This window comes from Pinus tabuliformis, chromosome 9, assembly GCF_031772625.1.
Source record: "Pinus tabuliformis cultivar Carrire ecotype Pingquan chromosome 9, CPIR1, whole genome shotgun sequence".
NCBI classification, from domain to species: Eukaryota; Viridiplantae; Streptophyta; class Pinopsida; order Pinales; family Pinaceae; genus Pinus; species Pinus tabuliformis.
The window spans coordinates 1499003658-1499075746 of NC_142307.1; the positions used below are offsets into that span (position 1 = coordinate 1499003658).

At 37.7% G+C, this 72089-nt stretch overlaps 1 protein-coding gene, 1 long non-coding RNA gene and 2 pseudogenes across 2 annotated transcripts; all 4 read left to right on the forward strand.

Annotated features, from left to right (window-relative positions):
* The first annotated feature begins 21674 nt into the window (after window positions 1-21674).
* LOC149154283 (uncharacterized) lies at window positions 21675-23346 on the forward strand (annotated as a pseudogene).
* Window positions 23347-27458: 4112 nt separating this feature from the next.
* On the forward strand, window positions 27459-27963 carry LOC149154284 (uncharacterized). Its single transcript, XR_016263024.1, has 3 exons — window positions 27459-27536; window positions 27643-27730; window positions 27834-27963. It is a non-coding gene; the product is annotated as an uncharacterized LOC149154284 (long non-coding RNA).
* Window positions 27964-29234: 1271 nt separating this feature from the next.
* On the forward strand, window positions 29235-33663 carry LOC149154285 (DNA polymerase delta catalytic subunit-like; annotated as a pseudogene).
* A 3151-nt stretch (window positions 33664-36814) lies between these two features.
* Window positions 36815-46033, forward strand: LOC149154286 (cyclin-B1-1-like). Its single transcript, XM_089444097.1, has 8 exons — window positions 36815-36825; window positions 37061-37159; window positions 37282-37387; window positions 37481-37570; window positions 37685-37831; window positions 38046-38105; window positions 38200-38267; window positions 45856-46033. Exons 1-8 carry the CDS (start codon window positions 36815-36817, stop codon window positions 46031-46033), a joined length of 759 nt encoding a protein of 252 aa, XP_089300223.1.
* Window positions 46034-72089: the final 26056 nt, after the last annotated feature.

Here is a 72089-nt window from a genome sequence, read left to right on the forward strand (position 1 = left end):
AGCATCTATCTATTCGTTGCTGTGCTATTATACGTTAAGCAGCAAACCCTAAACAACAACAACTATTATATATAAGTTGTTGTGCTAGTATGCGTTAAGCAGCAAGGCCTAAACTGCATTAGGGCAATGGAACGAACCTTGAGTAGTCTGATGAACCGGCCATTTACGAACACTCTGCCTATCAGCTGGAACTTGTGTATATCGTCCATATGGTGCTGGCACGCCTTTTTCTCAACACTTTCTCCTCTGGACATTGCAAGCAGCCCATGCACAGATGTTTGGATCTTTGTGAAGTAGCTCATCTTCAGAAGACAAGGGCAGTAAATTTGGTGTATTAGAACATTCTTGTCACTAATTTTCTAAAACAACATTATATTACGACAGCATTCACATAGTATTGCTAGCATTTCGATTATATGACGGAATTAACAACAGCTTAAAAAGTTTAACGGTGGAGTTTGAAGCATAGCACGAATGAGTAATACGCGTGTTAGCCTCCTGTTGCAGCAGGTGTTCATCTTTCATGATTGACATTTTTACATGTCAAATATGTCATACTTTGCAGGCTGCAGTGTTCCATATTTCCACAAGCTAACATGAAGTATGCTTAGTTCAAGTGCCGCTGCTCTATTCCAATTTTGATGAGTAGTTCCAGTTTTGAAGAGTTCTCATTTAAGGGAGATCCAAACAGTTTAATCTTGGTCTCCCTAGGTTTCAATTTCCTGTTGTAGAATATAGAGAATGATATCTGTCCAAATAGTTTAATCTTGGCTAGGTAGAGAATCAAAGGGACCCAACTGTTTAATCTGGCCCTGGCAGAAATAAGTGTAGAGCTAGGTAGGAATCATTCAAAAGAAAAATTGTAAATCTGGGTCCAAGTCTAAGTGTACCCAATTCAAAAGAAGAAAAAATGTTAGGAAGGTAGGATGGGTAGGTAGCTGTGTGGTTGCAGAATGATAATTTATGATCAATTTTGTGTTACAAAGTGCTTTATCTTTACAGATCAGATCACAGTGCAGGCAGTTTTCATGCAAAGGAGCTCAAAGGTGGACATAACTAACTCCCCCTTCTTCTAATTCCCCAAGTCATTTACTAACTTCCCAAAGAGGTCAAGATCTGCTTGATTCCTCATAGTTTCATCATCATCCATATCAGTTGCCTTGGTAAAGATCTCCTTCACTCAAGGATTTTATTTCTTTTCAAAACTTTTTCCCAAAATTAGCCTAAGGTCCGTGACCTTGGCGCCTGCTTATCATCTCCATATTAACTACTAACTCTAGTATATAACTCCCTATCAGTTTTCCCCTTCCCCTACTAAAATTTTGTATATACAATTCCCCTATGTAAATATCCTCTCCGTGGCAATATAGCCATATTTTTTATAAGTCCAGGAGAAAATGGTCCATCCGGGGCTATTTTTAGCCCATCCGAGTCATAACAGGGGTTAGATGACACCTGGTCATGCTAACAGCCTCTTCCCTAGCCCTAAAACCCTCAAAAATCCCTCTATTCCACCCCTAACCCAAAGTTTGTACGTGAAATATTAATCGCACCCATTTTTAAACCCATGTTTCACCCCTTACCCTAAGTCCCGAGCGCAAATACATTAACCCACCCATATAACTTCAAACCCCGCCTTTCCCTAAGTCTAAACCCACCCACGCGCTTTATTAAATTCAAAATATCTCGCGCATATTCCCTACCCGTATACCCCCACCGACTCACCATCGCCGCCAGCCGTTGGATCATCCGCCCCGCAGATCTACAGCTGACAGGCCCTCCCATCCCTGAACCGCCCGAAGCTTAGCGTCCGGGAGATGGGCGGTATTACCACCCTACTCCCGCCACGCATCAAGCTCTCGGGTGTGGCGGAGCCCCTCCCTCCAAAACCACCCTTCCCCAAAGGCGGTGCGCCACAAAACCATTTACTGCCCTCTCCCCTGTGACATAAGCACCACGTCACCCCCCTGCCCAATCACCGCGACACGTCGTCCGCTTGCGTGGCCTCCTGCTACCATACCCTGCCACCGTACATGCCACTTCACTGTCTGTAAATGATGACGTCACCTGCTGACGTCATCCCGCCATGTCATCATGCTGACGTCATCACTGACATCACCTGCCGTACAACGTCCCGTCATGCTGACGTCATCAGCACTTTTTTGGCACGAAGGAGCAAAATCGCAGCTTGGGAGCCCCGGAATCAGTTTCTAAGGCAGTTTTTTAGGCCGAAATGGGGAATCTTTAGGGAATCTTTTCATCAGGCAGCCCTCAGCAAGCCCGAAAGGCGCCGAATGAACCATTTTTCTTCGCGAAGCACTCAGAAAGGAGCAGAAAACAGTTTTGAAGGAAACAGAGGCCGAGCAGCGGCCATTAAATGTGATTAGACCCACAGCACGTCAGAGCACCATCCCAATTTATTGCCAAAGAGTATCAGAGGAAGAAGAACAGCCAAAGAGTATCAGCCGAAGATTTTTTAGGGGCTCGAAGCACCTGTACATTAATGAGTCCCTCAGAAAAGTCAAGTCAGGAGGCGTAAGCCCATCCTTGCCCTCAAATCACAATTAAGGCATTCAAGGCCACCAGACAGCAGAGATACAAAAACCCATACACATTTATTTCAGAAAACACTGCAGCAAGCCACCAAGGACAACATCATTTACTCAGTTTTGATATGGCGGCCCTCAGCGCGGCCAAAGATATTTTCATGCATTTATTTCAGATAGAATTAGGTCAATTAATTATTCTTTATGACCTGTTTAGGTCAAGATGTAATAAAAGTAGTTGTAGAAAGTTTTTTCCTATATATACCGCCCTCTGCATTGTTACAAGGGTTGGTTAATTGAGAATTTTCAGTAGAGACTCGCATTGTATACCTAAGTTTTTCTATAATCAAAGATTGCTGAAAGCTTGGAGAGCAAACTGACTATTGTAAATGAATGTTGTTGGAGATATGAAGATGGAATTCTTGTGCTGCAACCTGAAGCAATAAGTGTATCTTACCTCTATTTATTGTTTACCACTATCTAAATAGCAGAAAGAAAGAATAGCTTAGAATTTGTTTAAATACACTCTATGCTCAATTTCTGCTATTTCTTTATGTTTTCCTCTGATTGAATTGATTATGAATATGAATTCCTCCTAGCTCATGTTTACCCCGATTCACTTGTGTTGGCCAATTATCTAGGGATTCTTCATTGCCCCTAGGTAGCGCTCTGTTACCTCCTCTGTTAAGCTGATTGAGAGATTCTTAACTGCCTCTCAATACTTAGCATTTCATTCCATCACCTAAACCTAAAACATTGTTTCATGTGCAGCTGTCTTGCTCCATTTTCCCTCTGTTGTGACCAAGAAAAAACGCAGCAGCAGTCCCCCTCCTCGACTCCACCCCCAATGGTTTGAAACCCTTAGATTATGCTCTGCCTCTCTACCTGAAAACATCAATTTTCCCACCAAAACAAAACAGAACCAATTGAACTAAATACCTAGCCTAAAATCCCTTTTCAACAAAGCTAAATCTAAAAGAGAGAGCCCTCTCTGACTGTAGGTGGGCTAGAACCTGCAGTCCAAAGTTGGTCTGCGTTTACCTCGGCCGTATTCCCTTGGGAGTCAAAGGGAACAACCTGAGTGATAACATAATAGCGACTCCACTGGGGACCAATCATCTGTTTATTCATGTAAGTCCCCAATTTTGACCAGTTTACCTTTTGCTTAAATCTTTTTTGAAAAATCCAAAAACAAAGAATCAAAATAATCAGAAAAATCTCAAAAAACCTCGTTCCCTCGAGAATATCTCCCTTTCCTCAGGATTATTTCATGCTTAGATCTGGTATGTGTTGGTGGGCAGAGATCAGACCCCTCAAAGTTGATATATCCACCTGGCGACTCCACATCATCCTCATAATAAAGACTCCACTGGAGAAATGAACCCAAAAGAAATTTATGAGCAGATGAGGCTTTTGACCTGGATTATTATCCAAGAGGTCATGTTCTTTCTCTTCCATAAAATTTTGCTGTGCATATCGTTTAAATTTGATTTTTATGATTTTCCCTTTGAAAATATTGAAGAAAACCCTCCTTGCACATTAGAACAACAGCCTCTAAATGCTGCTGAAGGTCACCTTATAGCCACAGAGGAAACAAGTATCAAAGCAAATCATCCTATCCCTGTTCATATCAAGCCCAACCATTTAATCCCCATACACAATCCCGTGCCTCGTAAGATTCTGGATAGATATAAGCCACTCATTTTGCCTCCCATGCTAAATCCTCTGCCCAAAAATCATCCCATGTATCTCCCAAGATTTGGTGGAGAGAATGGAGTTACTGCCCAAAAGCATATCGAGGCTTTTGAAGATTATTTAAATATTTTTGAAGTAGAAGATGAGGATGTTAGTATTAGGGTGTTTGCCCTTTCTTTGCAAAGTGAAGTTAGGACTTGGTTTAAAGCATTGCCTAAGGCAAACATCTCAAATCTTAAGCAGCTATTCAAAATCTTCCTTGATAGATGGGTGATCAAAGTCAATTTCCTCATGCTCATAGAAGAATATAATCAGTTAAAAAGGATTCCAAATGAATCTGTTCAGCAATTTTCTAACCGATTCAATCAAGTTTATCATTATATACCATTGAATATAAGACCTCCCCCTGATTTGGCTCTACTACATTATCCAACAGCGTTTGATCCAGAAATAGAATTTCATCTGAGAGAGAGAAGTCCATCCACTATGCAACAGATGCAGAACATGGCAGTAGATGTAGAGGTTAATCTAAAAGTTAGGGAGAGGAGGTTGAAAGCAGAAAAGGAGGAAAAACTTGATATTTTGGTAAACAAAGCGGAGGAATTAAAGCAGATATTCACAATAGAAGTTGGATGTTTCAAGCACCAGAATAGATCTGTTTTGCAAAAGGAAAGTAATGATATTCATGAACAAACCTGCCACAAAATAGATGACATATTCATACCGCCATACATGATGGAGCAGTCTCCTGATATACTATATGAATATGATAGCTTCTCTTCTTTCAACTGCTTGCCAAAATATGATGAGTATGATGATGATTATGAGCCTAATGACCAAGTTAGCCGCGCAGAAGGGCCATACCTTATTTTGGCAGAAAGCACAGTTCAGGCTCAGCCGCCTGAATCCAATGATCAGCGTGCCTAGTTCAGCTATGAAGAAAAGGAGGAAAAGGCAGAAGATTTTAATTTCAGCAAAGGAGCCTTACCATTTTGTGTCGAATCTTTTTAGTTTATTAGGGAGAATTATCATACAGTTAATAATCAAATATCACTGTGTTCTGATATTGACCGTCTAGAGGAGAGTCAAATCCTTGCTCCTAATGCATTACATCTAGATGTACAGCCTCAAAGCGCCACTGAATGCCAGATTGAGGAAGACTCAGAAACAACAACATGTGACCAAATCATCCAAGTAGATCCTTTGCCTGGTGAGTTTCAGCCATCTCAGACCTTTGAAGAAGAAAAAGAACAGTCAGCACAAATCGGTCAAGTGCCATCTCAGCCAGCCTTTCAAGAATTGCAAGTATCATTCCATGCTTTGCATGATCCATCTGATGGAAAGATGTGTAATAGGATAAATCACTACTCTTCTCCGTTAGCAGGCTGCGTGGTTCAATATCAAGTTGTTGATCATCTCCCAATTCCGAAGCATGATAACTATCCCAAACTTTTGTATAGTTCTTTAAATCAATCCAGCAATGATGTATATATACTGCAGGATCCTTTTGAATAGTTTCTTAGTTTAGCAAAGAAGGCCAGCAGTTACCTGATCTTCTCAAAAATTTACAAATCTACATCAGATTACAAGATCTCCATTTCAAGTAACAGCAAACACAAGCAGCAAAGACCATTCATCTTCATAATGCTTAAATGGCTGCATTGGCTGTTTCATTTCACCTAACAACAAAGTAAGTGCTGGTCAAGGTAGGTAGGTAGGATTAATAAGGCAGCTAGCCAAGGGAATTTTGCAGAATACAGCAGCAATTGAATACAAGGCAGTCTGACCTGCTGTTCTTGGCTTTTCACAAGGAAAAGCCATCCCCAAGTGGAGCCACTGTTAGCCTCCTGCTGCAGCAGGTGTTCATCTTTCATGATTGACATTTTTACATGCCAAATATGTCATACTTTGCAGGCTGCAGTGTTCCATATTTCCACAAGTTGACATGAAGTATGCTTAGTTCAAGTGCCGCTGCTGTATTCCAATTTTGATGAGTAGTTCCAGTTTTGAAGAGTTCTCATTTAAGGGAGATCCAAACAGTTTAATCTTGGTCTCCCTAGGTTTCAATTTCCTGTTGTAGAATATAGAGAATGATATCTGTCCAAACAGTTTAATCTTGGCAGATCTGTAGATAGGTAGAGAATCAAAGGGACCCAACTGTTTAATCTGGGCCCTGGCAGAAATAAGTGTAGAGCTAGGTAGGAATCATTCAAAAGAAAAATTGTAAATCTGGGTCTGCAAGTCTAAGTGCACCCAATTCAAAAGAAGAAAAAATGTTAGGAAGGTAGGCTGGGTAGGTAGCTGTGTGGTTGCAGAATGATAATTTATGATCAATTTTGTGTTACAAAGTGCTTTATCTTTACAGATCACAGTGCAGGCAGTTTTCATGCAAAGGAGCTCAAAGGTGGACATAACTAACTCCCCCTTCTTCTAATTCCCCAAGTCACTTACTAACTTCCCAAAGAGGTCAAGATCTGCTTGATTCCTCTTAGTTTCATCATCATCCATATCAGTTGCCTTGGTGAAGATCTGTTTCACTCAAGGATTTTATTTCTTTTCAAAACTTTTTCTCAAAATTAGCCTAAGGTCCCTGACCTTGGCACCTGCTTATCATATCCATATTAACTACTAACTCTAGTATATAACTCCCTATCAGTTTTCCCTCTTCCCCTACTAAAACTTTGTATATAAAATTCCCCTATGTAAATATCCCCTCCCTGGCAATATAGCCATATTTTTTATAAGTCCGGGAGAAAATGGTCCATCCGGGGCTGTTTTTAGCCCATCCGAGTCATAACAGGGGTTAGATGACACCTGGTCATTCTAAAAGCCTCTTCCCTAGCCCTAAAACCCTCAAAAATCCCTCTATTCCACCCCTAACCCAAAGTTTGTACATAAAATATTAATCGTGCTCATTTTTAAACCCATGTTTCACCCCTTACCCTAAGTCCCGAGCGCAAATACATTGACCCGCCCATATAACTTCAAACCCCGCCTTTCCCTAAGTCTAAACCCACCCATGCACTTTATTAAATTCGGAATATCCCGCGCATATTCCCTGCCCGTATACCCCCGCCGACTCACCATCGCCTCCATCCGTTGGATCATCCGCCTCGTAGATCTACGGCTGACGTGCCCTCCCATCCCCGAACCGCCCGAAGCTTAGCATCCAGGAGATGGGCGGTATTACCGCAGTACTCCCGCCACACGTCAAGCTCTCGGGTGTGGCAGAGCCCCTCCCTCCAAAACCACCCTTCCCCAAAGGTGGTGCGCCACAAAACCGTTTACCGCCCTCTCCCCTGTGACATAAGCACCACGTCACCCCCTGTCCAGTCACCGCGACACGTCGTCCACCTACGTGGCCTCCTGCCACCATACCCTGCCACCGTACATGCCACTTCACCGTTCGTACATGATGATGTCACCCGCTGACATCATCCCGCCACGTCATCATGCTGACGTCATCGCTGACGTCACCCGCCGTACACCGTCCCGTCATGCTGACATCATCAACACTTTTTTGGCGCGAAGGAGCAAAATTGCAGCTTCGGAGCCCCAGAATCAGTTTCTGAGGCAGTTTTTGATGAGCGATTTGCGCTGCGCTCATCGCTAGATTTTTTAGGCCGAAATGGAGAATCTTTAGGGAATCTTTTCATCAGGCAGGCCTCAGCAAGCCCGAAAGGCGCCGAATGAACCATTTTTCTTTGTGAAGCACTAAGAAAGGAGTAGAAAATAGTTTTGAAGGAAACAGAGGACGAGCAATGGCCATTAAATGTGATTAGACCCACAACACATCAGAGCACCATCCCGATTTATTGCCAAAGAGTATCAGAGGAAGAAGAACATCCAAAGAGTATCAGTCGAAGATTTTTTAGGGGCTCGAAGCACCTGTACATTGATGAGTCGCTCAGAAAAGTCAAGTCAGGAGGCGTAAGCCCATCCTTGCCCTCAAATCACAATTAAGGCACTCAAGGCCACCAGACAGCAAAGATAAAAAAACCCATACACATTTATTTCAGAAAACACTGCAGCAAGCCACCAAGGACAACATCATTTACTTAGTTTCGATATGGCAGCCCTCAGCGCGGCCAAAGATATTTTCATGCATTTATTTCTCATAGAATTAGGTCAAATTAATTATTCTTTATGACTTGTTTAGGTCAAGATGTAATAAAAGTAGTTGTAGAAAGTTTTTTCCTATATATACCGCCCTCTGCATTGTTACAAGGGTTGGTTAATTGAGAATTTTCAGTAGAGACTCGCATTGTATACCTGAGTTTTTCTATAATCAAAGATTGCTGAAAGCTTGGAGAGCAAACTGACTGTTGTAAATGAATGTTGTTGGAGATATGAAGATGGAATTCTTGGGCTGCAACCTGAAGCAATAAGTGCATCTTACCTTTGTTTATTGTTTACCACTATCGAAATAGCAGAAAGAAAGAATAGCTTAGAATTTGTTTAAATACACTCTATGCTCAATTTCTGCTATTTCTTTATGTTTTCCTCTGATTGAATTGGTTATGAATATGAATTCCTCCTGGCTCATGTTTACCCTGATTCACTTGTGTTGGCCAATTATCTAGGGATTCTTCATTGCCCCTAGGTAGCGCTCTGTTACCTCCTTTGTTAAGCTGATTGAGAGATTCTTAAATGCCTCACAATACTTAGCATTTCATTCCATCACCTAAACCTGAAACATTGTTTCATGCGCAGCTGTCTTGCTCCATTTTCCGTCTATTGTGACCAAGAAAAAATGCAGCAGCAGTCCCCCTCCTCGACTCCATGCCCAATGCTTTGAAACCCTTAGATTATGCTCTGCCTCTCTACTTGAAAACATCAATTTTCCCATCAAAACAAAACAAAACCAGTTGAACTAAATACCTAGCCTAAAATCCCTTTTCAACAAAGCTAAATCTTAAAGAGAGAGCCCTCTCTGACTACAGGTGGGCTAGAACCTGCAGTCCAAAGTTGGTGTGTGGTTACCTCGGCCGTATTCCCTTGGGAGTCAAAGGGAACAACCTGAGTGATAACAACACGGAAGACGACTAATACCCTGAAGCCATCATAACAAAAACTGCCTATTTGTTATTAAAGACAGATATTACGTAGGCAAGTTTGATTTTGTCTATCAAAATTGAAACAAAGTAACTTTTAAAAAATTGCTGAGGATCTTGTTTGTCCTACGAATTCAATTTCAAGATTTGTTGTCCATTCTATTGCCTCTAATAATGAACACAGAAATATCAACGAAGTAACCAAGAAACATTTGTGGTTGCCACCTGTGGCATTCCCTTCACGCATCCGACCAATGCCGTAAATTGAAGGACCATTCAAGCTGCATATTTCGAAAGTACATAGAAAAAATTGTCAGAAAAACTATAAAATACTTAAAAAGTAATTGTTTTCAAAGATAACGGCGCCCACTTAATTTGAAACAATGGCTCGTTATCTGTCCTTTTTCCATTCAGTGGATGATCGGTGAAGGCCCTCATTTATGCCTTTCATTTTTCGACCAGTTTACTATTTTATTATTGGTGATTGGCATTGAACATAGAGAAAAATGGCGCACTGACGATCAAAGAATAATTTCAGTTAATGGCGAAACACTCAGATTCATGCAGTCCTCTTCAATTACAACAATATTCCACATCACATTGTTACAAGTTGCTTTCAAGTCGTATGCTGAAAAATTTGAAGAATATGATAGAGCAGGAACGAGGAATTACCATGTCCATGTTTAATTCTTTAAATTTCATTCTCTATCTATCAGTGTTCAAGTTCTATTTGAGGTGACCATGTGAGCATTGTGAGTAAGAAACCACAATATGTAATTACAAACTATATATATAAAAGTTGTTACAAGTGGCTGTCACAAAGAGTTGGACTCCCGCAAAGAGATTTAATCCTTTCATGTTTTTGGAGTGTAGTACTTAGAAAGTTAGACCAATTTCAACGTGTTAAAGGGAGGGAGGGATTAGTAAAAGGAGTTGAAACGTTGTCTGTTGAGAAAAGAATATTGTCATAATTTAATGTTATTAGGGTGATCTAGAAGGATCCAAAAAAACTCAAAATTTGAAGTCCTTAAATCTTAACAAAACCAACACCAATTCATAGGTCTCGTCAAGACGATTCCAACAACACAAATGACATCTAAAGTTTTGTGTAAACATATAAAAATTTGACATTGACAATGCCACATGGCACACCAAGCACCACATGTTATCCACCACATGGTCCATGTAGCAGGTAAAAGGAAACTAGGCACACATATGGGTCAATGGGAAGGCACCATGTGGGCCAATCAAACGATACACATATGGGTCAAGGGGAAGGCACCATATGGCCCAATCAAATGGTGCACCGAGCTAGTAGCCATGTGTGGCCAACAAACTCACAACTTAAATACGGTTAAGTTGGTGACGGAGTCAATTGTAGTGATAGTTGGGATAAAGACATCGGCATGTTTCATATTAGCACCATATATATAAATATATGGTTCATATGAACCATATTCAATTTTAAAACAAACTTGTTATAACAAAATGATGAAGTGGGAGCCCACAAGATTCGACCTCGAGGCCACCCCGAAACAATACAACCACTTACAAACGAACCACTTGAGGGATGTTTTAAAGTTTGATGGCGTCAAGTTTAATTAAACCATGCTATTCTCATTCAAGGAAGAGATGGAGGTCGAGCCACAAAGGGCCAAGCATAACTCTGTGCAGTGGCATTGTGTCGGGTGGGCATGTTTTTAATGGTACATTCTAATGTATATTCTAAGGAATATTATGTAGGAATATTTTTGGACACTACAAGGAAAACACCTTATAGTGGATTTTTTTGCACAAGACCTATTGGCTTGAAGGGGCCTGACCCAGGTTCGGAGTTAACTAGCCAAACAAATCCCTGTACTACTGGCCCTTTTGGGAAGAGCTCGCAGAGCGTGGACTGAGGTATTACCCGAAGTAGTATGAGGGGATGATGGAACCAAGTTTCCACACCCTTGAGATGTCTGAGGGGTCGGTTTAGTCCAACTGTGAATACCTTCGCACACGTTACTTCGCGGACCGCCCTGGCCTATGAGGCCTCCACGATCTATTATAATCATCTTCACGCAACCCTAACGAGGGACACAGATGCTTTTGTGCTGCTAAGGCAACGATGTGTGCTAATTGCCCAAGTTACACTGTGGATTTTACTTATCTTCTTATACTTGTTAGTTAATTTCGCGTAAACCGATACTTTATCTTATATTCTCTTAGTCAACATAATCATATAAGTTCGTGCATGTAAACAGTAAAAATGCAATTCATACCCAATATACTCAATCCATAAAACTAGAAATGATATGAAACTTCTCTTTATTACTTCTCCAAAGGTTACAAACTTGACCCGCCCTGCACACTTAGCTACAGGGATCCGTGCACTCAGCTGCATACTACTAGGCTTCTGTGCACTCAACTGTAGAGCCTTCTCCTACTCTATGACTCATGACTCAACTCTACACTTTCATAAGACTCAATTCTTCATCTATATTGCTTCCACTTCTCTTACTTATTTACAGGTTAGAGCCTCGCTCTATTTATACAATCACATGGTCCGCGGACCATGGGTGGATCTCTAAAGCCAACATTACATTTACAAAAAGGAGGGCGGACAACCCTATGAATCATTTACAAGTTTGGGCTCTGCGCCCACAAAACGTGGAGTCTTTACATTGGATTTAGTCAAAATCTAGACTTTAAGCCCCAAAACATGCCTTGGGGGATGCCATGTCCAACAGGCCCCCAAAAAAAGCATCATGACTCACCCTTGAGTCACTCTGTCGGTGCGGAGATCTTCGTGCGGAGACTCCCCAACTCTGCTTGGACCACTGCAAGGTTCATAGCGCACTGAGCAACTGCCCGTTGTACCTCCTGCATGCATTGTTCAGCCACTGCAGTATCTAAAATGCTTCCTTACATTTGCTCATCCATTCCCTGTATCTGCGCAAGAGGCTATAATGATGAATGCCTCATCGATCTAAGATTGGATGCACACCTTCAAAACCTCTTCTTTGTGTCACACCGCGTCTACCTGCTCCTTAAGCGCTTTCGCCTGTTGCATCCATGTGAGCCTCTGTGTAAGGGCCACCATCTACACAGTCCATTTTATATCATCATACTGTTGCTGCAGCTCACACGCCTCTGTTTCTAAGCAATGTTGTTCAGGTCCTCCTGCAGAGTGGTGAGGACCTCGAATGACTCTTCCAACATTTTGTTGTAGTCCTTCATTGCACTGGTAATCTCCTCCATCCTCAATGTAATGGCGTTGGCGCGCTATTTCCTCACCTATCGAGGAGTTGAAGATTTCACCCTTAGCCATAGCTCTTCTATTTGAAGGTTTAGCTCCAGCTAAATCTTAGCCATCTCTTCTCACGCTTCGCGCACCCTTGCTACTAACCTTTGGATGCGCACCTCTGCTGGTGCCTTTGCTGGGATAGCCAACTTAGGGACCATCTGGCAGGCCTCTTCAACCACCTGTACCATCTTCTAGTTCTACGCCACTAACTCATCACGCTGCAGGCTCAATTGTTCCATATTAATTTTTTGCTCACTTAACACCTGTAGTGCATGGCCCTCCCTAGCCCGCAGTTTTGTAGTCACTCCCTCCCATAGGACATAGAGTGTCTCCCAAGGAAGCGGAGCCATTTTGATCCCTACTCCCTTCAACGCACTAACCATAGGCCTGTCGGACTCATTCTCTATAGCCAGTGCACCCTATGGCAGCACTATGTTGCTGGTCATGTGGGCGCACATCATTTCCTCAGTCGCAGCCCTTCCTAGTGCAAGGCTGGTCGAGAGAGTACCAACCTAAAGAGTGTGCACCTACGACTCCTATATCTATGCCTAAAGGCCCCCCAACATAATTTGATTCTCCTTTCTGAACTTCCAGAGGGCCTCCGCGGTGACGTCACACACCGTCTCCCCTATACCATGGAGATCTCTTTCTGTGAGGGTGATCTGGTCGAAAGAAGTCTTCGAAGCTTTTGATTTCTTTCGTGGCCCCACCTACTCTCTCGGGCGATGGTGCTTCAATTGTGTAGATGTTGTTTCTGGGTCTGCATCACCTTCCTCTATCTCAGGCTCTTCCTCAAGTGAGGGTAACTTATGGCCTTTGTGCTTCTTCTCTACTACCTGTTCTTGCTTATTTGCTACTTTCTGCTATTTTGTTGCTACCTTCGCAGCATCTCGCACGTCCTATACCTTTGTTGTTGATGCCTCTTTTCTTCTTTTCTCTACCAACTACGCCATCCGCAGCTTTGCCTCCTCCTTCTTCCATTGTGCAGCAAAATTTTATGTTTCTAATGCGGAGATGGTTAGAGCGCGCCACTGTGGCGGCCATGACTTAGGTACGATGAATATGACATCATCCCTGGCCAAGTACGAGATTTCATTCCATTTCTTAGCAGGGTCCTTGCACGCCATGACATACACATGGTGGATGTCTGCCTTGAGCTCCACGAAGCTTTGTAGGCTATTGTAGATAGTGGGCGATAATTGCGGCTTGTGGTTAATCCCCATTCTGATGTTCATCTCCATGCGCACCCAGAATATATTACTGTCTCGGATCCTTTGAGAGTCTTTAGTGGCCCACAACGAAGTGTACTTCGCTGCCTCTGAAAGATCCCGTGCAATTGTGGGGAATTGGTTGTCCTGAGGCAATTCCCGAGCCACCAGCACTATGGACAGTAGAAGCCATGCATAGTGGAAGGTCTTCCCCTGTTCCTATGCCTCACAGAAATTCTCCAGGAACTCCTTGCACAAGTACTCGGACGAGTTAAACAAGACCCCCTCCGCGCACTACGTGGAAAGTGCTATCACTGGTGTGGGCACCTCATCCGTGTGACACTTTCGCATAACCTTGCCAACCAGTATTTGGGTGGCAACTCTGACCATCTTGTTATTGATATTGGAGATTGTGTACCCTCTCTTCTTTTTCTCCAGCTTGAATTTTACCTTCATGGCCTCCGCAATGGCCAAGTCATTGCTCTTATGCCCCGAAATATCTGTGAGGTCCTCCCCCTTACAAGGGAGCTCGATAATTCTATGAATCAGGTGGTCTGTGATGGGGATGAGCTCCTCCAGCCACAAACACCCATCATGCACCAGGAAAAGTAGCTGCCTGATGACAAAGATAGTTACCGGGGCACAATGGTAATGCGACACCCACAGCAGGTTTAAGAACCCTGCTTTCTTGACTCTGCATAACCACTTGTGCGGCTCCAACTCTATGACTTCCATCAGAATTTTTTCTTCAGCCTCATGGGCTATGAGGTTGCCAAGTGTGGGAACTTCTCATGGTCCATGAGATCCCAGACTTTAACATTTAGACTTGGCACATGTCCCAAGTGCACTCCTTAAAAAATAATATTGTCAGGTAGCAGCGGAGTCTGCAGAGATCTCTTGCTCTCATATAGGTCCTTGGCCACTCTTGCCTTTCGCTTCCGCAAAGGAACATACGCGGGAGACCTGGTTAGACAGTCCATGCCCTCAGTTTCCACGTCCATGTCTTCGTCCTCCACCTCTTCCACAAGCATTTCCTCAATGTCTTCCTCCTCCTCATTGGTTTCCACATTAACCGCTTTCCCCTTTTCTTCCATGGTCAGTTTAATTCGCAACAGGTTTCTAGGGGACACGCACACCCAAACCATGGGCTCCTTATATTTCTTGGGTCTCAGCATGTGTGGTGATTGAGTGATTTTCGGGACTATCCTGATGCTCTCAAGGGCATCTCCTATTGTCAATGTGTAAACCACTCTATGAGACAGAGTGGGCCTGGTTGTTGTTTACTATGTATGGAGGCAATGGATAGCTAGACTCATCTATTTCTTTGATTCTCCTCAGAAAAATCATTTTGGAATGGTGTATTTAATATGTTGCATTTTCACGCAGATTATAACTACTCTTTTGTGGTTGATTGTATTCGAGATTGGATTATTGAATAAAACATTTGGACCACTTCCAATATACATTAGGGTTTCGACCCAAAGAATGCATTATTGTCTTCAGCTCATTTGTTGTGATACATCCACCTCCATCCTTGTCAAAAAAGCTAAAAGCCTCCCTGAACTTAGACATAACCTCCATCCCATATTCCTTTAGTAGATAAAACCCTTCTCTCATTTTCTGACCATGCCAATCTACCCTCCATCCCATATTCTCTCATGAGCCCTATGTAAACCACCATTTCATTCAAGGATGGGGAATTTGATGCATACTCTAACCATATTTGTTAGATACTTTTCCCCTTTTCTTGCTTATTCATTCATTTCCAAACACTATACCACTAGTTCTAAGAATCTTGTGGATACTATCACCACAACAAATGTATATATTTTTTTATACAAGACAAAAATTGTATATTTACCTTTGGGACACTCCAAAAATATTTTGATGCATCTTTGTGACCTTTATGACTTTATGACCTTAATTCCCATTCCATGTTCATCCATGTGGATGCACTTTATGATGTTCTACGACAACCTAATGTCCTTGTCAACTTCCTCTCATCTTCCTTGTCATGTTTTCAGGACTTGTGTATTTAACAAGAAATTTGGGAGACGAATGCCATCAAGGTAGAAAATCAAGGGGGTTTCAAGTCATTTATTTAGGTTTCCCACTAGCATAGTCCCACCATATCATCCACCCAATCCCTAAATTGGGGTCTACTGCTATTTCAATTAATTATTAGATGGTCATGTGGGCCATAATTCCAAGGTAAATATTGTGACTCTTCATATGATATTATTGGAGATACTTGAGGAGACATATTTTTGGCTAAAGGGTTAAGGGAGGATTTTGACATCAATATCGACCCATCAACCATATCCTCAACATTTGTCCCATCAGCCATATTCTCAACATATCTAACCAACAATCAAGAAGACAACTGAGGTGAAGCATGGGCATCCTCTGTCGCCCACGTTGTTCAGCATATATATCAATCTATGAATTCCTCTACACTCTGCCAACTGTGCATCAATAAAATTTTGGGTTTCCCCACTGTCCTCCAAGATGGATACATGTTGTCCCTTCATTGTGCCTTTGATTACAGAGTCGCTAATAATCATAGTTTATCATGGATGATTGTGATCGTACGTAACATCCAGGGTCCAATTCATTTTTTTGGTGCCCAATGTTGGTGAATCATTGTATTGCATCATGGTAGCATATATTGCCTTTTTTAAAGCAAAAATATATTGAAAATAAATTAAGTTATGTCTCATGCAAATGTTCAATATTATTGTGTTGTGAGAGCTTTGCATATTATATGTATCATATATCTATAATCACTTATTTCAAGCCTACTTTAAGAAATAAAGGAAGAGGTGCAAGCCCTTGCCATAAGGACTCCCACCAACTCCTCTTCTCGTAGAAAATTTTCAAACGTTAGCCCATAAATCAAACACATTCCCTTGTTTCTCTAGTTTGGAAACCCTTGGATGTTTTTGACAATGAACTCCTCCCAACCACTACTTTAACCATCTATTGAATGCCTTTGATTGGTAAGAGGATACCAGATCAAAAATCATTTCACAATAATGACCTTTTGTTATTATTGTCTTTGGAAAAACATATGCAAGATTGGAGAATAAAGACATGTTTGTTTGAGATCAAGACCACAGAGTTGCAATCATAGGCTACTCAGCTCACATATGAGATTGAACTAATGAGACGTAGATATTTCATTAAGCAGACTAGATGGCTTGATTGTTGCAATAGACACACAAGATTTTTGTCATCTTCAAATTCAAAAAGGAACTCAATACAGCTTATAAGAAATTCAAACCTAGAGAGTTTGAATCATCGCGAGGTTGAGAATTCTAGGAGAAAGATCTAAGACATGTGCTCAAATTCATAGGTCTTGTAACACATTAAAAATATGTGAAAATCATAAGGTTTTGTGAAATTTTGTGAAGGTGATCAAGTTACTAGTTAAACTAATCTTTTCTGGACTATAGATAGTCCTAATAGGTAGCAAGGAAACTAATTTTAAAAAATACTAGGACCAAACTATATAGGGGCATAGTAGGATTATTTAGAAGGTTTGATCCAAAGCTCAAACACCCTAAAGGAACACAATTATCTTCAAAAATTATTATATTTATACGAGTCTTGCCGAAGATAAACCTCTCACTCCATCAAATTGTCACACATTGAAGGAAGATCAATTTCACATCCTTTTGGGACTATTGAAAGCCCTAAAGGGACAAACTTACAATAGAATTCTACAAATATTTCAAGGGACTAGACCTATTGTTAAAGGTTGCAAGAGGAGAAATTATATGTAAGTGTTGAGAAACTACATAACTATGACCTGAACTCAAGAAGAGGATTAGTCTATCACCTTGAGTAAAGATTCTTGACTTAGCACCTTGGAAGCTTCTACTACAGACAATATTATAGTAAGTATTAAGCTTGTAAAATAAGGTATCATCATCATCAGAAAGGAAATAACAGTCCACCGTAAGGTATTTTACAAGGCATCTTATGGATATATTGAAGGGACAAGTGCATAGATATAATTCTGTGTCAGATAGAAGAAGACGCCTAGGAGAGGAACTAGGCTGACTTGAAGAAACCTTATAGGCTTGTTCTATAATAATATATCAACCCTAGGCTAGTGGATTTGAATTGAGGAGCCTTGTTACTGGGTACTTTGATTAGTCTTGAGGGTACCGACAAAGCTTGTACGTCATAGCTCATGACCTTACCTTAGAGCTCTTCCTATCAAATTAGGACTGGCCTCAGATCAAAATTGACTAGGCTCATGACTTTTCATATGAGAAGGAATGACAATTAGTGCCAATATCAGGCACTAATTCCCCCATAGCCCCTCAAGATTTTCCCATAGCCCCTCAAGAGCTATCCATCAAGAGCTATACAATACAAAAGAACCATTAGCATATGTAGTGTTGATTTCGGTTGTCCTCGGTTCATATGCTGTTACATATTCTCCCTCGTAGGTATGGGTGCCCACGAGATCATCAAATAAATCATCCCTCTCATCCCATTCATGGATTTCCTGTCAATCACCACATCTCAACATGCAATCAATGCATTAGTTATAATCATAGTATCAGAGAAATAGTCCAGATGCCAACAATTTCATTTCATCCTGATAACAAAAAGTGATTGTTATCACAACATTTTGAATAGTAAAGATCTGCATAGTCTTGAATGTCATAAAATTTTCATACAATTACCCCATGTTTCACATCATAAATACTCTCATAAGTTATAACATCAACATATTAGCATCAAGGATATATCATGACATCTCATAATAAATGAACCACATGTCAATTTACATCATGATCCCTATGCATATCATATCCATGATGAGAATTCAACATCATTATCATAACAAATAATTAAATAAGCACCACATATACATCGTTAACCTCTCATTAGAACTATATAAATTTACCACATACCATCATATCACGAAACATCGTTAATATGAGAATCATCTCAATACTTATCAAATATAGAACAACAATACACTATAATCATTCTTATCATGAATTAATTTCATTTACTTGTATAAAAAGTTCAACATCCCTCTAGGATTTATGTGAGGATGTGGTCCAACACTGAACAGGATTATGTTATCCCATGGGTACTATTAGTGTCATGTTTTCATCGAGGTACCAATTACTTTTTCAATATACATTTCTTGTTCTTTCTATTAGGAAGTTAACCATTACATCATAGGTATAGTCATCTAAGTATATCATTAAATTTCAAATGAGTCTTGTCATATTGAGCCTTAATCTCTTGTTGAATATTCTTCCTTCCCCAAGGACATTTGAGTCAAATTCAATGTTAAGATATTATCGTTTGTACAATCATTTAAATCATCAATATCATGTTAAAATTCCATGATCACTATACATATTGTGCTTATCCAAATGGAACACATACATGAGGTCATCCTTATTTAAGTCTTAGGTTATGCTCAATCCACCTGCATGAAGGCTTAATCCATTCTTATGCTTCCATTGTAACCCAGTAGGTCAAGATGCTTGGCTCTTACTAGAGCAGCTTGGGTTCAAGTCCCCACAATTGAAATGATGTGCTTGTTGTCCCCTAGTGATTTATCCATCACTTGCATGGTTTTCATTGTGAATCTTGTCTTATCTCATCAAGTTCCCACTTGATATCTTTTATCATGGATTCATCCATCTTCAAGTTAGACTAGGGATTCTTCCACCTTAATTTTCACTCGTTAAATACTTAGTTTATAGTTTGAAATGCTTGGAACCACTACCACCATTACCATCCATGAATGATTTGGTATGTCTAATAGGTTTGACAATAAATTCTTTATCGATAATCAATATACACTTAAATTTCTTATTAACTCAAAATACCACACACACAATATATTAAAAATAATAATAATATAAATATTCACACTTCTAATAAATAATAAAGTAAAATAACAACTTATCAATTTCAACATAATATTTTAATATTAAATAAAAAAATTCAATTTTTATTACTCATTTCAACATAATACTTTAATAATAATTAAACAAATTAAGCTCTATTATCTGATTTATTAAATGACTAAATCCACATTATATAAATTCCTTTTCATTCCTTAAAACTTGGTGAGTCATTTTTATACTATACTTAATACATGTTTTATATAATATAAAATAACACTCATTCTATATATATATATATATATATATATAAACCTTTACTTATAATTTTAAAATTTAATTTAATATATTTTCATAATATATTTTGAACCTCCCCTTGTAAACTTGTAAACAGTGAACACACTCTTCGCCCGCCAAACTAGCTCGACGAGATCTGACCGTTGAAAGCTTCCGTTGAAATGGATGGCACTGAGGGATATCGGAGCACCAAGATGCAAGGAGAATAAGGCACGGGGAAGGGTGGTTTGAAGATTCTGACCACTGCCACGTGGGGAGAGTTGAGTGGCATCGCTCTCGATGAGCCAAAACCACTTACCATCCGAGAGCCTTGCGATCAACAAAGAAACCGCTTCAAGCCTGGTTTTCGAACCGTAAGAAAAGCCGCGAGGAAAAATCGAAGTGGGAGCCGACCAGCCTTTCCTCCCGCTAAACCTGGAAACCCGCTGCTTTTGGAAAACCTACAGTCAAGGCATTTGGATTTCTTTTCTGGCCTCTAAAGCGGTTACAAGGCAAACGAGCCCCTGGCCTCGCCAGACATCTGGTTAAGACCACAATCTTTCTTCTATAAGAGGTAGCCTCCCCACGATTTCAGTGGATTTCCAGTTTTCAAGATCTTAGTGGATTTTCACTTTTCAATATTATGGCTTATTCGCAGCTTAGGGTTTGGGCGGCTCTATAGTTTGAAAGCTGCTTTCATTTTTGCAAGTGGTTTTGTGTCTATCGAAATCTCAAGCTTTGGAGAATTCCTCTGTCAGCCAGCCTTGGAACAGTGGTTTGAAGAGTTCCTTGGAAGAAAGTGGCATTTTGGATTTTCTGGTTTCTTCAGAGCTGGAGGACGACAATCAGGGTTTCTTTTCAGTTCACGCATACACTTGCACCCGCGACCACCTCTTTATTCTTATTTTCTGAATCGGCAGAGGTGCTTTAACTTCTTCTTCTTCTTCTAAGTTCTACTACTACTGTGATCCTATGATGATGGCCATTCTTCATTTGCTTATTCTTCTGATGTGTTTTGTTAATGAATTATTGATGAAGATGATGCACAGCTGAATGAGGGTATGATGGAGGTTGTTGCTCTGCTTTCCACTTCTTCATTCAAATCCTCGAGTCACATCATATCCTGGAATGTAGCGATGAACCAATCATCTCCCAATCAAATGACCTTATTATCTAGAGCGATACCTGATCAGTACAGCCTTGTATTGTTGATGCAGGGTTTGCTCCATTCTCGCTGAGTTTTCTTTGCTCTGCAAAATAAATCATTTACCCATCTGTCGTGGCCATTTTTGGTTCAAAGGTTTTATCAGAGCCTTCCACCGCTGTTTGCAGGGCATTTCAAGTTCTCAGGGTGGAATTCGACCTGTCTGTTATCCGCCAGGTTGGCATTAACTAACCCTTTACCCACATTTTTTGGATCTACAAAAAGCCTTTTTAAATTTTTGTATTTCAGGCTCTAAATTGATCACGGTAGAACAATTTAGCAGTTAATTCTTCTCGGCCTTTACAGTCTGTAGCGGTAGGTTTTAGGGTTTTATTTTATGAAAAACATCTAATGCATTTTATCTTTAAATACTTGAAATCTTGTGTTGCTTATATCGCTTAAGTGTTTGGAGTAAGTTTGTTCTCTGTCTTATTTGTTTTACATTTCCTATGCTAAAACATGATGCAGATTCCTTCATTTCGTGGTCTAAAACGGTGTAGAAATGGTCGAGGGTCCAATGGCCGATATGATTACAGTACAGTAGACTGCGAGTCGAGTATTGTGTTGTATGTGCAGTATTTCCATGCCACCCAACGCAACAAACATGTGTGTTAATTGTATACGAACCCAAGTGGATATCACAGAAGGTCTACAAAAACACGTAACAGTCCTTCATTGCCCTGAATGTAATTCGTATTTACAGCCCCCCAAAACATGGATAAAAGCCCAATTAGAATCCAAGGAACTCTTAACATTTTGCATTAAGAGGCTCAAGAATTTGAACAAGGTTAGGCTTGTACATGCTGAATTCATATGGACCGAACCCCATTCTAAGAGAATCAAGGTCAAGTTGCGAATACAGAAGGAAGTGCTCAATGGGGCTATATTGGAACAGGCTTACGTTGTTGAATATGTTCAGCAAGATCATATGTGTGAACACTGTACAAGGGTTCAGTCCAACCCAGATTAGTACGTGGCTGTTGTGCAAGTCAGGCAGCATGTTAGCCACAGGAGAACGTTCTTCTATCTGGAACAGTTGATTCTCAAGCACGGTGCAGCTGCTCAGGCAGTCAATGTTAAACAAGTGCACGAGGGTGTTGATTTTTTCTTTGCTAATAGAAGTCATGCAGTTAGGTTTGTGAGCTTTTTGGGCAATGTGGTGCCTATTTTGAATCGCAATGACAAACAGCTTGTGTCTCAGGATTCAAAGAGCAATACATACAATTATAAGTACACTTTCTCTGTTCAGATCTACCCTATTTGCAAGGAGGATTTGATTTGCCTCCCTCCAAAGGTTGCGGCAAACTTGGGTAACTTAGGTCCCCTTGTTCTGTGCACAAAAGTGAGTACCCATATTATGCTGCTTGACCCATTTACTTCGAGGCATGCTTTTATGGATGCGAATTAGTATTGGAGGGTTCCTTTTAAGCCTCTCCTTTCAAACTGGCAGTTGGCTGAATATATTGTATTGGATATTGAAGTTGAGATGGGTTTGACTACTATGGGTGGTATCAAGTATTCATTGGCAGAGGCAAAGGTAGCCCATGTTTTAGACTTTGGAAAGAATGACACTATTTTTACAGTGAAAACTCATCTGGGCCATCTTTTGAGTCCTGGTGACTATGCTCTTGGTTTTGATCTCTATGGTGCAAATACTAATGATGTGGATTTAGATAAATACAAAGGACTTAATCTTCCAGATGTGGTTTTGGTGAAGAAAAGTTATGAAGAGAAGCGCCAGAAGAAGTAGGGCAAGCCTAGGCCTTAGAAGCTTAAGACATTGCCCATGGAGGTTGAACCATCTTCCAGAGGTAGAATGGAGGATGTGAAGGAATGGGAGGACTATGAAAAGTTTTTGGATGAACTGGAGGAAGACCAGGAGATGTGATCCAAGATTGCATTGTACAGAAATGAAAATTATTAACGAGCGGATACAACGTCTATGACAGATGGTGAAGATGTTCCTTCTGTACCTTTGGATGAGCTTCTTGGTGATCTTACACTCGAGGATGATGAGCACGAAGATGAAGAAATGGAAGGCTAATTGTTAAAACACATTTCAGAAAATCATAGTACATTTATTACTCACTGTGAAAACCTTCATGCTCAAAATCAATGTGGTATCACAACTACACAATGGTAGAGATATCATTTCCAACAAAAATCTTCTACAGTTGATTGTCATGATGTGCAGACCTTTTGTCAGCCTATCAGTGGCATTTATTGGAGCTAGCATATTGAAGATTGGTGCAGCAGCATCAGTAATGATATGTTTGAGCTGTACGTTTGAGTTAAGAAGAATTGCATGGCTTAATTTATTGCAGACACTAACATTGCTTTTCCATTAAATTATTGCAGTTGTTTGTATTTTTATTGCCATTATGATGCTTGGAAATCGTACTGTCATTTTGTAAGTTGCACAGATGAATAGATTAATAGTATAATGTATGGATGTTGTATGCATTTGCCACATAAACACTGCAACAGATGAAATGATGCTTTAAGAATGCTGAGGTGACATTGCGTTTTTTATGTGCTGGATAAATTGTGTTTACTACAACTATTTTGCATCTGTTGGATACTTGTGTGGTTTTCCAATTGGTGTGGCTGCTGATTTTGTGGTTGTTCATTGCAAAATTTTGAAGAAAAGGCCTTCTAGGTGTAGAATTTGATGATGTCACACAAAGCATTTCTCCGGATTTGAGGTTCCTTACAACTGCTATTGAATCTGCCACTTTTGCTAAACTTGCTACATTTTTATGAAAAGTTAAAATAACTAGGGAACCATTTTTGCTTTAGAATATGAGACATTGAAGAGACCACTCCAGAAGATGATGTTGCTACCATCATGAAGAAGTAGTTAATGGTAATAAGAATACATTTCTGCTAAAAAAATCATCATTTTGGTTTGTTTTCTGGAGGCTTTTGTGACCAGATGCTGATTACACAAGTTCATTGTTGCTCCTATCCAATGACTACTATTGATGTTGGATGTTATCTGAAGGCAATAGGTTGTCTCTTCAGATTCCAGGTATTCTTAAAACTTGATCATCAAAAAAAGAAAGAGGAAAAAGATGATGGTAGAGTTCGTTGTTGCTCCTGTCGTTGGATGCTATTCATTATTACTGCTACCTGGAGGCAGTAGGTCGTATCTTCAGATTCACGGTATTCTTAAAAATTTATCATCAAGAAAACAAAGAGGAAAAATATGAAGGTATCGTATATGTTATTTTCATGCTGCTGATTGGAGAAAATCATTGCTGTTTGTAGCATTGGAAGATTGTTGGTACGATAAGAGAGTAAATTTATTAAACGGAAAGTGTTGTTTGCTTTGTTGGTCACACATTGAAACCTCTGGTTGACAGGGTGAAACAGTTCATTAAATGCTCTCACAGTACAACCAACAAAAACTGGGTTTTGGTGTTTGAAGTCAGGACTAGATTCTCTGTCCTTGCTTTTCTCCAAAGAGTTGAAACCGACACACAGGGTTGAGAGTTTATTAAAACTGATATGCGTCTAGGAAGGAGTAGTTATGGCAAGACTTACACAAGGAGGAATGCTTTCTGACTGCCATAAATTACATGGGAAGAATTATGCTGTTAGGGAATAAAGGATGAAGACAATTCATACATACCACAATTTAAGAGAGGCTTTGACGATTGTCACCCTATCAATTGCAGACGACATTATTCCCCATGTCCAGGATGTTGAGGATATCCTTCAAGATTGGGACTCTGTGTCCAAGGATGTCCCCTTTACGAAATAAATATAGGCATTATAGACTTACAAAAAGATAAATAGGTACAATGGTTGTTCTAATTCCTTGGAGAATCTTTTAACAATTCCAGAGCCCTGCAATTTACTTGTGGTTTCAGCTTTATTAAGGACTTTCTTGTAATTGCCCTTGTTCAGCAGGGGCTTCACCATTTTCGTTTTAGTTCTGTTGTGGATCTTGAACGATTCTTATTTGCCTAGTTAACTATTTGTAGGCAACCTAACTGTTTTTGACATTTCTTATTGGTAGGTTAATTGTTATTATCCAAATTAGTTACTGTGCTTGTAAGGGGTTCACGCTTGAATGTGTTCTGTTTGACCTTGCAATAAGAATTCCGGGAAATATTTTGAATGTTTGTTGTTTGATGCCATTTCCATTCAGCTGTACTAAGTTTTCAAACCATTTATTGCTATCTGTTTGGCACAGTCACCTCCAATTATGTTTTGATTTGGCAGCAGAAATACCTCTCCTGCATGCTTGATAAAACATTTAGTATTTTGTGGCTGTCATTATTTGTAAACTCAATGTTTATGTTAATCATTAAACCACTAGAATATATTAAGCCGGGTATATGTTATGGTCTTCTAGCAAATATAAGGGTCACTTGTATAAGAAAAGGGTAGATATCCTTGGGAATTTGGTCTATGTGAGTAATGGCTGAGAATTAGTATATATAGGAGATTATTATAGTCAATTCATATTTACTGTTCTATACTATCTAATAAAATTATGATATTTTGGGTTATAACTTATTAGGGGTTATATTCTCTTAGTATCTTAGAAATTGTTCTGTAAGTTATCATTATTATTATTCTTGGGAGCTATAATCTCCATCTATATTTGTCTGTCAATCCTTGCCATACTTTTTTGAGTAATTTGGATCTTATGCTTTTAGAATGAAGCATTCTTAGAAGGGAGGTAATTGTTATGGCCCTCCAATGAATTTAAGGAGTCCTGGAACTGGAACTACACTAGTAATGGCTGAGAATTAGTATATATTTGGTGTAAATATATGATATTATTATGATCATTGACATGCACAATTGTCTATGATCATTTGATATTGCAATATTTTGGGTATCAGGAGTTACTCTCCTAGTATCTAAGGAGTCATAGTACAGCTTATCATTATTCTTCTTAGGAATTGTGCTACTCATTTATATTTGATGTGTTCAGGGTTTATGATGTTCTTTTGGGTGTTTTGGATCAAAGTAGTCTACTCTGATGAAAATTCTATTGATTCCATATTAACAAAGGATCAAAGAGTACAACAAGAAAGATACTTGAACCAACATATCTTCTAGAAAAATTCAACAATTCCAATTTAATAATCCTATCAGCCTCTCTTGGTACCTTTTGGGACAATTGCTATTTTTACTGCTTTTTCCATGCCAGTTGTTGTTGATGTTCTTCGTTACATTTGACTATCCAAATAGTTAAAATAATAATGTTTAATAATGCTGCTTATTTTGATCCTGCGGTGAGCTTTACCCTCCCTAACTGCCAACTGCTATCAACATGGGTCAGGAGTTAGATGTCAAACCTTCCAGTCTTTTGCACTTGGACACCAGGACACGTACCCTTCCTAAAGCGACTCTAAGCTGCATCATATTCTTGAGCATTGATATATAAATGGTGTAAATCCATTGCAGACAATTACAGAAGATTATAATTGGTGATACATCCAAGCTGAGAATGGAAGAGATTAATGGTGATAACATAGTAAGGAGGAGTTGCTTTCCTCTAGGTTTCATGTTTGGGATAGCAACTTCTGCTTATCAGGTACTGGTAATTCTTAGTTTCAGTCTATATTCTCTCTACTTCTCAAGGTATTTAAATTACAATCAAGAAAATGCAATGTGTAAAGGTCCTGCCATGCCAAATCAACGTGTAACGTTGTTGTCTACATTTATGATTAATGCAGCGTGAAGGAGCTACCAATGAAGGTGGAAAAGGCCCAAGCATTTGGGACTCATTTTCATGAACACCAGGTCAGATTGTTTTTCTTCTTTGATTTCATAGTTTGAGGAATCTCATTATCATGACATGTATGTTGATGTGTGCTTTTTACTTTCCAATGCAGGCAAAATTCTTGATGGAAAAAACGGTGATGTAGCAGTGGATCAGCTAATAAGCCTCCCATAAATGGATTGATCTTCTTCCTTTGAATAGAATAGCTAACTACGGCCTAGTAAAAAAAATGGTTTAGAATTCCAGGGCTCCTAATATGGTAGTTGTTAATGATATTGGGATTAGGTTAAATTCTTTGTATCTCATTCATAAATGAGAAAACATTTTATAATTTTTCATATATCCTTCAGGAAGATGTAAAACTGATGAAAGATATGGGAGTGAATACCAACAGATTCTCGATTTTGTGGCCTCGTATATTTCCAAGTAAGCTCCAACAGAGAAAATTAATCACCAAACACATTCACAGTTCTCAATGTCCAGCAAATTTTATTAATTCTCACAGATGAATTTGATATCTATGATGTCCATTAACCAAATGTGTATAAATTATTGCAGAGGGAAAAGGAGAGATCAATGAGGAAGGAGTAGACTATTACAATAACCTCATCAATGAACTCCTCCAGAATGGTTATATCCAATATTCTCACTTACTGTAGCTTGATTGATCTCACATGTAATGTAGCCTATTTATTAGGTTCTGATCATCTCTTTCTCTGAATGGTGCTGATTGCAGGAATCCAAGCGTCTGTCACTTTGTTTCACTGGGATACTCCCCAGTCTCTAGAGGATGAATATGGAGGATTTCTGAGTCCAAACATAGTGTATGATTAGGATTTCCCCATTAGCAAAACTTAAGTTTCTGTACTTTGATATTCATGCTCTACGGATCACTCATTTTTATGTTATAATGATATCATGATGTAGGACTGATTTCACTGCCTATGCAGAAGCATGTTTCCGATTATTTGGTGATCGGGTTAAACAATGGATAATATTCAACGAACCTTTTATATATTGTACCCTAGGATATGATGTCAAAATTCTTGCTCCTGGCCTTTGTGGTTTTCAGAGACGTGATGCAAATGAAATGTACACAGCGGGCCATTACATGCTTCTCGCACGTGCAACGACTGTGGAAGTATATAAGAGCAAATACAAGGTAGAGTAGTTATTCTACACACAAAAGCCTAAGAGAATTGAAGCTAACATCAGCTTTCATGATTGTTTTTTCAATTGGTCAGCATGTAGATTTATGTCAAAAGACCCCAAAGCACATAAAAATGTTGATTTATGTACAAATGGATTTACAGTGGTTAAGCTATAAACATTATCGCAATGGGAAGTGCTCTGTTTTAGGGTTTGATCATCAAATATATAGTTGTCTGACATACATTCATGGTAAGAGATGCAACAGAGGATGCAGTTACCAAGCGTATTGCATAAAAGGCTACTATATCCGAGATCCATTAGGCCCTAACTTATGAGCCGATAGGATACCCAATTAACTCGAACCTTAGCTTACTGATGAAGATTTTCCAATTGCCCATCACAATATTCTAACGGGGTGACCTTTTGGCCTTGTTTTGGACAACTTTTCTGGTTGATTTTGCTCAAAATCTGTTGAGATATCAGGAAAATTGTAATTAAAAGTTATCGAGTCCCACAATTCATATACCTTGGGAAAACCTTGGGGTTTTCAAACGTGTTGAATCCATATCTGCATTCAAAAATACAATTTAAACAAGAGAACATTGTGATTTCACCATGAACCTTATAGAATAGGATAACTAGAAGAATATAATGATTAGCCTCTTTCCTAATTTGTTTTCATTGGAATCCTGCTATCCAATCTTTGCTGAAATTTATTGCAATGGTAGATTCTGATAATATGAATACAACAATTTTGAAAACACTACTATCTTGGGATTATGCTTTACCATGTGAATTTGATATGTGCTATTTCATGATGCAAATGGAATGTTTACCCAGTTTTCACAAAAATCCCTTATCCTGCTCCTTCCGTAAGATCTTCCCAATTTGATGGTTGAATTCTTATCTGATATATGAAACAAAAACCTATCATCCTACTCCTTCATGATAGTTGTGAATGATGATAATTAGGCCACTTGAGCATTCTCATTGTCTTAGATGTCACTAAAATTGTACATCTATACTGGGTCTGAAAGAGAAATGCATACAGAGACCAATAAGCCTGGCATCCGTTAAGTAACCCTGCCCCTTAGGCATCCCCATATAAGCTATATTATTGGAGGATTGAGATATTCACACTATCAACTAAAACAATTGCAAAATGGCTCTTGATCCTTCTCAACATTGGTGAGGTCAGAGGACATTGCAAAATTTAATCTCCAGCCAGAGTGCGTAAATAAAACACCATCGGGTGAGACTTTTGTGAAGCCAACTTTACAGAAGGTATACACTTTCTCCTTGCTTGTGATTTCTTATAACTCACAAATCTATGTAGGCTTTGGCATTTATTTGAAGCTGGATCAGGATGGGCTTATTTTTCATAGATGACTTTTTACGACGATCGCTGATACTTATTTCATTATTTACTTTTTAACCATCATATGCTGACCGTTTTTGATGATGCTAAATTGAATGCTCTTTTTCCTGTTACCTAGGGCATATTCCCAGAGATCCTAGAAGAGTTACTGGCTGCTAGGAAAAGAGCCAAGGCAGACCTAAAGGTGGTGAACTAAGTGCTTCCTATGTTCACATTACATGGTTGTATTTTTTCCACTTAGCATCTCAGTTTTTAACTTCCTGTAATCTTGTTTAGGAGGCTAAAGATCCTTTTGAAAAGGCTGTCTTGGATGGCCGACAATTGGCTTTGAAGGTAATTACAGCTTTGTCAAGTCTATATTAATTATGGTTTGGACATGGAATAAAAGTAAAACTAGGTATGCTGGTGAAATGCATAAGATAGTTTTGACTGTGTGCACTTGCAGATCAATGCGAATTCAGTTTATGGGTTTACTGGTGCCACTGTTGGGCAATTGCCCTGTTTGGAGATTTCGTCGAGAGTGACAAGCTATAGTAATTTCACAGTTCTTCCATGGAAAAAAAAACATTAAATCCATGGACACCTTGATTCTCCCTTTGTTTTTCTTAGTTGTAATGTTATTGGTGCTTATTTTACTTACAAGATAGAGATGCTTGTAGTCCTCTCTTATTCTATATATGCATGTATCAGCCGTTCACATTGATTATTTTTGGGCATCAATTATATCCATGTAATTCTTTTCTTCCTCCTGGCATAATGTTTTGGGTATGAACTGTAATTGACAATCTTGTACAAATAAGAGTGAGTTCTTGAATTGCATTAATTAGTCATGTGTACTTGTACAACTAAGATGATATGCTTAGGCCCTCTTATTATATTTTGATTACAAGTCCAGTTTGATCTTTTGACACATTCTCTGTTCCATCAGACAATATCGATTTTACGTATTGTTTTAAAATTTCATATCATTAATCATCTCATTTTTTTTCCACCTGTCAGGCCATCAAATGATAGAACATACAAAGAGGCTAGTTGAAGAAAGGTTCACAATAGTTGGTGGTTACCAATACAATGTTGAGGTAGGCTATTATTTAGCAACTAAAGGAATTTGTAACCTTTGAACTGGATCAGTAATGACAGGAAGTACACTTGTTGTATTGGTGATAGTCCAAGTTCTTGAAATCATAATGGATGATCTGATCGTAACCAAGATTTCTACTGTAAATCTTGATATTACATTTTTATATTTGAATCTAGGTTGTATATGGAGATACAGATTCAGCTATGATACAGTTTGGTGTACCAAATGTAGAAGAGGTCATGATGCTAGGGAGGGAAGCCTCAGATTATATTAGTGGTACATTTACAAAGGTATGTGTCAATAATTTTAAATATCCATAAAGCCTCTAGAGTTGTTAATGATGTTTTTGTATGGATGAATGTTTTAATATCACCTTTCTTTTTAAAATTAATCTTCTTTTGACATTCCACTTCCATGAGATCTTTGTAAATATGCACAGACAAGATGATCAGTTATGCTTTTCCGTGGCTTATCTGCATCTGTTTGGTGCATCTTTGGCATCTAATCAGTGTGTTATTTAACACATGCTTTTATGCAGCATATTAAACTAGAATTTGAAAAAATATACTACCCATACTTGTTGATCAACAAGAAAAGATATGTTGGGTTGTTGTGGACAAAGCCAGATGCTTATGACAAAATGGATACTAAAGGTGACAAACCTGATATTTTTGTTTCAAAGACAGGCCTTAGTGTTTGTGAAGGATCAAAATGCTCTTAGAAAAATAATTTATTTGATGCCTTATTAATTATTAAATATTCTTGATCTTTTAAATATTCCATATCAACAAGCATTGAAATAGTGCGAAGGGACAATTTCCTGCTGGTAAAGAACTTGGTTACAGAGTGCCTTCACAAAATACTCATTGATCATGACATACCTGGTGCAGTGCAGTATGTCAAGAACACTATTTCTGACTTGTTAATGAACATAATGGATTTGTCACTTTTGGTGATAACTAAGGTGAGAACAATGAATCGTTCTGCATGTTTATGACCAAATTTGTTTGACCATTTTTTACTTTCGAAATGGAGAAAATATGATAGGGGAAAGAGGAGATTTACATTGTGAGCAAGTCACTTATTACATATTCATGGTTTCAAGTGTTAGAAGTATATACTATATACCTAGTTGCGGCAGGCCATGGAAGTTTCCTTTTTAAGTCTGTCATGTTTCTTCTCCCTACATTTTGTACATGGAAGGGATTCAATCAATATTTACTGCTAGCAATGGGAGGAAGAAGTGTCAAGGGAGGCTCTTATACAATTGAAGAGAATCAAAACATGGCAATATATAATATATCTGCATTTCTAATCTCATCCTGAGAAAAATTGATTACTGTTTAGCTGCGGCAGAAGCAGATGTTTGCAGGTCATATCCTTTATCAAGGCTATCAGCATATTCTTAAGTGCATTGTTGTTTTCCTGTGCTAACAATCTCTTTGTTGAGTCAGGGTCTGACAAAGACTGGAGATGACTATGCAGTTAAGGCAGCACACGTGGAACTAGCTGAGCGCATGCGGAAGGTAAATACTAGAAATAACTTCTCAGAACAAGTATAATGTATGGTGCAATGCCTTCTGGTTCCATTTCAATCCTATCTCTCTATTTTTATTACTACAGTGCATCTAAAGACTCTTGTAATATTTTTCTTTTTATTGACAATGAGTCCATTGTTGGATTTTTAAAATTGATGTCGTGTTTTAAAGCCAAGTTTCCCCTGGTTTACAGAGGGATGATGCAACTGCTCCAACTGTGGGTGATCGTGTTCCATATGTCATCATAAAGGCTGCAAAAGGTGCCAAGGTAATAATTAACCCCTTCTGTGCTCAGCATAAGTCTCGATATTGCACTAAAAAATGGTTATTTTAATTATTTTGTTATGTTTTATTTGGAGGCATAATTTACAGAGGGATTATGGATATAATGACTAATGTGTTTACTTGGGCTCAGGCATATGAGAAATCTGAGGATCCAATTTACGTACTGGAGAATAACATCCCTATTGATCCACAATATTATTTGGAGAGTCAACTGAGCAAGATGAAAGACCAAAGCATCATCACCTGCATTTTATGCTCTTTTTGAAAATTTCACTAGTGTTTCAAATATATCTGGATAGATAGTAATTCTTTCCAACTAAGTGTTTTTTATTAGTGCCTGTTTTTGCTTTGTAGCTGCTGTTGAGAATATTTGAGCCCATTTTGAAGAATGCAGGCAAGGAGCTTCTTCATGGTAGTCACACACAAGCAGTTTCCATATCAACTCCTTCAAATAGTGGAATTATGAAATTTGCCAAGAAACAACTCAGTTGTATTGGTTGTAAAACACCTATCAGGTATTTAGTTAATACAAGTAGAGGGTGTCCTGCATGTGGTTCCCTTGCTTATAGTAGTGCACAATTGAGAGTAGTTATTATTTCAGTTTGGCGCTTTAGAAAGCTACTAGGGTTCATCTTTTTGATGTGGAAAAATCTATGAGGTTGCATGATTCCATGCCTGCTCTCCTTGTAAGAAACTGCCTAGATTTCTTATAATAATAATGTCTGGTTAGGTTGCTTCATACTAAAATTCATGATGTTACCTGATTACATGTTGCCATTGCAGCAAAGAAGATTAGACACTTTGTTCACATTGCAAAGGAAGAGAAGCAGAATCAGAAAACAGTTGTAAATGGTAAGCTGGTATTCTAATACCATTACTCTTTATTTGGAGAATTTAAAGTAGGCCTTGTGTCTATTGTTCTCACCTAGATTTTCTATCATATGACACTAATATTTGATCAATGTCAGTGAGGGAATTAGAAATGCTCTTTGGTAAACTATGGACACAATGTCAGCGATGCCAAGGCTCTCTGCACCAAGATGTTCTTTGCACAAGGTTTTTGAATGCTATATTTCAAGTATTACATTTTCATAACATGATTTAAATGTACATTATGGATGTATTTTGTAACATTTGTGTGATCATGTATTTGTTTTTAATTAATAGGATGTTTTTTTTATTTTTACAATTACTATCTCTTTTATACTTACATTGATGTCCTATCCTTATTGCAGTCGTGACTGCCCAATATTTTATCATTTGAAGAAAGCTAAGAAAGACCTAACTAAAGCAGAGGTGCAACTAGAGCACTGGAAGTTTTGAGGATGCTGCCTGTGTAGCTTGTAATTTTTTGTATTATCGAATATTTTTGTTTTCCTGAATTTTCTCTGGTGTATGTTTCTCTGATTTAATGGACCAGGGAATTTATTCGGTCCCTGAATCAGGATGAGCATGGTTTATTTATTGTACAGTAATTGTCAAGTCCTTGTTATTTAATGTTAACCAGTTCGATATATCTTTTCTCCTTGCAAATGAGATGGAGAAAAAGTCAAAATGGATACATACTTCCCAAGGCACACCCAATAAATGCAGTGTGCACGCATATCTCAAATTTTAGGAGAGCACACACTATAAAACATAGTTCTGCAGGCTTACATATGTATATCCAGACATGCATATAGTTGAATGGATGGATGGATGGATAAATAGATAGAGATGGATACACAGATAGATTGGCAGGAGCAAATCTGAGCCAGAGAAGGACGCAAAAAGATAGGAACTACGCATAAAGAAGCCATCATATTTCTCCCTCTTTCAACAATTTATGCTAATTTGAAAACTTTACTGGTCATTGCATGATTGCACCCGTCAAATGAATAATCCAATGATGATTTGACAATTATACCGCAAAACTAAAGGGTATATATTAGAAAGACCCTTGGAACGTTTCTCCCCATCCTCAAAAAAAATTCAGAGTCCCGTATGTCATCTTCATGATACTAATTAGAACGCTTAGATGACTAGCCTTAGCAATCATGATTCACAATGATCATGAATAGAACTAAACCAACCATCTATTGATTTGCATATCAATATTTTTTTGGCTGGTATATTGGATATAAAGTTCCTTGTGATTCTCTGCTCAACAAAAGTCTTGCTACCACTCATTTCTTTAGGCATTTTCTAATGAGGTGTGCTACTTGAAGCATACATTTTCTGACTTTCAACTTCTTGTGCACAAGAACATGGCCTTACCTATAGTGCCATTTTAACTTTTACAAAGCTGTCTATTCACATTTATTAGCAAGATTTTGGTTAACAACTTTAGGAGAAATCAAACTTGTTGCATTTTTTACATAATGGTGTGCATAAATCAACTAGGGTTGTGTGAAATTATAATTATATTAACCTTAAGGTGAAAGAATTTTGTGGACCAAGAAAGGTTAGACTAATTGTTTTCAGTACAGATGAAAAAGTTTGTGTGATGGCCATATAGCCTTTAGGGTGTACTTTAGTCACGCACATTTATAAAGTACGTGGTACCACAATGGTACTTTTCTGCTATGTCACAAGATTCGTTGAACTTCAACCTTGGGGTTTGAATTTTGGCGAACCTTAATTTTTTTTTAGGTTTGGCAAACTTTAATTTTTTTTTAAGGTTTGGCGAACCTCATCGAACCTCATGATCATTGACCAAGTCCATAGATTAAAACTCATAACGTCATGTCACAACTCAAGCTTGTAATCTATCCTTGCAATTTCCATGTTCGTGAGAGCATTTTGTATGTTTATTGATGTTGATATCTTAGTATTTTATCCTATATTTCATTTTAAACATTATATATATATAGATGAATCTAATTGCAAATGTCATTCAAACCTCATCAAAAAATTCGAATTCGAACTGAACCTAATCATTTCCAAACCCATACTTGAACCCAAACCATGTGACTTAGCTTTGTTGTTATGTAATGAGTTAGATTAGTTTAAGTTGCTTTTGATTAGGCTTAGGTTAGTGGAATATGAAGTGTCACTTGGCAATATGAAGAGTCACTTTGATTTGGACAGATATAATGATTTTTTAAAATGGTAATCTGTCTCGTCTTTAGGTATTCCCTGTTTCATTGTTGGTGCTTTTAGTTTTCTGTGATTGTTTTATGCATTTACAACATATTGGAGAAAGGGTAGCATGACCAAAGGATTGGTTGGCATGTGTACAACAATGAAGAGTCAAGCAAACACTAAGATGAAGACATCACATCCCGAAGTTGGTTTGTAGTTAGTTTTGAATTTTTATTTGTCAGTTAATGCTGTGATTTAATATTTGATGGGTCAACATAAAATTACTATTACTATTTTTCTAGGAAAAATTAGTATTTATTCAGCCACAAATCACTATAGAAGTGTAGTAAGAGTTGTAGAATTTCCACAACAACACTAATCATGGCACCGAGGCTTAGGTACTACAATAAACACACTTTCTCGGGCTTGTGTACATCACATTAACAACATGCAGGCTTCTTGAGGTAGTTGTTCATTGCAGTGATACAAATTTGTGGCAGTGATAGAAATTTGTGGGTAGGGCTGTAACAAGTCATATACAAGAAAAATAATTGCATACATTTCACAGATAAGGAAAAAAATGTCTCGAAACTCTTTTAGACATGTCGGAAGGACTGTACAAGCCTTGGGAAACAATAGGAAACTCTCAACAAGCGTGAGTAGGGTTGTACAGGACCACAGGGCCCTTTTTTTAATTGCAAACACTCAAGCAACGTGGGTATGTACTATGCATTCAGGCTCTTCAATGACAATCTTGAGAAGTTTGTCATCAACCTTGATTAACAATAAATAGAAGTCAGACAAATAACCTAGAACAGTCTCAGGTAGGGAGAAAGAAAGGTTGAGCAGTTTGTAATAGACCTTAACCAATGAGAAACAGAGGCTGGGTGATTTGTAATAGGCAATAACAGTGAGAAACAGAGGTTGGGTAGGCTGTAGTAGGCTGTATCAGCGTTGGAAAAGGGCTTCAGGGATGCTGTAAAAGGCATCTACAGAGAGTTAACAACCATGAAAAAATGGCATAAATAAGTACCCTTAGTAATTTCATGGAGTTCAATTAAAAGTTTATTGGACATAATTTCAGCACATAGAAGCAATATAAAATCAAATAGGAAAGCCTTTAGGCAATTGGATCTAAATGAATTTTTAGTACCTGAATTCAATATCCTCATTGAGTGGGAAGAATTTCACTACAAAGTTCAAGACACAGTAGTGGTTATTAAGATGTCGATCATTGTCAGATGCTTCTGTAGTGCAAGATGCATCTCAGTATGGACAAGGGTACAACGGATGCATAAAACTTCTGAGAAGTTTGGGCTTATTGCCTTGAAAGGATGTTTTTAATGCAAATGAAGGGAAGGGAATTGATTTCAGATCAATTGGTGAAATTGAAAGACATTATGGACCTGATATGGATGAGCGGTAATTGAAGAAGACATGGTGATAATTATCTTCAAAAGTTTGCCTTTATTTCAATTTTTTTGGTGATCTTCTAATATCACTTCTGAAACCACTGCCATAATATTTGAGTTGTCCTGTCAACTAGTGCAGTAAGTAGAATGTTATTTTCTTATTATTTTTTGTTAACTTTTATTGAAATAATTTGTTCCATTTCTAAAAGATTGAAACTTTGGCTTACAATCTTTTATGTTGTCAGGTGTGAGGCAGAACTTGTAGCAGCTACGGCCCAACCCCTTCCACTCCAAATTACTAGCAAGTTTTATAACCTTAAGATAGCTTTCTGTTTAGCCATGTTGTAAGTTGGATGAAAATGATTAGTGATCTTGATAGCCTCAAGTTAGTGTTGTGTTTATTTATGATGTAAGTTAGCTAAAAATGATTAATAATCCTGATGAATGTATCTTAGGATGCATTCAGGGATTCCCATCCGGTGCTTCCTAGCATTGATGATGGAAACATTGAAAACCAATTGGCAGTTGTTCAATACGTTGAAGATATATACAAATTCTACAGGACAATTAAGGTCTGTTTCTCTGTCAATGATTGCAGTTTCTTGTTAAGGTGAAGGTAAAGTTTTATTTTCCTTAACTAAAATTTGGCATTCATGTATGCCCAGGACGTGAGTTGCATACCTCCAAATTATATGAGAAACCAAGTTAAAATCAACGCAAAGATGAGGGCAGTTGTGATTGATTGGTTGGTGGAGGTACAACTTTGTTCCTATGCTAGTTTCAACTTCCATTTGCTGTCAAACTTAGATCTAAAAGAGATTTATATAGTCTATCTCTTAGGTTTGACTTCAAAATCTTAAAATTTTCAGGTGCATATGGAATTGGAATTAATGCCAGAGACGTTGTATCTCACTGTGAACATCATTGACAGATACCTTTCTATTCAGAGTATTGCAAGGAAGACTTTTCCATTACTTGCTATCGCTGCAATGTTTATAGCTAGCCAATATGAAGAAGTCTGTCCTCCATAGGTAGGATGACTTGCTGACATCTGTAAGAAAGGGTGTGTATATATCTAATTAAAAGAACACTTTGTTGGCTGTATAAAAGTACATACACCAACAATATCTACTCCTACAAAAGATTACGCTTTATGCTGGAATCAGCACAAAAATTATATTATAATAGGTAACACAATATTGATAAGAGCTGGTTTATACTTGGCTACAGGTCAATGACTTCATCCGCATCTTCCCAAATGAATGCACGTCAGAACAGATAGTGGCCATGGTAATTAGCTCTAACTGATAATTCTTTGTCATTGATTGCAACATAGTCTCCAAACATTCAGATTGACTGATCAATTGATAATAACTCTTCGCAGGAGTCTACGATATTAAAGCAACTAAACTTCAAGCTTACAGTTCCCACTCCATATGTATTCCTCCTCAGGTTTCTAAAGGCAGCTAATTGTTGGCATTATGAGACAAGTGTTGTCCTTGATGGCAAACCACACTGATGAGAAATCATAGTGCAGAAGGACAGCAGCAAGGAATTGATGATCAGACTATAAGAAGAAGAGGAAGTTCATACACGCATGTTCATTAAGCCCAAGTCGCGTGTACACGCATGTTTGATTCAGGAAAAGAGCGTGTATATGGAAAACTTATCTTTGGTCCACGGTGGTTATTCCTTGGAAGTTGTGCCTATGGTTTTGGACCTTGGTGTCTCGACGGACGTGTTGATCCCTAGTTTTGAAGTTGATGGTATTGGATTTCTATGGTTGTGGCCCTTGGTATTGAACAAGGCCTAAGGCTATATAAGGAGAAGGAAATCATTAGGCAAATGCATCTGAAATGTCTTGAATATCTGATGAAGCATTAGATCCAGTATGCAGGGTTATGGGTTGATGATGCATTGCTTGATCTGAGCTAAGGAGAGATCTCACCGGTTGATGGAGAACAAGATCTAAGGAGAGATCGGGATCAAATGGTTTGAAATGAACTATCTTTATGATGCTTATTCTAGATCTACATACTGACGCATTTATTGTTCTATAAGTGTTATGAGTATGACTGATGTCTGGTACAGCTGCAAGTTATGAGAAATTATTTTTAGATCTGTACGCGGGTTGTCTTTGGCAAAAGCGCGTATACACGCGGGTTTGATTCATCTAAGTAGCGTATACATTGTAAAGCTTGATATTTGAAGTTGCAGATGGATCTGATGGTTATTACAGAGTTCTGTGTCTACTCTGTGTTCTGGTGACTGTTGTTAACAGGGTTTCAGTGATTCAGGGTTTGATGATTGTTTTGAGCTTCAATGATAGTTATGGGTCCAGTATGAAAATTGGATGAAAAGTGGCCTTACAGATTATGTGTTGTGCTTCAGTGTATCCAGTCTGAAAATTGATGAAATGTGGTACCTGGAGGTGAGAAGATTGTAGGCAAGCACCTACGTACTAGTATCTAAGCTAGTACAAAAGCTAAAGGAGATCTTTGGAGCATTGTAGCAGGTAGCAGCCTGCGTACTAGTAAATGGATCAGCTAGTACAAGAGCAAAAGGGGGTTGTAGCTCCCGTACTGGTATAAGACTGCACCAGTACAAATATTGTAAAAGGATTTTCTTATTAAGAAGAAGATTGAGATGACTTGCAGCAGGTGGTTTTCACCCACATTGGGTTTCCACCTTATATCTTTGTGTTCATGTGTGTGGCTCTTGTGTGATGTTCTGTTCTGTTATTCTGCACCTGTTTACTGTTAATATGCTTAATAATGATCTGATGCATTTACTGAAGATTAAGCTAACTGAATTATAAGACCTCTGGATATACGCGAGTTTCATTAGACACAGTAGCGTGTACACGCGGGTTCACTTAATTGAAGTAGCGTATATGTTTCTGAGTATGAAATTGAAAAGTTTGATTGATCTGATAATACTGATTCACCCCCCCTCTCAGTATTATTTCCAACAATTGGTATCAGAGCAGGTCCTTTGGTAGAAGCTTGATCGCTTGAAGGAGATCCGTGGAACAATGGGAAAGAAGCTTAAGAAGAAAGCTCATAAGAAGAAGAAGACATCTCAGAAGATCTATGACAGTGGGAGAGTCGATTGGGGATTAGGCATAAGAAGCTCTTCAGATTCAGAATCAGATTCAGAATCATTATCAGGTATGAATGTGTTATCCCCTGATGTTCCAGCTATATTTCCTTGTGAAAGAGATGGAAGTGATAGTGAAACTACTGAACATGCTTGTATGGGTGAGCAAGAAAAGTGTCAAATAGAGGCAATATTTAGAAGGCTTGCAGACAAAGTTAAATATCAACAAGATCTATTGAACAAAAGGGAATGTGCTTTCAAAGAAGAAGTTACCAAACTAAAGGCCCAACTAGAAGAAGGAAACAAGGTAAGAAAGCTACTCAAGGACAAGGAAGACCAATGTCAAAAATTGCAGCATGAAGTGACATCATTAAGAAAAGAAGTCAACGAAAGAAGCACAACCATCAAGAAACTCAAAGATAGATCCAGCTACTATGAAAATCTTGAAGCTACAATCCTCTCACTAAAAGGAGATCTTGAAGAATCAAAGAAGCAGAATACAGATCTACTCCAAGCTGTTGCAAAACAAGAAAACGAAGTCACCAACTTAAAATCTCAACTGGAATGTGCCTTCCGAGTTCGTCAAATGCAGCAGGATCTGTATGAAGAACAAGAAAAAGAAATTCTCAAACTAAGGGAACAAATGGAAGAAGGAAGGAAAGCTGAAGAAGTTTTGAAAAAGAAATCTCTTGAAAAGGAAGAACAGCTTCAGGTTGAGGTAAATATCTTGAAAGGTAAACTAGAAGAAAAGGATAAGCTTTTACGATTTCAAGATAGCTCTAAAGTATTGGATGATATTCTTAGTAGTCAAAGGTCCCCTGCTATAAAGACTGGTCTTGGTTTCCATGAATCTGTTGAAGGTGAATCTAGTTCACAAGGTGAGGCAAGAAACTCTAAAGAGAAAACCAAAATGATCAACAAGGAGATGAAAGGTCAATCCCATCAACAAACAAGGAAAGAGACTCCTCAAAGAAAATCCTTTACTCCTCCTATGAATAATATTGAATGTTATGTATGTCATAATCTTGGACATGTTGCAGCTAGATGTAGAAGAAGAAGAGTTCAAGACTATTATGCGGACAGGTCATCTCAATCAAGGTACTTTAATGGATATTGCTTTGCTTGCAATATGTATGGTCACAAAGCTGCTGATTGCTACAGAAGGAACATGAAACATGTTAGATGTTATGCATGTAACAAGCTTGGACATATAGCAAAGGAATGCAGGAACAAAGGATGGACATCACACCGAAAGGAGAAAACCTCATCACACTTGAAGATATGGAGGAAGAAGGAAGTACAGTCAGCACAATGTACTGAGACACAGCACAACACAGACATATCAGACTCAGGGGGAGCTAAAAGTGTAAACCTTCAATGTCCTGAATCTCATACGCAAGTTCCTTAAAGGGAAGTCGCGTATATACGCGAGTTCGACACTGCAAAGTCGCGTATATGTCAGTCTGAGGAAAAGTAGTGGGGACAGGCTCAGAAAAGGGATCTGATATGATTCAGTCCATTATTTGCTCTATTGGTTAATAGCTACAGTCTACTGAGGATGTGTGGAAATGTTTTGTTACTTGTATGATGTCTAGAAGTGTTTTGATCCTAACTTGAGGATGAAGATGTTTTGATGCTTACTGCTGATATATGCATGATCAGATCTAACAAATGGCACTGGTTGAGGGGGAGCATATGCCTTTAGTAATTCATTGTTGGCATTATGGTTAATAATCCTTGGTGATGATTCTTATATGGATAAATGATATATCTTGCTATGATGTGGTTGTGAGTTGTCTATGATAAACTCTCATATGATTCTTGAAGTTACATAGAAGATGTTCAGATCAGATTTATGATTGATTCTTTGATGATGCATATATAGTGCTTACGTGGTAATCTTCATAAGGACAAGGAGAAGTACAAAGCTTGAATACACATCTTCCTCTCTTGATGATGAGTCACTTATATACTGCTGTTGTCATATGCATAAGATCATACAGTTATGATGCAGGCACTCTTGTGAATAAGGATTGTTGCTGTTGATGATATCAAGAAGTTTTGTCAAATGAGCTCAAGCTCAAGATACATAGTGCTGATACATGGATGACTACTCAAGGTTGCTTTGTTGGAGACATGGTGATGAGTTCTTATCTATATAATGATAGGTTGATACTTGCATGTGTTGATTGATGCAGATGTTCCCAAGTAATGATACTTGGATCATGTAGAGCTTGATGAAATGGCTATGGTGGTTTCACACATGTGAATGACTCTGAATTCTGTTCAAAGGGATGAATTGATGCAGACATACCTTGTTATAGGTTGATGACTTATTCTCTACAGGACATTTACAGGTTGCTGATATGGAAATTGGTATACGCGAGTTGGATAAGGCCTATCCGCGTATATACGCTTGTTTATGTGGATGCAGACGCGTATATGGAGTTTTGAAGGAAATCAGCAGGGACAGATGTTGGTTGCAGAAAGTCTAATATGGGTCTGATAGAGATCATCTGGCACAGGTTCAGGGGGAGCAGATAATCTTCCAATGATGCATTGTTGGCATTATCTTAAAGCCTTTGGTTCTAGTTCACATTGTTGTTGATTCAGGTGGAACAAAGTCAAAATCAGAGGGAGAACAAAAGGATCTCTTGGTTGCTGATCTGAATGGTGATTGACAAGATGCTGGCGATTATTGGTGACTTTCATAAGTCTTGGTCTAGTTCTTTCGTTTCTATGTCATATATCTCTTTTGTGGTATCTCTTTCATGGTGTCAAGGTCATGTAATGGCCTATTTTGGTTTCCCCACTATGCCTGGGATGATTGATGCAATATGATTGGTTGTCATATGTAAACTTTTGATGTATCCCCACTCGGTTGGGTGGATGAGTCAATTTTTGTATATCCTCACTTAGTTGAGAGATGGATGTATGTATGAGTCTTTGGTGATAGGAAGGTCTTTTATGATGTATAGAGTCATGTTCTTCTTAAAGAACATCTTTTGCAGATCTTGCCCACAGTCAGGAAGAGCATGAACAGCACACTTCAACGGTACAGAGATTCAGCATGCACTCAGAGGGAGCATGGACAGATGGGTACACCTTGGCATATACAAAGGGGGAGATTATTCAGAGATTTCAGCAGGTACTCAGGGGGAGTATGGACAGTGGAATGATTCAGCAAAGGAAGAGAATATCTTGGTCCACCCTTTGCCCTTGATGTCAAAGGGGGAGAGTGATTTGGTGTTGTTGCCATCAAGTCCAAAGGGGGAGATTGTTGGCATTATGATGCATGTGTTGTACTTGATGGCAACCCTCTCATAGAAGAATATCTCACTTATGTATAACTGGATGAATCTTCAGAAGAGATATCAGATGTGACTGATGGAGGACAGCTCAAAGGAATCAGATGATAGTTCTAAGTGTGACAAGTTAGCTTTGCCATCAAGTCCAAAGGGGGAGATTGTTGGCATTATGAGACAAGTGTTGTCCTTGATGGCAAACCACACTGATGAGAAATCATAGTGCAGAAGGACAGCAGCAAGGAATTGATGATCAGACTATAAGAAGAAGAGGAAGTTCATACACGCATGTTCATTAAGCCCAAGTTGCGTGTACACGCATGTTTGATTCAGGAAAAGAGCGTGTATATGGAAAACTTATCTTTGGTCCACGGCGGTTATTCCTTGGAAGTTGTGCCTATGGTTTTGGACCTTGGTGTCTCGACGGACGTGTTGATCCCTAGTTTTGAAGTTGATGGTATTGGATTTCTATGGTTGTGGCCCTTGGTATTGAACAAGGCCTAAGGCTATATAAGGAGAAGGAAATCATTAGGCAAATGCATCTGAAATGTCTTGAATATCTGATGAAGCATTAGATCCAGTATGCAGGGTTATGGGTTGATGATGCATTGCTTGATCTGAGCTAAGGAGATATCTCACCGGTTGATGGAGAACAAGATCTAAGGAGAGATCGGGATCAAATGGTTTGAAATGAACTATCTTTATGATGCTTATTCTAGATCTACATACTGACGCATGTATTGTTCTATAAGTGTTATGAGTATGACTGATGTCTGGTACAGCTGCATGTTATGAGAAATTATTTTTAGATCTGTACGCGGGTTGTCTTTGGCAAAAGCGCGTATACACGTGGGTTTGATTCATCTAAGTAGCGTATACATTGTAAAGCTTGATATTTGAAGTTGCAGATGGATCTGATGGTTATTACAGAGTTCTGTGTCTACTCTGTGTTCTGGTGACTGTTGTTAACAGGGTTTCAGTGATTCAGGGTTTGATGATTGTTTTGAGCTTCAATGATAGTTATGGGTCCAGTATGAAAATTGGATGAAAAGTGGCCTTACAGATTATGTGTTGTGCTTCAGTGTATCCAGTCTGAAAATTGATGAAACGTGGTACCTGGAGGTGAGAAGATTGTAGGCAAGCACCTACGTACTAGTATGTAAGCTAGTACAAAAGCTAAAGGAGATCTTTGGAGCATTGTAGCAGGTAGCAGCCTGCGTACTAGTAAATGGATCGGCTAGTACAAGAGCAAAAGGGGGTTGTAGCTCCCGTACTGGTATAAGACTGCACCAGTACAAATATTGTAAAAGGATTTTCTTATTAAGAAGAAGATTGAGATGACTTGCAGCAGGTGGTTTTCACCCACATTGGGTTTCCACCTTATATCTTTGTGTTCATGTGTGTGGCTCTTGTGTGATGTTCTGTTCTGTTATTCTGCACCTGTTTACTGTTAATATGCTTAATAATGATCTGATGCATTTACTGAAGATTAAGCTAACTTAATTATAAGATCTTTGGATATACGCGAGTTTCATTAGACACAGTAGCGTGTACACGCGGGTTCACTTAATTGAAGTAGCGTATATGTTTCTGAGTATGAAATTGAAAATTTTGATTGATCTGATAATACTGATTCACCCCCCCTCTCAGTATTATTTCCAACACTAATTCCAACAAAGTGGTAAAGTTTTGAATGACACCACTTTTTATATTGTTGAAAGTAGCCTGTGTGGCATTGATCAAATCTACTTTCAAAAGTGCCTCACAAAAACTAGCATTCATGTTTTAAATTACTTTTCTTCATTATATTCCTAATAATACACTGTTGTACTAACAAGTTTTACTATCTATTATTCAGATGGAAAATCTGGCATTCTTCTTGGTTGAACTGTGTTTGCTTCAGTACATAATGAGCAAGTACAGTCCATCAATGCTTGCTGCTGCTACTTTCTACACTTCTCAATGCACTTTGAGGAAGGATCCATGTTGGAACAAAACACTTACCCTTCATATAGGCTACTCTAAAGCAAACCTGAAGTAAGCCTTAAAATTTTTAAAGCATCATGCTTTTAGTGATTTTACCCTTCTAAAGAAATCCTACTCTGGGACATTTTAGATTTCTTCATCAATTACAGGCAGGCATTGCTGATCAACTACAGCTAGAACATTGTGTCTTGATCAACTATATGTTGGAACTCAACTACTAACACCCTGTCTGGATTGAATTTTTATCTAATACTAACACGCATACTCAGCGTCTGGAGGCATATGCACATTTTGTTAACTCTGTACATTGAGGTAATAACATTTATGTGCATTGTTCCAGGGAATGTGTGTATTTCATGGTTGATTTTCACCTAAATGTGGGAGGAAATAAGCTAAGAGCCGTTCATAAGAAGTATTCAGATCAATTTTTTGGCTATGTTACTTTTTTAAGCCCTGCCAAGTTATCTACTAAAGACAATTGCATTTCCAACAACTGATGAATATGTGCACCAGATTTACTTTTGGAGTCTAATTGAAGGTGGCCTATATGTTCTAAAATGAAGCTCTGTTGCATATATTTTGTCCCGTTCAACCTGCAAACTAAATCTGTGTCCAAAAATTTACGTTACGCCTGTGATTCCTCTATGCAGATATCAAGGGGCTAGTACAGATTCTATTCCGATGAGTAATGGAAAAAAGACACACGTGAAACTATGCAAGAAGGAAGAAAACCTCGAGAATGGAAGGATTTTTAAATGGGATCCATCCCAGTACCCTTTTGGAAGGAAAGATAGTAAGGATGAAACGAGGGTCATCGACAAGCAGTAATGGGAACCACCAGAAAGCTCTTGAATATGTAAACTCCATTCTGGAACCATTTTGTGAGAAGAGTGAAGATAGAAAGACTAGCCAAGAAAACCAGCCCTCAAGGCAATGCGTTGCAGAACGAGGATATCTTCTCCTACAATGGGGCCAAAACAAGAGGCCTCGTGGTTATAGAGCAGAATACAGAAGCTTGGTTGAAGAATCTTCTATTCTGGCTAAGAGAATTATTCAGATCGATAGACATAATGGAAGGCATGACCAGCAGACATTCAAAATGAATTTATTTATTTTTTAAAAAATAATTTTTTATATTGTCTCTAGAGAGACAATAGTTTGAATTATGGAATTGTCTCTAAAAATTCAAAGATGTAATTGTCCCTAACGAGACACAAATGAAATTGTCTCTAGAGAGACAAATCAAATTGTCTTTATAGAGACAATAATAATATGTGTTCTATATTGTCTTTATAGAGACAAACTTTTGAGACATTATATTTTGAGACACCCGCTTAGAGACAATATTTAAGACAATATTTTAGTTTCTTTTTGTCTTAAGTTAAGACGATTGACTCAAATATTGTCTTAAATATTGTCTTAAAACCCCCCTACATGTAGTAGTGTATCCATCCGTCAAAGTCATATTAGCTTCGTGAATTGCGCACTTCAGCCTCTGATCCAACTCCCAAGGATTCTTGCCTAGTAGCATTCTGATCTCTTTGAACCCAATGATCGACAACACTTCTGACTTTAGCCTACTAAATTCCTTATTTGGCGTAGTTTGGATATCCGTGATCCCCACATTCGGATTTTCATTAGAATGCTTAATATACCAGGTCAACGCATGGTCCTGCAGGGCACTAACCAGTGTCGCTTTCTTTATATTGTCATTTGTAACTCACTATGCTTCCCATATGTCTCTTATCACGAACCAAAACTGGTTCAGATCCTCATTTCCTACTCCCCTGAACACAGGCAATTTTATCGTGCTTGCCATGTTGACTCACGATGGTGGTGGACGTGGTACAGGTGAAGATGGAGGTGAAGGCAGTGAAGCTGGTGATGGTGTGGTTGGGGGTGGTATGCGTAGGATCCTTTGCCTTATCTAATGGATCGTACTTCGCGGAGAGACCTTCGCGAGCTCTTCCTTGTCCCCTTATAGAGCTGAAATCAAAGGGCTATTCTCTGGTCCCTTACTTCCTTCGTTTCTATAGGTTTTTCGACTTTGCATAGCTTCGAACATCAAGGTAATTACATAACCCTCTTTTCACAGAACAACATTTTAATCCAAGTATTCAGAGACTTCACGTACTTACCTCGTGGTCATTTGAGGAAGTGTCGATCTGCCTCACTATAGCTAACTGAAGTATCTACCGCAAACTCAATAATGAATCCTCCAATAATCTGATCGAGCGAGTGATCAACAACGTGCATGATTTTATCTTCTGATGCTTCCAATTTGTGCACCAACTGTAGGGTCCACACAATAGGACCATTAAGCTTCCACCTTCCTTGGCTACCTACTAGCTTTGTGATCGAATCATAAAACTCAATAGGGAAAGATGCGAACAATATTTCATGGATCTCTATGTACAGGTAGTAGTCTCACCACTCTTCCTTGGATAGTCGAGGAATTCCTATTCTCCTGCGTCGTGAACTCGTGAATTATCCTATCCAACCAACCTTCAATTTCCTTCTTAGTTGTATTCCAATGATATGACATCAGACATCTCTATATGGATTCCGGTCCTGGCAATAGAACCATTTGTTGGCTTGAGGGAGCCTGACCCAGGTTCAGAGTTAATTAGGCAAATAAATCCTTGACCTATTGTCCCTTTCGTCAACAACCCGTGGAGTGCGGACTGAGGTCTCACGCGAAGCAGTGTGGGGGGATGTTGGAACCAAGTTTCTGCACCCTTGAGATGTCTGAGGGGTTAGCTTAGTCCAACTGTGAATACCCTCACATAGGTTACTTTGCGCACTGCCCTAGCCTACGAGGCCTTCACTCTATGTTATTATCACCTTTGTGCAACCCTAATGAGGGACTGGGATGTTTTTGCACTACTAAGGGAGCGAGTTGCGCTAATTCCCCAAGTTACAACGTGGATCTTACTTATCTTCTTATACTTGTTAGTTAACTTCGTGTAAACTAATACTTTGTCTTATGTTCCCTTAGTCAACATAATCATATAAGCTCGCACATATAAACAGTAAAAATGCAATTCATACTCAATATACTCAATCCATAAAACAAGAAAAGATACACTGAAATGATATGAAACTTCTCTTTATTACTTCTCCAAAGGTTACAGACTCGACCAGCCCTGTGCACTTAGCTACAGGGGTCTGCACTCAGCTGCAGACTACTAGGCCTCTACGCACTCAGCTGCAGAGCCGTCTCCTACTCTATGACCCAAGATTCGACTGTAGACTTCAATAAGACTCAATACTTTATCTATATTGCTTCCACTTCTCTTACTTATTTACAACTTAGAGCCTCACTCTATTTATACAATCCCATGGTCCGTAGAACATGGGTGGATCTCTAAAATTGACATTACATTTAAAAAAATGAGGGTGGACAACCCTATGATAGATTTATAATTTCGTGCTCCGCGCCCACAAAATGCGGAGTCTTTACATTAGATTTAGTCAAAATCTGGGCTTTAAGCCCCAAAACATACCTTGGGGGATCCCCGTCCAATAGGACCCTATAAAAATATCCCAAAAATCTGTTTATAGTGGAGGCCACTGGCCGAGGTGGGCAGGCGGATGTTTTAGCGCATATATCTTTGCTAGTGCATCTAAATTATTCAAACACACTGGTGCTTTATCATTGATACATGCACCGGAGCTGCATATAAAATGGTCGCTAGTTTGGCACCCCAAACAAAGCTCTCTTTGCTAGTTTGTACCCTCTTGAAGTGAATATATGCCCTAATTTTCCTAATTCATACTAATTCAAACATAACTCCATATTAATTTTATTTTATAATATAGTATGTTTCCAAAAATCTCTCTTCAAGCTCTTTTATTTATAAATCTTTCTCGCTACCTAAAATTTTCATTTAGGTTCTTAAAAATTCTCTAGAAGTTGATGACCCATAAAATTAGAAAATTTTCATTAAAAAAATCTAAAATTTTGATTGATTTACACCCTTGCACAAGTAATATTTTCCTAAAATTGTATTTTATAACTATCTCTAGACATGCAAAAACATCCTTTAAGTCCCTTACTTCCGTAGTGAAATAACTAACTACTTGTACTTTCAGGATTTGAGTTCTCATTAAGGGTTAACTAAACTATGCCACCTCCCTTGACACTTGGCATGCTGACAACATTCCAATTTCCATTCCTCATGGTCCCATTTGTCTCATTTTGGGCGCAAATTTTAAAATCCCTCTTAGTCCTTTTGTTGGTGACTTCAAAAATGACAATGTCATGCTAAAATGGAATGCCATATCAATTTTCCATGAAAGATTCCATGTAAACAAAATTCATTCCCATGTGCCTATGTGTCTCTATTGCTCTTGCTAATTAGTCCACCAAGTCACATACCCTGTCGTGTGCCACATGGTCATGTGAAACTTCTTGCACCAAACTACTGGTAACATGAATGCCCAAATAATGGTTTCAAATTTGGGGCAAGGGTGGCTTTTATAATCTCCACCATTGATCTAGAGTGGTTGGTTTTTCATTGATCCCAACCACACCCAACCATCTTGTTAAACATTTACCAAAAATAGGGGCCATGAGGTCACTCTTAGTCATTGATCTATGATGCCTTACTGTTGATTTGAACAATCAATGGGGGTGCTAGTTATCACTTCCACCCCCCTACCTCTCACTTTCGAATTAAATTCCAACCACAACATGGCCCTAAAATTAACATGCTTTGTTAGCTCTAACACTGCCACATATGAATGGCTATATGAAATTTGGAATATGCATAGCCAAAAGTTATCTAGTGTCTTGTCTTAAGCCCTTATAGTGTAAGTTCCACAAAATAGCTCCATAATTTGACCAATTTCAATCTTGAATTTATTCATGAAAGGGTTAAATTTGAAACATTTTTAACATGTGACCTTAATTACCTTGAATCCCTACACATTTTCCCTAATTCTACTTGGGAAATTTTGACAAACACTTGGAAGGCATCTTCATACTAGAATTTTGTAAGAAACATTAATTACAAGCTTTATGCACTCATTTTTGTGCTTATCCCATACAATCCAGGTGTTGCAACCATAGTTATGGCACCACCTGCAATATCTCATCGCCCTTTGCTAGTCTATTCTAACATTTATTTAGGTCTAATTATTTGTTTGACATCACTCGTAACCTGTAACTGAATTTTTTTATTTTTTTTAGGGAATGTCTGAGACAATGAAATATATAAATAAATGGATTCTTGATGCAACATAAATTTATATAAGCAATTCATATCCTAATTATATTCCTTAAATTAACATTTAGATACATTTCACTAAAACATTGCACTGGAAATAAATAAAGAACATAAATAATTATATTTTAGTTTGTGCCCAACTCGGTTTAGAACTTCAACATTCCACCCTACCATATTCCATGTTATTCATTTTATCTCAATAGTGGGTCACTGCCGAGCTAGGGATCCAACTCCATGGGAACCAATGCAACTAAATCCTAGTATGCGCTTAGTATTATTAACTAGCCAAGGTAGGAAATCTAACAACGTCCAACTAGCAAGCTCAAAGTCCTAATCAACTTGCAACTAAGTGGTGCACACCCTTCTCTACACTTGTAGTCCCTCAAGTCATTCTATCCCTTTCCAGAGCACCATACTAAGCTGAACAAGAATATTATATGGCCTATTGTCTTCTAGGAGGTTTACTGATCTCATGGGTTTACCATGTATCCTTCGCAACTCATGTTCATGTTTCTCCATGCTTCCCTAGTTAACTTAATGAATGTTCAATAAATGAATCCTTGCAATTGAGCATCCCTCATTTTATATGCATTCCTTTTTTATGAAACTTAAGACTCTTGCAAGCCACTTTATAGACCTTGGTTATACACATGTCCTCCTTTTTAATGATTAATAAATTATATGAGCCCTTTTTTATCATTGATGGAGTCTAAAACTCCCTAAACACTTTAACACTTATCATTTTGCAACCATTAAATATTTTATTAAAAATCATTTCTTATCATAATTACATTTCTAGGAATTTTATCCTCAAAACACATATACGATTATAAACATGTTTTCTTAGGCATACTAGCCCCAAAACAAAAGAATAGATACATCGGCACAACATCCTCGAAAACAAATCCTCAGCTCACTTGCTTAATTGATATGTTCCAACTTACGAGCCAAAGCTTCACTTATACATGTTATTTACATTCGAGAGGTCAACTAGGGTTGTTACATTCACCTTGGCCTTATTTAGGAACTGTCGTGAATGCATTATTTATACAAATATACAAGTTTATAAAAAAATAGTAGGGCATTCTTCCCCCATTACATCCTCATGCTCTTAAGAAACATTTGTAAGATTGAAATGGGTCCACTTCAACTTTACCAAAATCATGGCTTGATTCCAGAGTACCTTGACTTTCTCATCTAAAATCCACATTTCTTTCAATTGAAAGTCACCTTCATGGTTCTCGTTAATCATATTACTTTTAAGCATTACGATCATAACTTTTATGTAATGAAACATGAAAAACATTATGAACATCCATGGATGTTGTCAATGAAATCCCATATGAAAGTAGACCAACCTCTCTAGGATTTAAAATGGTACATAGTATATAGTTTCCATCTTCCCACAGTTTCTCAACCTCAAGGAAATGTTCCTTTCCTTCACCCTTAGGAAGACATGATCACCAATTTTAAATTCCCCATTTGACCTATGCTTTTGCACATAAACTTTCTATCTATCATGGGAAGGCTTCAAATTGTGTCTAATTATTGTTACTTTTTGTTCCATTCTCTAAGAAAATCTAGACCATCAATAGGCATGTCCAATGGAATATCCTAAATCACTAGTGTGTTTCATTTCCTTCCATACAAGGACTCAAATGGGACTATCTTTAAAGATGCTTAGCAGAGATTATTATAAGAAAACTCCAACAAGTGCAAATATTCTTCCCGTTTTGATGATTTATCCACTACATACATCCTCAGCATCTCTTCAGTAACTTGATGGACTCATTTTCTTTTACCATCGTACTTAGGATGGTATTCTCTGATAAATTTAAATAGTTCCATATCCCTTAAATGAACCTATCCATAAATCAGATGTAAAATTGGGATCTCTATAAAAAATAATTACCTTGCATCCACCATGCAACCTGGAAATTTTCCTCATATAAATATCAACGACAATGGTTTATTTGTGTGTTGAATTCATTGGATTAAAGTGTGTAACCTTGGTGACTTTTTCCACCACAATCATGATGGACCCATGTTTCCACATTGTACCAGTCATATTTTGTAATGGAATCAATGGAATTAGTTTCCCATTTCCACTGAGGAATGAGTATTAGCTATAACAATCCTAGTGGGCACCTATGCTCAATTTTAATGTCTTCACATCCCAAGAGCCTACCATATATTTAACCATTTATTTGTTCATACATGGCCCAAATATTGTTTCATAACTGTTGAGATTTTATTTTGGTACCCTGGGTACCTAGTATAAGGTACCTTGTGCATCTCACTAGAATTTGATTCATAAACAATGGATTTATATAAAAGGGATCCATATTTTCCCATTTCATAATCCATGTATTTTTGCTGCAATATTCCTTGTTGTATGCTAGTTTTTATGTCCATGTATTGCTAATCTAAATTTCCAGTCATTTTTGTAGCATACATTGTATGCACCCTTCTGCTAAGTGCACTAGACACATTATTCTCCTTGCCCTGCATGTGCTTACTTTCAAAATCAGAATAGGCCAAAAATTCTAGATCTCTAATTTGTATAACATTTAAGTGTGGTTTTCCAAACAAATTCTTTAATTTATTTTGGTTATATCATAATTTAGACCTGTTTCCCATTAAGTAATTCCTTGAGATATTTAGGGAATGTATAATGTCTACCAGTGTCAAATCATGAGTTCCATAGTTCCTTCCGTTGTCTTTTAGCTTCCTAGATTCATAACATATCTTATGCCCATATTGCATTAGAACTCATCCAAGTCCTTCTTTACATCGATCTATGCACACAAGGAAGTCTTCATTTTAGACAACAATCCTTAATAAAAGTGCACTTATTAACAACCTCTTTAAATGCTAAAAGGTATTTTCACATTTATGGGAAGATTCAAATTTTGCACCTTTCTTTTGCAAATAACTAATAGGAGAGCTATTGTTGAGAACCAACCAATGAGTTTCATGTTATATCCTTCTAATCCCATGAAATACCTTCTCTCTATCACATTTTTGTGTGCTGGTCACTCTGATTGCTATAGTCTTCTTTGGGTCGATGACTATCTCCTCCTCTAAAATAGTGTGTCCCAAATAATGATTTTTTCTCTAATAAAATGAGTGTTTAATCAACTTGGAATTTGAATGATTCCCTCCTATTAAATTTAATATTATCTTTACATGTTGTTCATGCTCATCCTCGGATGTGGAATATATAACAATATCATGCCATAACATAATTAAAAACTTATCTAAATAATTGTTGAAGTTGTCATTCATCAAACTCATTAAAGCACCTGGACAATTGGATAACCTGAATGGCATAAATACAAACTAAGGATGCCCATATCAATTTGAAAATGATGTATTATTAATTTCCTTCTAATCCTAACCTTAATGATGACGTAGCCTCAAACTAATTTTAGTAAATACCTTAGCTCCGTAAAGCTGGTCAAACAATTGATATATTATGATGAATTGGTATTTATTTTTCACTTTCACCTTGTTTAGGTGACACAATTCAATGTATAGTCTTAGTGTACCATGTTTTTTTCTCTTTAAATAACTAGGGCAATCTAGGGCGATATAATAAGGTGTATGTACCCTTCCCTTAAGAGCTCTTCTAGTTTTGCTTGTAATTCATTCTATTATGGTGTTCTCATCCTATATAGTGTTTTGGACACTCGTGTATCTCAAGGTACTAAGTCTATAGAGATTTCAGTGTCTCTTTTAGGTGGTGACATAGAATTTTGACAAAGAAATCTTTAAATTTATCAAGTATTGGGTGGTACTCCAAACTTGTTGCCTTGTCATTAGCCATAGCCTCCATGCTAGTTACATAAATTTGGCACACTTTTATAAAATTATTTCTCAATTTCATAACTAATATTTCATAAACATAAATTAGAACTTGTATTCATTGCACCTACCTTTGTTTCCCTTCTTCATCTAGGAAATTGATGTTTTACTATAAAATTATAGTATTGCATGATTCTCTTCCATCCAATCCATATCAATTAGGAACTTGTATGATTCTAGTAGTATTATTTTTAAATATGCATTTTCATATAACCCATTCTTATTGATTGAACATTCCTTCACTAATTTTGTTATACTTCTTTTACATTTTATAGATAACTAAAATAACCAAGTCTTGTCTTACTTGGTTCTTCAAGTTAAAATTTTCAACCAACATATGATCAATATTACTATGAATAGATTAAGAATCAATTAAAAGTACAATTGACTGATTATTTAACTTACCTTCCACTTCAACCATGTGCCCATAATGCTCAATCTTCCTACTATCCAATGTTTCATAAATTATAGAAATTCTTACACCCACATCCAACCATTATATCAAAACCCTTGATGTGATGTATAGTCCGTATTTTTCATTCATTGTGTAGAAAATCCCTAAACCCGTATTCTCCATCAAAACTCTAACACCTAATGTGCTAAAATTTTGATTTCCTGCTCAATGAGTCATTCCCCTTTAGTTCATTATGAACTAGTTTTGTTTGTTTTTTTTCCTGAGAACCATTTGCAAAAGATGAGGGTTTGAACCCTTTCATCCTTTGTTCCATATTGTTTCTTTTCCCACCATCCCAGGTCCTTTGGGAAACTAACTTATTTTTAACTTTCCCATGGAGGTATTTTTCCTTCATCATAGCTTCATCCAAAGTATTGGTTCATCAAATTTAATTTTGTAACCTTAAAATGGTGGTAGTACTCCCATGTATCTCTCCATATTCATATTTTCATCTCTAAAGAAATCTACATACATTAGTAACTCTATCAACTTCTGGCCATGTTATTCCATTGTCATGTTCCCCAAGTTAAGTTCAAAGAACTCCTACATTTTAATTTCATAATAATGTTCAAATAGGTGCCTCATTTCGAAATACTTTTTAAATTTCCTCCATGAAATATTCTTTTCATTTAAATGTTCTACTTTTTTGAGCGAATTCCCCATATATTTGCTTACCCCTTCAATTTATAGATGTAATTCATTCCGCCTAAATTGGTGGAATGATCATGTCACTCTAGGTACTCTCTCATTTCCAACAATCAAACAGGAACCTGTTCTCCCTTCATATCCTCACCATTAAAGGTGGGTCGATTAATCCTTGTAAGATTTCCTTTGAGAATTGTCGAGGTATATTCTCCTTCTTTGCCACCTTAGCAGTGTTATTCTAGAACTACATTTTGATCCTGACAAAATATGGGTTCTCTTAGTGTATTTACTTGACCTATGATGAGGTTATACATCAACCCACATAAATTTTCTTGAATCTCTAGCACCTCCTCCATTAACTCATCAGTCATTTTGCTCTTCCTCTATATTATTAGACTCTTGAAAGATTCTCATCTATAATTTATTTAGGCTATATAAAACTTGATTATTGATCTTTTTCTATTCTCTTTTGGAGCTTTCACTATTATCATTATATTTTAGGACTTCCATTAAGAGACTCGGCATGGTCACTTCTAGGCTTTTAACACTTCGCATATCCATTCCATGACCATTTTATTGTATTTCATTAGTTCCCATCCTATGTTTCATGGTTTTTGCCTCTTCTTCATGATCCTTGAGTATCCTCCATACTCCTATTCTTCATGTTGATCATGCCGTATAGGCCACGTGCTATCTTTTTGTGAAAATTTCAAGAAATTTCCTACCTCAATAATAAATTATGAGCTGTTAGATTTATTGCCCATTTTTGTATCATTTTGTCACCTCTACTCATTTAAATTTTTAGCTTATTTACCCCTATCTTATTGTTTTGTCACAACATAGTATTTATAATTTCCAAAACAATCATGTACTCAAATTTAGAAATCTAGCTCTATGGCTAGGTTTTGTACTCCATTAGCTTTCCATGGACTAATTTAACACCCCAATGTAAGCTCTCATTTCTGCATTACCCCATTTTGAAGTCACTATATGCCTTATTTTTCATTCATAATGTTTTAGTCATAAATCCTTATGTATTAACTTCATTTTATTGTTACATTCTGTTGTTTGAAATCTCTATCCAGGATATTTTACTTGAGAAGTAGATGGTGTCTATATCAGTAAAATCAATTTCCATTGTTTTTTGCTACCTGAAAACGTTGTTTAAATTCTTAAAAATGCCTTCCAAGTGGACAGCCTATAAAATTATCAATAATTTAGAAAAAATTGCTAAATTTTTAGTTGATTTGCTCCCCTAGATAGGTCACGTTTTCCTATAAGTGTGTTTTGTAGCTATCTCTAGAAATATGGAACGATTGTCTACCTATGTTGCTTCGTTGGTGAAATAACTAACTACATGCACGTTTTAGGGTCTTAGGTCTCATTGTGCTTGGACAAACCTTTGTTAGCACCCTTCAAACTTGGAATGAATTTTTCCTTCCACTCTTCATTCCTTGAAATCTATTTTGTCTCACCTTGGGCGGAAATTTCAAAAATTTCCTCCAAGTTCATTATTTGGTGATCTAATAGATGATTTCATGATAATTCCTTGATGACATGGAAGTCCACATAAAATATCCATGAAAGTTTCCATGACAATGTCTTTTTTTTTCTTGTGCCTATATTTCTCTCTCATGACCACTTATTTGTCCACCAAGTCACCTTCCTTGCCTGCATCGCATGATCATGTGAAATTTCCTAAACCAAACAACTGGTAATGTTGACCCCCAAAAGCAGATTCAAATATGGGGAAAGGGGGAAAAAATTAAAATACATTATTAATTTGATGTGGGTGGTTTTGGGTCAATCCCAACCACAACCCTCTATTTGGTTGAAGTTTAACCACAGTGGGGGGCTCAATGATTTCTCTTGATGATTAATCTGCAATGATTGAGCACTGATCTAAATAGTCAATGGGGGAACTGCTTTTCACCATGGAATCCCACCCTAACCCATTAAATGTCAACAATGAGATAGCCTCACTGTTAACATGTGTCATTATATCTAGTATTGTTGATGATCATTGACTATATAATATTCTAAATCTACATACCAAAAATCCATCCAATTGCCTTTACTTGACCCCACTGATCCTATTTTCAGAGATTGGCTACATAATTCAACCAATTTCAATCATAAATTTATTCAATAAATGTTTAAAACTAATTATTTTTTAATCCCTATCTTTATTGTCCTCAAATTCCTAATAATTGTACCCAATTCCACTTGGAAAGATTTCACAAACACATGGCAAGATTCCTCATACCAACATTTTTTCAAGAACTTGACCTACAACCTATATACAACCATTTTTTCACTTGGACCATACAAGAAAAATGTCGCAACCATGGCTCTAACACCACTTAGAACATCGCTAAGACCTTTGGTAGTTTTTTCTAGCCTCTATTGAGGGCTAATTCTATCTTCGATATCAATGGTAGCCTATAATTGAAATATTTTCCTTTATATAGGGAAATTATTAAATGATGAAATTCATAACTAAATGAATTTTATATGGAATAAAAATATATGCATATAGTTCCTAGCATAACTATATTCTTTAAATGAACACACAGACACATTTCACTAAAACCTTCGAGAAAAAAATGAATAAAGAAGATAAATAATTATGTTTTAGTTTGTGCCCATTTGGATGTATACCTTCAACATTTCGTTGAGCCGTAGATCACATTGTTCATTTTCTCTCAACAACAAGTTGCCTTGAAGATGGGGTCTTGAATCCATCAGAGATAGCTCACCTAAATCCTAGTATATCTATAGTAACCATCAAGTAACCAAGCTACCAAAGTTTGCAACCTCTAACTAGTAGCCTCACATACCCCATCAACCTGTAGATCAGCTAATGAGGCGTGTTATAGAGTCCTACAACTCTAACGGTTCTACTTCCCTCATTGACCTTGCAGGTTCCCTTATAGCTTCTCACATAAGAAATGTACCAAAGCTAACAACCTCTAACTAGTAAGATCACATTCCTTGTTAACCTCCACCGAAGTGGTGCACACCCCTCTCTATGCCTATGGTCCCTCGTGTTATTGTCCCACATTCCAAGGCACCTTACTTGGTTGGAAAACAATTTTCTAGAGCCTTGTTACTTCCAAGAAGTCTGATTCACTCATGGGTCTTCCAGGTACACTTTCATGCTCCCACCCATAACTCTCTCCATGGTTAATTTTCCAAATGAATGAGTGTTGAATGAACGAATCCTCATAGTGACAACATCCATCTCTCTATATGCATGCTTTTATGTTGCACTTAACACTCTTTGATGACACTTAATGGAGATTATTTGTATGAATGTTCTATTTTCTAATGATTAGAAAATCATATGAGTCCCATTTTATCACCCATGGAGTCTCAACCCTCCCAAACACTTTACATTTTATCTCTATGTGACCATATATATTTTTATTAACAAGAATGTGTTATCATAATTATATTTCTAGTCCTTCTATCCTAAAAACACATATATAATTAGTAAAGTGTGTTCTCGGGGATACCAACTCCAAAACACAAACACTCATGTACACAATTAAAAAAACCTTGAAGAAATCATCTAATCACCAACATATGTTTCATATATACATGATAGTTACATTGCAGGGATTGGGTAGTGGTTTTACACTAGAGGAAAAGAAAATAAATTTATTGACATGTTTAGCAAAGGGTATATGTCATGAATACTACAAATAGTACTATGCATAAAATGAATATAAAGGGTAGAACTTTAGAGGATTGTATTATACATAAGAATTATTGATAGTAAAAAGAAGGATTAATATAGTAAGATGTAGAATTTTTTTTTAAAGAGTAAAGGGTATGAGATTATTGAATATTTAAAAATAAAAACATTGTGTGTGTTCCTAATTTTCAAGAATTGAGAAAGTTATTATTAAGGGAAATGTAATATGTTACATATGTAGGAAATCCTAGTTGCTAGAAAATAGTTGCAGTAATAAGAATCCACTACTTTTGGAAAGGAATGAAAAAGGATTGAGTGGTTAAATCCCTAGGAGCTTTTATTGTTCAAGAGTGAAAGCTAAACATAGACATCAATGAGCTTTTCTATGGTCATCACCAATTCTATAGTGGAAATGGGAAGTGGTAAAGAATTAAGTTTACTACTCAGTTACCTAGTATAGCAAGGAAATATGATCCAAAAATGGTGGGGGTGGATAATTTGAAAAAGGATTCACATTTTACTATACTTAAAATAAGTCCTAAGACATGCAATATTGCTTAAATACACCTACAAGAAATTACCAGGCTGCATCAAATACCTAAAGAAATTGTTTCATACAAAGCTCCAAAGTTCATTTCAAACATTTGAATAGGATTATTTAAATGCTATTTTACAAGTATATTTTTTATCAGAACATATCATCCACTAATAGATTTGAAGCTAAAGAGGGTCAACTAAACCTTTAAATGTATTTAAGAAATTAAGTGATGAATAAATTGTTATGAACCGTGCACCTTAACAATTATAAGAAGTCAAGGAATACAATCCAGTTTAAAGGTGGAAAGGGTGGAACCTCCTTTTGAAATGAATACAACAAAATATTATATATGATCCTTCTAATATTATATCTCATTAGTATATATAGGGGACAATAGATGGAATTATAATAAAAGGGTTTTTTCCTACATAAAATATAATAATGGATATAATATAACATAGTATCTATGTTCTAATATGAAGATTTCAAGTGAACATAGAGCTTATCTAGGGAATACCTCTTCACTTCAAGCAAGTATTTTCCTAGACCCTTGACTAACTACGAGTGTTTCTACATGAGTAACTCATCTTCCCATGTATCCTCTTCCACTCATACGTTCTTCCATTTAACAAGGTACTCATTAATTGTTGAAGTGATTATCTATTTAATCCCTTTTGTAAACATATTTTTCGTGGTTATATTATGATATTCCTTTATTTATTAATTTGGTAGAGTAGTATAGACTAGAACATTATCATTGAATACCTTCTTTAAGAAATAAACCTTGAAGATTGTATATATATAGGAAAGTTCAAGAGGCTCAAATTTGTAAGCAATACTTCTAATTCTATCTGATACATTACAGAGTCAATAATACCTTTGTGTTAATATATATGTGATGGGACCAGTCCAATACTGTTTAGGTTAATCACTAATTAAATGATGTAAATAATGATTAAACTGTGGATTAAGTTATAGTTAATGACTTGACCTCAGATATTTCTGGAATCTGATGTGGTGGCAATTATGAGCGTAGTTATTATGTTGTACTGTGCCTTGGGTTGTGTTTCCCACTCCTCGTTCACGCCAAAACCTTCCCTCCTACCATCACTTGGTCATTTCTGCTCTTTGCTCCTTGTTGTCGAGGGTTTGCTCTGGTAAGGTTATGCTGCCTGTGCATGCAGCTATGCTGCAACTGTTGGGCGCATTGGTTAGGGTTACTTTGCCTGAACGTTTAGCTCTTGCATTCACCTTATGGTCTTGGCTCGTTATGCAAACAATGAGGGTTTTGTCGCCTGTGTAAGTATTCGCTTGTGATTCTTTTGCAGCTGTTTAACTTGTCTATGCTCCACAGTCTCTGTTTTGGTATGAGGTCATCTTGCTGGTAAATCTCAGTGGTTTTGGCATGCATCCAGGTTGCAAAACAATGGTGCTCTCCTGTCTTCAGCTTCACTGCAGGTAACTTCATCCATCCATGATTCACTTTGCTCTTTCTGTTGTTCTGCTTCTAATGTTGTTGCTCCTTTGTCTCAGTCAATGTCTAGAATTCGTGGCTCAATGGCCTGTGCTCTATTCACGCTGCGAACCCTTCAGGTAAGGAAATGTATCCCTTCCTTGTATACATTCATGCACTTCTTTTTTCTCCCATTGTCGACAGTTTACTCACAGTCTGGTCTTGGTTCTTTTGTAGGCTATGGGTTTGCAGTTGGGCGTGCCTGGAGTAGTCTCTTCGGCTCTTGCTTGGTAGGCTCTGTCACCATCACCAATTTTTGGTTTTAGAGTTAGGGCCTATAAGTTAGAGGGTCTGGTTTCCTCAATGCTTGTCGTTGATGTCTTTCGGCTGTAGTCCAGCGTCCTGGTTCATTTTTAATGCAAGCTCTCTTAGCCTCTATGCTTGTTGTCTGTAAATTTGTGCAAAATAGGAGCCGTTTCCCAAAACCCTCGTCTAGGGTTTGTTGGCCATCGGTTTTGTGACTATTCATAGGTTATATTCGAGCTCTGCTATGTATATTCAGACATTTTCATGTTATAATTGAAAGGAAATTTCAGGGAAAACGTTGGCTTTGAATTACCTCTGTTTTAATGATAATTATTCACTGTTGTTCCTCTCGTTCTAGCTTGAACACCCTCAAACTATGCTTGTTATCTCATGGTTATATTCGTAATTTCTTCAATGGCCCAAAAGTACTGTAGTCACTCTCGTATTTGTTCAGGTGGATGGATTCGAAATTGTGAAAATGATATGTGGCTTGTATGACTATTTGTATATGCTTAATTTGCTCGAATTGCTTGTGTTTGTTCCTGTACATTCCATGTTGATTTCTCTTCATGGGTTACAAACCCTCATTCTGGAAATTCATTACAGTCTCAGTTGTCTGAACTCTATTTCTTTAGGAAGAGAAAAAAATAGACAAGATAGTCTGCACGTACTATGTCGATTACTCTGATTGTTCGGTGAGTTGGGAAGCAATAAAGAAAATGTTATGATTACACAAATGGATTCGAATTGTCTGCTCTTTTATTATCAATGCTTGTATGCTAAATGCTGAACCTTTTTAATGATTTTCTCATTTACATTTATATCCTCTGTTCACAGTTACCTGAACTGTGTAGTTACTTTTTCAATTGTAATTCTTATTAGTTACATAACTATGCATGTATTCGGTTCTTCCTATACTACAAGATTTTACATTAGACATATTTTTCTTTTTCCTTTGAAATGATAGAGTAGTTATTAATCTACTGTTGATTAAAGAGAAATAAGTTAATGACCCTAACCGACCAAACTATCCTTAACTAATACTGAGATTAAAAAGAAAAGAAAGTCCTACATCCTACTTTGACAAACTGAACATAAAGAAACCAATTTGCTGATACAACTTTCCACCTTGGCAGAGACCAACACCCGGTCATGGTGCCCTAGCTGGATGCTCCTGCATCAGGCTCCAGTGGTAAAAAGAAATCATGACTCCGGTCCATGAGCTTTTCGACTGAAGAACCCGCCTGCTGAATTTGCCTGGCATCAAGCCACAAACTGTCCTTAATAGGATGATTCTTCCACTTGACTAGGTATTGCAGATACTGCTTCCGCTGAGTTCGTTTGGCCACCTGAGTGTCGAGGATTCTCTCGATCTTGGGAGGTTGAACGTAAGGAATTTGTCTCATCCAAGTTTCTCCTCCATCCTGGGTATTCCGTGTAGGTCATGTGGTTCTGTCTTCTTCTTTTGGGTCAGCAGTGTAAGGAAACAGGTCTACCACATTAAAGACAGGTGAAATGCCTATCCCTGGTGGCAGCTGTATCTCATAGGCATTAGTTGAAAATTTCTGGAGGACTTTGTAGGGACCTATCTTCCTGTACTTCAACTTGTTGTATGCACCTCTTGGGAAGTGTTCCTTGTGCAAATGCGGAAAGACTTCATCTCCCACATTGAATTGCACTTCCCTTCTTTTCAAATCTGCTTGCTGTTTATACTTTTGGATGCTATCCTACAATTTAATTTTCACCCGCTCATGCAAATCTCTCATCGCATTAGAGAAATCTTCCCCATCTATTCTTCACCTTTTTTGCTGTCCGAGATCTCGCAACTCATGCACTCTGCAAGGATGCATGTCATACAAGATTTGAAAACGACTGTAACCCGTGTTGTGATTGGGCGAGTTGCAATTAGTGAACTCTGCTTGGGCAAGCACTCGATCCCACATACGCAAATTCTCGCCAATTAAGCTTCGTAGCAGGTTTCCCAGACTTCTGTTTACCACCTATGTTTGTCCGTTGGTTTGTGGGTGATAAGCAGAACTGTAACTCAACTGTGTGTCCATCTTCTTCCACAGGGTGCACTGAAAGTGCCCTGTGAACTTCACATCCCTGTTAGAAAGAATAGACTTAGGCAAACCATGTAGCCTAACAATCTCTGTAAAGAACAAGTGGGCTACGTCAGTGGCATCCCTGGTTTTTCTGCAAGGGATGAAATGCGCCATTTTCAAGAACCTGTGCACTATTACCATCATCGAGTCATAACCCCGATGTGTCCTTGGTAGACCCAAGATGAATTCCAAGCTGACTGAGTCCCATGATCTACTTGGAACACGTAATGGTGTATATAGTCTCATGTTTTGACTATGACCCTTTGCTAACTGGCACACCTTACATCTGGTCACGAATCATTGTACATCCCTTTGCATTCTTGGCCAAAATTAAAAATGGCTGAGCTGCTAAAGTGTCTTGTCTATGCCGAAATGTCTGGCTAGACCTCCACTGTGCTTCTCTCGAACAATATTCTCTCTCATCGAGCAGTCAGGAATGCATAGCTATCCTCCTCTAAACAACCTTTTCCCTTGCAAGTTGTAGTCCAACCATGGACTATTATCTCCCACCAAGGGATTTTGACATGCCTTGTAGGCCTCCTTAAAATCTGTGTTAGTCTGATATAAATCTTTCAAGTGCTCAAAACCCAACACTTGTACAGTACTCTCCTGCAAAACTAAGGCCCTCCTACTCAACGCATCCGCCACCTTGTTGGCCTGCCCGCTGATGTGTTTCAACACAAAGGTGAAACTCTGCAAATATTCCACCCACTTGGCATGTTTGTGATTCAGCTTGTGTTATTGCATCACATACTGCAGTGTGGAATTATAGTGTCTCCAATGCTTCAGTGCTTGGATGACAACATAGAACTCCTTGTCGTAGGATGAATATTTCTACCTGCTTTCATTTAACTTCTCACTGAAAAATGCAACAGGTTTATCCTCCTGGCTGAGTACAGCTCCAATAGTCGTACCGCTAGCATCACAACGAACCTAAAAGAGCTTTTTAAAATCTGGCAATCTTAGGATCGGTCTCTCTGTGATATTCTTCTTTACTAGCTGAAAACTCCTCTCCACTGCATCAGTGCATCGAAAAGGCTGACTAACCTTTTTAATAGTGTCCAACATAGGTGTGCAGATTTCACTAAAATTTCCTATGAATTTCAAGTAAAAACTCACCAGCCCATGAAAACTACGTACCTCAAATAAGCTTTTTGGGGATGGCCAATTAACTATCACTGCAATCTTCTCTAGATCCATCTTTAGCTCGTTTTCTACTATTACGAAGCCCAAATAAATCAACTCTTTTTGCAGAAAAGTACACTTTTTTAGATTTATCAGTAGCTTATTCTGCTACAATTTTTCTAGCACTTTCCGAACATGTCGAAGGTGCTCCTCCCTTGTCTTGCTAAAAATTAGTATGTCGTCCAGGTACACTATCACAAATTTTTTGATGTATTCTTTCAACATTTCATTCATTAACTGCATAAATGTACTGGGCACATTACTTAGTCTGAATGGCATAACCAACCATTCATACAGTCCCTCATTAGTCTTGAAGGCTATCTTCCACTCATCCCCCTCTCGAATTTGGATCTGATGATACCCACTCTTCAAATCTATCTTAGAAAAATATACTACCCCACTTAAGCAATCCATCATGGCATCCATCCATGGCAGTGGAAACCTATACCAGATGGTGATTTTGTTGATGGCCCTCGAGTCTGTGCACATCCACTATTCTCCTCCTTTCTTGGGAGCGAGAACCATTGGAATTGTGCAAGGGCTCAAACTATCCCTTATCAATCCTTTGTCTAGCAGTTCCTGCACCTGCTTTCTAATCTCCTCATTATCTTTGGGGCTCATCTGATATGCTGCCTTATTCAGAAAACTTGCTCCGGGTATGGAGTCAATATGGTGACTTATACTTCTTTTGTGGGGCAATTTATCTAGCAAGTCATCCACCACTATATCGGTAAACTCCTGCAACATCTGTTGAATTTCTGTGGGTAAATCTGACACCTATGTATGCAACAGTACCATCTTTGCTCTCCTTACAATAGCATAGCTCATCTCACTGTCCTCAACTTGTTTCAGAAAATGTTTTCCACTCATTAACAATACTCTTGTCTCACTTTTCCCTACTGTTTCTTCCTCCTTGATGGGCACAAGCATGTGCTTGATTCCATCCTTGACAAAGTTATAGCAGTTTGTCTTTCTGTCATGTACCACCTTCCTATCATACTGCCATGGCCTGCCTAGCAGTATGTGACATACATCCATCGGCATTATGTCACAAATGACCTTATCCTTATATCTGCTTATATGAAATTCCACTTCGCATTATTCATCTACTAGCACTATCAATAATTAGCTTACAGCACTTACCGTGTGATTTACAAACTGTCCGAAACAAAGATTTCCACTGAGTTTGTTCGGTGGTTTCTTTGGCTAGTTTTAACAACACCTTGTTCAAAACCAGGGCTTCCCCTATTTCTGGAGCATTTTCTACTTCTTGGGGAGGTGCCTCTGCTTCTTCTGGTTGTGCGACATATGCACCCCTCTGTCCAGCTTGGTCTACCTCAGGACACTCAAATGATCTGTGTCCCCACTTGTGACACCTGTAACATTGGTAACTAGCTCCTCTGCCTCGGCCATTTCCCCTACCTCGCTGATATGGCCTACCACCTCTCGTATTGTCACCTTTTTCTGCTGATCTAGAAGCTTTAGAACTGTTGCCTTCCTCATTACTACTAGCAGTTCACCCTCTGCCATAGGACTGGCCTCTTCCTCTGCCTGTTCCTCATCCTCTCCTGGCATTTTGCTTTCTAGTAATTTTCTCTTCAGCTTTCATAGCACTCTGATATGCTTCTTCAATGTTCTTTGGAGAAAGAATACTAATTTCATCTAAAATTTCTAGCCTTAAACCATTTACATACCTAGTTGTCTTCTCCAGGGTATCCTCTATATAACCGACCCTTAAGTTCACTCCATAAAACTCTTCAGTGTACTCCCTTAGTGTCATTCCTTTCTGTTTCAGATTCTGCACTTGCCTGTGTAGTGCAATCTGGTAATCTTTAGGCAGAAATCTGCCTTTCAACTTGGCCACCATCCTTGACCAGTTTTTGATCGGCAACTTGTTCAATCTCCTTCTCTCTGTTTGGACACTATCCCACCACAGGGCTGCGTGTCCCTTCAACTTTGTCGCAACGAACTTAACTCTGCGGTCTTCACTAACCTCCTCACACTCGAAATACTTATCTAGCTCGCTGATCCAGTCCAACAAAACCTCTGTGGACAAGCTGCCATCATAATTCAGGAGTCCTAGTTTGGGTTTACTGCTTACCATTAAGACCGACCTTAACAGACTCATTTTCGAACCCTCTCCATCCGATCCATCTGTTGTCCCTACAACTTCCTCTTCGCTATCATCACCTATCTTTGGATCCCTTCTTCTCCCAGCTTCAACTGCCTCCAAATGGGCAATACAAATCTTGATCTCCTCTCTCAGTCCTTCCTTTGCTATCCTTTGAACACCTCTTCCATGACCTCTCCTTCCTAACTCCATTTCTTCAGCCAATTCCAATACCTTGTTCTGATACCACTATGATGGGACCAACCCAGCACTGTTTAGGTTAATCACTAATTAAATGATGTAAATAATGAGTAAATTGTGGATTAGGTTATAGTTAATGAATTGACCTCAGATATTTCTGGAATCTGATGTGGTGGCAATTATGAGTGTAGTTATTATGATGTACTGTGCCTTGGGTTGCATTTCCCGCTCCTCGTTCATGCAAAAACCTTCCCTCCTACCATTGCTTGGTCATTTCTGCTCTTTGCTCCTTATTTTCAAGGGTTTCCTCTAGTAAGGTTATGCTGCCTATGCATGCAGCTACGCTGCAACTGTTGGGCGTGCTAGTGAGGGTTACTTTGCATAAAAGTTTAGCTCTTGCATTCACCTTATGGTCTTGGCTTGTTATGTAAACAATGAGGGTTTTGTTGCCTGTGTAAGTATTCGCTTGTGATTCTTCTGCAGCTGTTTAACTTGTCTTTGCTCCACAGTCTCTGTTCTGGTATGAGGTCGTCTTGCTGGTGAATCTCAGTGGTTTTGGCATGCATCCAGGCTGCAAAATGATGGCGCTCTCCTGTCTTTAGCTTCACTACAGGCAACTTCATCCGTCCATGATTCAGTTTCCCTTTCTATTGTTCTACTTCTAATGTCATTGCTCCTTTGTCTAAGTTGATGTCTGGAATTCGTGGCTCAATGCCTTGTGCTCTATTCACGCTGTGAACCCTTCAGATAAGGAAATGTATCCCTTCCTTATATACATTCATGCACTTCTTTTTTCTCCCATTATAAACAGTTTACTCACAGTCTAGTCTTGGTTCTTTTGCCGGCTAAGGGTTTGCAGTTGGGCATGCCTGGAGTAGTCTCTTCGGCTCTTCCTTAGTAGGCTCTGTCACCGTCACCAATTTTTGGTTTTAGAGTTAGGGCCAATAAGTTAGAGGGTTTGGTTTCCTCAATGCTTATTGTTGATGTCTTTCAGCCATAGTCCAGCATCCTGGTTCACTTTTAGTGCAGGCTCTCTCAGCCTCTATGCTTGTTGTCTGTGAATTTGTGCAAAATAGGAGTTGTTTCCCAAAACCCTCATCTAGGGTTTGTTGCTTGTCGGTTTTGTGACTGCTCGTAGGTTATATTCAAGCTCTACTATGTATATTCAGACATTTTCATGTTATAATTGAAAGGAAATTTTAGGGAAAACGTTGGCTTTGAATTACCTCTATTTTAATGGTAATTATTGACTGTTGTTCCTCTCGTTCTGGTTTGAATGCCTTCGAACTATGTTTGTTATCTCATGGTTATATTCGTAATTTCTTCAATGGCCCAAAAGTACTGTAGTCACTCTCATATTTGTTTAGGTGGACGGATTCGAAATTGAGAAAATGATATGTGGCTTGTATGATTGTGCGTATATGCTTAATTTGCCCCAATTGCTTGCGTTTGTTCCTATACATTCAATGTTGATTTCTCTTCATGGGTTACAAACCCTCATTCTGGAAATTCGTTACAGTCTCAGCTGTCTGAACTCTGTTTCTTTAGGAAAAGAAAATAGACAAGATAGTCTGCACGTACTGTGTCAATTACTCTGATTGTTCAGTGAATTAGGAAGCAATAAAGAAAATGTTATGATTACACAGATGGATTCGAATAAAATTGTCTGCTCTTTTATTATCAATGCTTGTATGCTAAATGTTGAACCTTTTTAATGATTTTCTCATTTACATTTATATCCTCTGTTCACAGTTACCTGAACTGTGTAGTTACTTTTTTAGTTGTAATTCTTATTAGTTACATAACTATGCATGTATTCGGTTCTGCCCATACTGCGAGATTTTACATTAGACATATTTTTCTTTTTCCTTTGAAATGATAGAGCAGTTATTAATCTACTGTTGATTAAAGAAAAATAAGTTAATGACCCTAACCGAGCAAACTGTCCTTAACTAATACCGAGATTAAAAGGAAAACAAAGTCCTACATCCTACTTTCACAAACTAAACATAAAGAAACCAATTTGCTAATACAACTTTCCACCTTGGCTGAGGCCAACACCCAGTCATGGTGCCCTAGCTAGATGCTCCTGCATCAATATGAACATGAATTCCATGAACCATCCTTTAATTTAACCATCATTATTAGTGAAGGGAGATGATTGTGGCTAAATTGAACGATTCCATGCTCTCAAATTTATTGAATTAGACACTAAATATTATTTAAACAAAGTATTTCGATTGAAATCACACGAGAGAATTGTTTGCCTAACACGTTTCAAACCAACAAGTGTGGTTCATCATCAGGACCAGATGAAGAGGCACATCATGGCAAAGGCTTAAATAGAGAGCAATGTAGAGACATAATTTCAAGTAGCGGCTATATTTGAACAATAATGTTTAAATTATAATATTAATTTATTAATATATTAAAAACAAATATTATTAAGTAACGACTATATTAAATGGCTAGTTTCTGAAAAAAAACATTTAAATAATGATATTATTTCATTAATTTATTAAAAACATTAATAGGTAACAGCTATATTAAATGGCTAGTCTTTGAAAAATAATATTTAAATTAATTTATTAAAACCAAATATCACTAGTCCCTGAAAAAAATATTTAAATAATGATATTAGTTTATTAATTTATTAAAAACAAATATTAATAAGTAACCTCTATATTAAACAACTAGTTTTTAAGATAAAAAAATTAAATAAATAATCAAAGTCAAACTTTAAAGGAGGGGAGTAAAAAATTATAAAAACAAGTGAAGACCCTAATCGAGACAAGATCATTTGATAAAGAAAATAACCAATGGAAAAAAAATAAAAAAAATAAAACAAAAATATACACATGTCAAAATAAATAAATAAATATATATATATATATATATATATATATATATATATATATATATATATATATATATATATATATATATATATATATATATATATATATAAATAAATAAATAAAAACATAATATATATATATATATATATATATATATATATATATATATATATATATATATATATATATATCCAAAGATAAAATAATCAATAAATAAAATGGGGTCAACAATAAAATGTGGGGCTCGGGCCCATTAAACAAATAACAAAAATACTAGGAGGAGTTAAGAACGAATAGGATGATAAAATACATAAAAAAACAAGAAAGATCAAGAAAATAATCTCTAATGAAGAATAAATCAACAAAAAGTACTATAAAAAGGATGCCAATACCTACAAAGCAAAAAAAAAAAAAGAAAAAAAAACTAGGAGGACAAGATAGGGACCCAACTTCTACTAATATTCCAACCATCATCTCTATTCAAATTATTGGGTCTTTTTTCAATTTCTAGGGCCTCCCTCAATTTACGATGATGGAAATGAATAACCTTAGCAACAACTTGGGTTTCCTCAATGAAGATGTGATCCTTAGATTTATCTGCATGCTCTGCCAAAGTAGAGGAGCAGGTCCTGCCATGCTTTATGTTAGTAGCATGCTCACAAATCCTTTGATTAATCGAGTGACCAGTCTCACCAATGTAGGGAGTCCCACAAGAGCATGGGATAACGTAAACACCCTTCATATTATTGGGTTCCATTGGGTATTTTATAGATCTAAGGGAGCTCTGGATGGTATTTAAAGGCCGAAAGGTTGAAGCTACCTTTTGCTTCCTTAGGATCCTTGCAATCTTGTCAGTGGTCCCTTGGATGAAAGGAAGATGAACACCAGAAAATCAATCCTTGGTATCTTTCTTAGCACTAGGACCTTTTCCAGCTCTAAGGAAATCCTTAGCACATTGGTGTCTACTATACACGTTATTAAAGAAAACACTTAGGGGATGTGCTTTCTCTTCCTTGAGATGGTTCTCGTCAGAAACTATTAAAGCTCTAATCGCTAAGGCATTAAGAACACCAAGATTTTGAGCTGGGAAATGATGAGAATTAGCGTGAAGAAATTGTTTCGTATGAGTTTTCTTATGATATACCTTATGAGAGAAAGACCCATTATCATTTCTTGAGAGGAGGATGTCAAGAGCCATTATCATTTCCCAGCTCAAAAGCTTGGTGTTCTCAACACCTTAGCAACTAGAGCTTTAAGTGTTTCTGATGAGAACCATCTCAAGGAAGAGAAAGCATATCTCTTAAGTGTTTTCTTTAATAATGGGTATAGTAGACATCAATGTACTAAGGCTTTCCTAAGAGCTGAAAAAGGTCCTAGTGCTAAGAAAGACACCAAGGATCGATTTTCTGGTGTTCATCTTCATTTTATCCAAGGGACCACTCACAAGATTGCAAGGATCCTAAGGAAGTATAAGGCGGCTTCAACCTTTTAGCCTTTAAATACCATCCGAAGCTCCCTTAGATCTATAAAAGACCTAGTGGACCCCAAGGATATGAAGGGTGTTTACGTTATCCCATGCTCTTGTGGGACTCTGTACATTGGTGAGACTAGTTGCTTGATTAATCAAAGGATTCACGAGCATGCTACTGACATCAAGCATTGTAGGACCCGCCCCTCTGCTTTGGCAGAGCATGCAGATAAATCTAAGCATCACATCTGCATTGAGGAGGCCCAAGTTGCTGTTAAGGTTAGTCATTTCCATCACCGTAAATTGAGGGAGGCCCTAGAAATTGAAAAAAGACCCAATAATTTGAATAGAGATGATGGTTGGAATATTAATAGAAGTTGCATCCCTGTCTTCTCCTCCTATTTTTTTTTTCCTTCTACCTATGTAGGTATTGACATCCTTTTTATAGTATTTGTTGTTGATTTATTTTTCATTAGAGTTTATTTTCTTGATCCTTCGTGTTTTTTATGTATTTTATCATCCTATTCATTCTTAACTCCTTTCAATGTTTTTGTTATTTGTTTAATGGGCCTGAGCCCCACATTTTATCGTTGACCTCGTTTTATTTATTGATTATTTTTTCTTTCTTTATATATATATGTTTATGTTTCTATTTATATATATATATATCTATTGACTTATGTATATTTTTGTTTTATTTTATTTATTTTTCCATTAATTAATTATTTTATTTTATTTTATTTTATGTCCGTTATTTATTTTA

Bases quoted from the DNA above. Each gene is read 5' to 3' on its own strand.
- LOC149154286 (XM_089444097.1), top strand. The intron at 37,160-37,281 runs GTAAGTTGGATG...GGATGCATTCAG, and splicing joins GCTTTCTGTTTAGCCATGTT to GGATTCCCATCCGGTGCTTC. The intron at 38,106-38,199 runs GTAATTAGCTCT...AACTCTTCGCAG, and splicing joins CAGAACAGATAGTGGCCATG to GAGTCTACGATATTAAAGCA.